Source organism: Copidosoma floridanum, unplaced genomic scaffold (genome assembly GCF_036245765.1).
Source record: "Copidosoma floridanum isolate Cflo_tuat_1 unplaced genomic scaffold, Cflo_Japanese_pri ptg000019l, whole genome shotgun sequence".
Classification (NCBI taxonomy): domain Eukaryota; kingdom Metazoa; phylum Arthropoda; class Insecta; order Hymenoptera; family Encyrtidae; genus Copidosoma; species Copidosoma floridanum.
Window position 1 is genome coordinate 6,857,831 of NW_028321896.1, and position 59,365 is coordinate 6,917,195.

General features: G+C 36.3%; 10 protein-coding genes across 14 annotated transcripts; 5 read left to right on the top strand and 5 right to left on the bottom strand.

Moving 5' to 3' along the window:
* The first annotated feature begins 11,056 nt into the window (after nt 1-11,056).
* LOC106635759 (uncharacterized) lies at nt 11,057-13,048 on the top strand. Its single transcript, XM_089592521.1, has 5 exons — nt 11,057-11,276; nt 11,387-11,586; nt 11,671-11,949; nt 12,034-12,307; nt 12,371-13,048. Exons 1-5 carry the CDS (start codon nt 11,066-11,068, stop codon nt 12,889-12,891), a joined length of 1,485 nt encoding a protein of 494 aa, XP_089448647.1. The 5' UTR covers nt 11,057-11,065; the 3' UTR covers nt 12,892-13,048.
* A 1,075-nt stretch (nt 13,049-14,123) lies between these two features.
* LOC106635758 (protein-lysine N-methyltransferase SMYD4-like) lies at nt 14,124-15,879 on the bottom strand. Its single transcript, XM_089592522.1, has 4 exons — nt 14,850-15,879; nt 14,475-14,752; nt 14,226-14,396; nt 14,124-14,153 (listed from the first exon to the last, which is right to left on the bottom strand). The coding sequence occupies exons 1-4, from the start codon at nt 15,877-15,879 to the stop codon at nt 14,124-14,126; spliced, it is 1,509 nt and encodes a 502-aa protein (XP_089448648.1).
* A 2,366-nt stretch (nt 15,880-18,245) lies between these two features.
* LOC106635801 (ATP-dependent DNA/RNA helicase DHX36) lies at nt 18,246-23,348 on the bottom strand. Its single transcript, XM_014347945.2, has 14 exons — nt 22,959-23,348; nt 22,723-22,852; nt 21,937-22,647; nt 21,680-21,869; nt 21,420-21,594; nt 21,199-21,347; nt 20,958-21,099; nt 20,688-20,883; nt 20,350-20,614; nt 19,567-20,280; nt 19,287-19,495; nt 19,130-19,212; nt 18,981-19,072; nt 18,246-18,899 (listed from the first exon to the last, which is right to left on the bottom strand). Exons 2-14 carry the CDS (start codon nt 22,796-22,798, stop codon nt 18,779-18,781), a joined length of 3,123 nt encoding a protein of 1,040 aa, XP_014203431.2. The 5' UTR covers nt 22,799-22,852; nt 22,959-23,348; the 3' UTR covers nt 18,246-18,778.
* A 4,723-nt stretch (nt 23,349-28,071) lies between these two features.
* smo (smoothened, frizzled class receptor) lies at nt 28,072-33,457 on the top strand. 2 transcript variants are annotated; one of them, XM_089592540.1, is made up of 9 exons: nt 28,072-28,119; nt 28,898-29,274; nt 29,665-29,973; nt 30,271-30,711; nt 30,794-30,966; nt 31,033-31,373; nt 31,441-31,642; nt 31,723-31,893; nt 31,974-33,457. In XM_089592540.1, the coding sequence occupies exons 3-9, from the start codon at nt 29,665-29,667 to the stop codon at nt 33,241-33,243; spliced, it is 2,907 nt and encodes a 968-aa protein (XP_089448666.1). In that variant the 5' UTR covers nt 28,072-28,119; nt 28,898-29,274; the 3' UTR covers nt 33,244-33,457. The 2 variants fall into 2 exon arrangements, with proteins under 2 accessions (XP_089448666.1, XP_089448665.1); XM_089592539.1 differs by lacking the exon at nt 28,072-28,119 and adding an exon at nt 28,352-28,526.
* A 621-nt stretch (nt 33,458-34,078) lies between these two features.
* On the bottom strand, nt 34,079-37,865 carry fand (Pre-mRNA-splicing factor SYF1 fand). The gene is made up of 13 exons (XM_014347973.3): nt 37,708-37,865; nt 37,460-37,608; nt 37,064-37,385; nt 36,683-36,982; nt 36,458-36,599; nt 36,225-36,376; nt 35,758-36,141; nt 35,563-35,676; nt 35,317-35,479; nt 35,138-35,247; nt 34,851-35,054; nt 34,392-34,776; nt 34,079-34,319 (listed from the first exon to the last, which is right to left on the bottom strand). The coding sequence occupies exons 1-13, from the start codon at nt 37,774-37,776 to the stop codon at nt 34,240-34,242; spliced, it is 2,574 nt and encodes an 857-aa protein (XP_014203459.2). The 5' UTR covers nt 37,777-37,865; the 3' UTR covers nt 34,079-34,239.
* Nucleotides 37,866-38,913: 1,048 nt separating this feature from the next.
* On the top strand, nt 38,914-40,829 carry Ccm3 (programmed cell death protein 10 Ccm3). Of its 3 annotated transcripts, none has more exons than XM_089592697.1 (6): nt 38,914-39,019; nt 39,114-39,390; nt 39,788-39,965; nt 40,075-40,207; nt 40,297-40,461; nt 40,534-40,829. In XM_089592697.1, exons 2-6 carry the CDS (start codon nt 39,319-39,321, stop codon nt 40,616-40,618), a joined length of 633 nt encoding a protein of 210 aa, XP_089448823.1. In that variant the 5' UTR covers nt 38,914-39,019; nt 39,114-39,318; the 3' UTR covers nt 40,619-40,829. The 3 variants fall into 3 exon arrangements, with proteins under 3 accessions (XP_089448823.1, XP_089448822.1, XP_014203472.1); XM_089592696.1 differs by having other exon boundaries at nt 39,158-39,390; XM_014347986.3 differs by having other exon boundaries at nt 38,915-39,019; nt 39,253-39,390.
* On the bottom strand, nt 40,701-42,406 carry Arpc5 (Actin-related protein 2/3 complex, subunit 5). The gene is made up of 3 exons (XM_023391665.2): nt 41,776-42,406; nt 41,597-41,670; nt 40,701-41,221 (listed from the first exon to the last, which is right to left on the bottom strand). Exons 1-3 carry the CDS (start codon nt 41,927-41,929, stop codon nt 40,982-40,984), a joined length of 468 nt encoding a protein of 155 aa, XP_023247433.1. The 5' UTR covers nt 41,930-42,406; the 3' UTR covers nt 40,701-40,981.
* Nucleotides 42,407-44,947: 2,541 nt separating this feature from the next.
* Nucleotides 44,948-46,673, top strand: LOC106635825 (uncharacterized). Its single transcript, XM_014347976.2, has 3 exons — nt 44,948-45,314; nt 45,427-45,594; nt 45,675-46,673. The coding sequence occupies exons 1-3, from the start codon at nt 45,289-45,291 to the stop codon at nt 46,033-46,035; spliced, it is 555 nt and encodes a 184-aa protein (XP_014203462.2). The 5' UTR covers nt 44,948-45,288; the 3' UTR covers nt 46,036-46,673.
* On the bottom strand, nt 46,378-47,508 carry LOC106635824 (neuferricin). The gene is made up of 4 exons (XM_014347975.2): nt 47,196-47,508; nt 46,987-47,127; nt 46,723-46,909; nt 46,378-46,648 (listed from the first exon to the last, which is right to left on the bottom strand). Exons 1-4 carry the CDS (start codon nt 47,506-47,508, stop codon nt 46,462-46,464), a joined length of 828 nt encoding a protein of 275 aa, XP_014203461.2. The 3' UTR covers nt 46,378-46,461.
* A 329-nt stretch (nt 47,509-47,837) lies between these two features.
* Nucleotides 47,838-56,005, top strand: Pex23 (tectonin beta-propeller repeat-containing peroxin 23). Of its 2 annotated transcripts, XM_089593059.1 has the most exons (26): nt 47,838-48,107; nt 48,466-48,701; nt 48,773-48,955; nt 49,036-49,188; nt 49,262-49,354; nt 49,492-49,672; nt 49,754-49,977; nt 50,050-50,247; nt 50,324-50,496; nt 50,576-50,705; nt 50,838-51,064; nt 51,162-51,293; nt 51,372-51,528; nt 51,612-51,774; nt 51,854-51,957; nt 52,033-52,175; nt 52,248-52,596; nt 52,679-52,829; nt 52,899-53,098; nt 53,186-53,395; nt 53,477-53,578; nt 53,650-53,785; nt 53,878-54,069; nt 54,162-54,239; nt 54,375-54,532; nt 55,620-56,005. In XM_089593059.1, the coding sequence occupies exons 2-26, from the start codon at nt 48,477-48,479 to the stop codon at nt 55,668-55,670; spliced, it is 4,113 nt and encodes a 1,370-aa protein (XP_089449185.1). In that variant the 5' UTR covers nt 47,838-48,107; nt 48,466-48,476; the 3' UTR covers nt 55,671-56,005. The 2 variants fall into 2 exon arrangements, with proteins under 2 accessions (XP_089449185.1, XP_089449186.1); XM_089593060.1 differs by lacking the exon at nt 54,162-54,239 and having other exon boundaries at nt 48,469-48,701.
* Nucleotides 56,006-59,365: the final 3,360 nt, after the last annotated feature.

The window sequence follows — 59,365 nt, forward strand, 5'->3', positions numbered from 1 at the left end:
CGCGTATATATTGCCAAAGAAAAAGGAGAGAGAGAGAGAGGGAGGGAGGAAGGTATCCTTTTGCTCTCCTTGCTCCTCTCGAGAGGTCCAGCGCGTATACCATCCTGCACGCTCGGCGAGGCCTTTAGTCTAGTCGCGAGCACCGCGCACCTGTGTGTGCCCTGACGATGCCGGGGATGCGCACACACCGGGACGCGGAAGCGCGTCTCTCCTGATGCACCCGATTTTTTTCTCCTCTTCCCTCTAGTCTTTGATTTTCTGCTCGCTCGAGTGCATATATAGTATATAATATCCTTTTTTCATCCCCTCCTCCCCCCCCCCCACACACACACATCGGTGGTTTTTCCGCGGCAGGATATCGCGTGTAATTTCCCAACTATTCTCCTTTTATCCCCCTCCCGCTCGACAAGTGCGTGCTTCGTGGTGTTTTGTTTGGTGAATCCAAAGGAAAGACCTGCCTGATGTCTGCGAGCTGATTCCCGGAGCAAAGATACAAATGAAAAAAAAAAAAGAAGGAGTATAGGCGAGGAGCGCAGCTGCTTGCATCTCGTGTCGACGTGTAGACCCGGTGAAAGGAGCCGCGTGTGAGTTCGTATATTATGAGTTGTAGCTGCATGGGCTCCTTTTTGTTTTCAAGCTCGAGTTTTGGACGGGAGGGGACAGTAAAAAAAAAAAAAAAAAAAAAACAAACAAACAAACAAAGGGCCTTTTTTTCCCTCAAAGTTTCATCAAGAAAGATCGGTACCTATATACTTACCCTGCAAATCCACTTATTGTGCTCGGCTATCATTAAATTTGTCGCTTGTTGGGTGACTTTTATGTAACATGTATATATACATAGAGCCAATGAAAGGACTGCAGCCGTTTTTAGCTCTGCAGGTTAACGGTGTACCTGTGCACACAGTTGCCGTGGGTTCGGCGATTGTTTATCAATACACCGTTTAACCAATTTTTTTTTTTTTTTTAACTTGATCCGAAGTCGATTATTGTAGTTAGCGACTAGCGTAGCTTTTATATTGCAGTTATTCGTGTATGATTTGAGACCTAAAAGTTTCTCATCGAGTCTATATATATGTTATACCTTTGCAGGACTTGAAGGTGAAAAACATTAAGGATCATCAGGTTTTTAATACTAACCATGTAGGTATACCTTGAATTAACATCAATCGCTGCAAACAGGCGTACATATAGATTTGTGGTTCACCAAACAAGCTACTTTTATGGCAATGAACGCAGACATCTCGAAAGTGATAACGATATCGTCGTCGTATAAGTGTGCAATCAATGAAACCGTGATTGTTCACCATAAAAATGATACTGTCGCGTCGTACGTAGGTATACCGTAACGTTAAAAAAAACCTGTTTTTTTTCAATCTCACCTGATTTCACGTGTATTATGTGTAACATATTGAGTACATGCACCGCACGCTCGAATTGAATTTCCACCCAAATGAAAAGTCTTACAAGTATATAACACCACCGTAGAACTTTCTCCTCGCAGCTGAACGCTTTCGAGAGTCGCAAATCGACTATCAAATGTGGGTAACACCCGCCAAGCTCTCAAGGCATTCTCACTTGAATTTATATACATGTAGCGCACAATCCTGCAGGATACAATATGTATGGGGACAACGAAGCCATTCTGTTTTTTTTTTTTTTTTTCTTCTTTATATTGCGCTATAACCTACGTATATTCATGCTATACCTACGGATAAGCGCGTGCAAAAACGTAGTAGTATAATGCCTATATGGTATATGTACCTGTACCTGACACAGGGGAGTAAGACGTCCGCGTGCACGTCAGCTCGGAAAAGACAAAAAGAAAGAGACGCGGGGACGGCGTTTACATTATATACCTACACAGTACCTATACGTGTGTACAGGGTGTACTGCAGGAACGCGTGGGACACGATGGAAACCTGATGCGCGGCGATGTGTAACTATATATATACTTATGCGTGTGCATGTACACCTTTTGTAAACTTATGAATTATTGAGGGAGTCTGCGTATATGTGCGATACGTATAGGTATATTGTGCACACACACACACAAGCGCGTGTATAAATTATGGGAAGATGCAAGAAATGGCACGGTCCGATGAATCCTTAAACTTGTACGTGATTGTGGGTACTCTAATATCATTCCTTAAATAACATTTCATGATTTCGTGTTTTTTCATGTAGATTTTCACACGAGTGCATTTATTTTAGCTGACACGAAGCGATAATCACATTAAATACTTACATGGTGTTTTTTTTTTTGAGGAAAGTGACGATATGCTTCCGTTATGACTATAATTTTCCTGTGATTATTAAACGCAGATTCAAGAAAATTCATCATTTTGTAAGTTTATCTCGACTTTTGTTGAAGTTACAGCTATTTTTGTTTTGGAATTTTGTCAAGAAATATACTTATGACACGAAAAGTCATAAAATTAATTAAGAATAACACAAAATATACTAATTATATGAACTTCGATAGTCATGGATTTGATAGTAAATACCTTGACAATGGTGTACACCACTAGAAGGTCCGACCTCGTACGGATGGATGAACTATCCGTGAGTGATGTTTAAACAATGTCTACAAAAAAAAAAAAAAAAAAAAATTTTCGTCAGATTAAAATACACATGAAAGTTTCAGTAAGTACTACCCATACGCACCCAGTAAGGGAAATTAAAGAGAAAAGTCAACTTTGTAACTCAATAGTCACGGCATTCAGCAAAAGAAGTTGGCACGGCCATCATGAGCGGCATTCCCCAACTAGAGCAAGAAATGTCAAAAAAACAGCCATTGGTACAAATACGTGTAACCCACGTTCGACGTACATGCATCAGAATAATCAACAAAACGCGCAAATAGACACGCCAATTTTACAAAAACGCGTAAGCCGCACGACAACGTGCATTATTGTGCGTATATACAATGCCGTATATATTCATGTACTTACAAGTATGTATACAAAAACGTTGTGAGCCTATTAGCGGACAGCCATGCCACCGTATAAACAGGTATACATATACGCGTGTTTCACGTAAACATCTCAATGCGTAAAACAAAAATTACGCGGACTTTTTACTTCACGTGTGCTCTCCATATAAGTACACCTGCAGATGCAGGACTCGCGAGGATTTTCCATCGGGTCGTCCCGTAAAAGCGCGTTTCAGTCTCCTCCCCCCACGCGGCCCCTTCGCGGCGACGACGACCTTCCCTCGCCGTATATATTATATAGTACTTACACATCAAGCCTATACACTCCTGCATCTACGTGTGTTTCAGACGCGAACCTGAACTTGGCATCGTTTCTCGGTGAGCTTTTTTTACACGCGTATACCGAAACGACTTGAAATAAGTTCTAATCGAGCTCCGCAGGGACCATAAGTACGGAGCGAATTGCCACTCGTAAAAGAGAACATTTAAAGATTGCGAAGTGTATATTGGATGAGAGGGATATAGAATATATATTTAATATACACAGTGCCATTAATTAATCGAACTGAAAAACGGGTACCTAGTGGTGTTTGGGAATGATGTTATTATTCGTGAAAAATTACGGTAATGCCATTAGTAAAATCAGAACATTGGATTAATTAATGAAAATCGTACAATTATTAAAAATGGCCAAGTCCGTGGAAGTAACCAAAAAAGCTCTTTTTTTTTTTTTTTTGTTCGCCAAGCGGTCATTTAAATTGCAACGCCAACATTTGGAAACATTGAATTAATTACATAAAAATTCCATTTGCTTGTTCGGTAAAATGAATTTAATTCAATTTGACGAGATTGTCGAATGAATTTAATGAAAAAAACTAAGATAAAATAAATAAAGTTGAACACGTGCGCTTTTTCATTTCAGGAGACCTCAAAAAACGGTTTTCTCTGACCAACGCCAGCAAATCCGAAAAACGAAGGACAGCAGGAGGAGGTGGAGGAGCTGAGGTCACGCCGAGCATCGAACACGGGATCACCGAGGCGAAATCGAATGACGACGGAAACGCCTCCAAGGTGCGTACAGTCCCATCCAGTCACAACACTTACTGTTTTTCCAATTAACAAAAATACTCGAAATGGCACGAATTAACGATTCCTACATCGAACAAAATGTGTTTTCGCACCGCTCAACTAAATTACATGCGCACATAAATAATAATAACACACGCTCGTACACCCAAGTGGTGTGAAAAGACCGTACACCCTACGTACCTATCTCTCTCTCTCTGAAAATTTTCAATTTCATGCGCACAGCAATTTATACCTGGCAAAATGCCCCACAAAGACCTCATGCATGGTACACAATAATCTAATTTCCCATTCACCGTGAGCCACCATCGCGCACATTAACACGCACATGAACACCCTATACGTGCCGTTTTACCTACATATATATGTGTGTGTACAAACACCTGTTTACGCGGTTGGCGCGCGCGCCATTTGGACGGGCCACGCGGGATAAAAGAAGCGCCATATATTGTGTTTTTTTTTCTTCTTTTTTTCTTCTTTTTCGTTTTTGCGAGATTCTTCGCGCGAGTCCGAGCGAAACCCTTTATCTTTGGCCTCGGGGCGAAATTGTTGCGGAAGCTCGAGGGGAGAATAAGGTGTACAACGCGCCATACTGTGTGATTTTAATGACTCAGGGTAATTTAAGTAGGTATGGGTACACACACGAGAAAATGAAAATCTTTTTACCCGAACTTGGATAGGTATATAGCTGCACGCCTGAAATTTTCGCTCCAAGTGCTTTCGCAAATATATATATATATATATATATATATATATATATATATATATATATGTATATAGCTACGGTTTATTCTCTCCGCGGTGCGGTGCTTCGTCATCATCATTAGCGCTTTGCTGTTTCTCGGGTTATTATTTTATCGTCCACGACGCCGAGTCGATTATCCGGACGGGCAAAAAGTCAATCTATACTGTTTTCTTCAGCAACATCAAGGCAGGAAAGAGTCGCGTCAGCGGATGGAGTTTTTTTTTTTTTTTTTTTTTTTTTTTTTGTAAAATGTCCCTTTTTTTCACGGAGGAAAAAAAAATTCAATTGCCGCACGGTGTGCACGGTAAAACAAAAGAAACACTTTGTCCTGAGAACTTTGCCGAAACATTTTAGAGCGCACTATTCCTATATGTGCGAACGGATGATCCATATAAGGTACACACACAACGCACTGTTTCGTGCTTTTGTTTACTTGTACATAGTACATAGTGATTGAGTAAGAATAACCAAAAACTGCCAAGCCGGCCTCCCTATATATGGATACAGCGCAAATGAAGGCAAAAAGATCAAGAGGGGGGGGGGGAGAGAAAAAACAAACGAAAAAAAAAAGCAAGACAGAAATGCAAACGAGAGTGCTCTCGGCACATCCTTTTCCTCTACCAATTAGCTCAGCTGTTCTCTCTCTCTCCTTTCATACCTGTGTACATGTATATACACACACGTATGCCTTCACCCTTTTCTCTCTTCCTCTCCGTCTTTGCTCGCGATTGTTGCTCGGAGGGTATACATCCACGCGCGGAGAGAAAACAACAACAAAAAAGAGAGAAAGAGGAAGCGAGGGCAGAGGTAATTCGAGAACTGGTCTTCTGCCGGTGCTCCTCTCGGCGCGCATGAGAAATTTGCCCGTCGCCAAGAGAACGAGCAACGCGGGCCCTCGTGCGCTATGGCCCTTGCTGACGATTATACCGTGCGCAAGTACCTACTTTTCTCGCGGATGGGCAAAAAAAAAGGGGGAGAAAAGCGTATTCCCCCCCCCCTCCCCAATCAAACGTACAGGTATCAACACAATACTCGAGAAGAGCTCATGGGAACTACCCTGAGCTGGTGCTTGTAGCTTCGAATCGGAGTTGTTGTTGTTGGGCTTATTCCGCGAAATCGACCAATGATTGATGTGGTTTGACTGGAAGGAAGGTGTGGCTGGAGCACCGACAGAGTATGCGTGGACGTAGTTTTCTACCGATCGAGGTGTACGTAATGGCTGTGGTAATAATGAAAAAAAAAAAAAAGATCAGACTTTCTCTCCTCGTTTGAATTGGCTCCCGAGTCGTTGTACTATACAGTCAAGTAGATTTCCGAATCGCATGAAACACTGCAACGACTAATAAGTCGTGTATACTTTACTCGTTACGCGTATACCTCGTCCAAAAGCTCGGGACTGGCAGAATCACGAGCGGCTCAATTATTCATATCGATCGAGGGGTGGGATATAAATAAATAGTATCAATTCATTGACACCGAGTTATCAAATCTAGTTTTTGAAGTCTCGTGACTCCATGTGATCGGTAAATTTCATTGGTACTTTTATGCGGGCGATGTACACACGCGGTATGCCAACTTTGGTTGATTACGTCGTTGTTATAATTATACAGTAGCGTTTTATGACCCAATATGGGTAGTAAACTAACCCAACTGTGAGCTACGTTGATACGATAACTGTTTCTGTGCATACGTACGTGTAGGAAGAAACTTGATGTTATACCAACAAAAGTATAAATAAAGCTTGGTCGTACAAGTATATATACATCGCGTAAATGGAGAGGAGAGTAACGGCGGGACCAGTAGAGCATGTGTAGAGCATATCTACACGGGACTCCCTGAAACTAATGCGAGACGTCAGTTTTGTAATTTATCTCGGATAGCGGGGCTAAGTCTACTCGGCATCCGTCGAGATTTATGACGTATACCTACGATGCGCCTTGATGAGCACCCGCACCGATATGAAAAGCTCGAAGGGAGGTTTTTGGCTTTTCCAATGTTGTACCAGTATGGGGCTGAAGAGTAATGATGATTATGTTGCAACATGCAAAATGATTTCAATCGACACCAACGACAATGCACCCTGATAATTTCATGAAATAACTATATGCGCTATATATCTTCATTAACTTTATCTATTGAAGAAAAAAGAGGGATGTAGCAAGTAAAAAAAAAAGCCCAGAGAGCGAACAAGGGGGGAGGAAAAACAAGCGAATCAACGATTGGCAATGGAAAAAGGATCAAGCGAGAGAGAGAGAGAGAGAGACGCAAAAATAGGAGGGAGGACAGAGAGAGAGAGATATAATTAAGTCGATAAGCGTAGGAGGAGGTATAGAAGACGGAGGAAAAACATAGAGAATGAGTCGGCCTGCCTACTTGGCGCAGCTTGCTTGCATGCGCAAGGACCGACTCTCCTGCGGTGCATGGGCAGCTACAGAAAAATATGCAACAGTATATATAGGTACCTATACAATGTCGGCAGAGGATCAACGGGGTTGAACATTCCGCGCATAAAAACGACGACGGTGTGTGTGTGTGTGTATGTTTGAAAAACAACGAGCTCGCGAGCAGTACGAGAGGGTGGGCAAAAAGTGGTCTGCAGCCGTGGATTATCGGGTGCAAAAGTCGGACTCTACTGTATACTCAGACGTGTATATATTTTTCCATAAATACACAAACTAACGATGAATCGATGATGATTTTCGTTTTGCTATGTAGATACATCTAGAACGTCGCTGATATATATACGGTTTGAAAAATTGTTTTCGCCTCAAAAACAAGAGTGTCTCGGTGTGTACTCTTTATTGACACATCAGTTTTCCGGAGTATACATTTTCTGATTTTTTTTTTTTCCCTATTAAGCATGACTATAACGTTAACAATAAAATGGTCGTGAATGAAAAGCTTTCACTGTTCAAACCCCAATACAACAGTATAGGTAAAGGTAACACGCGTCACGCTGTCATAGAAAGCTCGCATAAAGCGGGGAATCCCCCATCTATAAGCCGGCCGCATGAAGTCCCAATCCAGTCACAGTGGAAATCTCATCGGAATCATCTCGCACTCGTACAATTTATCAACTAAGCATACAATTCCACGAGAAAAAGTTGCAAGCACCCCACATCTGCAAAATGTCCAGGTTGCAGTAGTGTTGTTAGGTATAAGCTCCCAAAAAAAAAAATAAAAAAAATAATAATAATAATACTTGTCTTCCTCTTTCTCTTCAGAGCTCACGTGTAGCACTGCATGGAAATTGATACGCACCCCTATAATACACGTAACTTCCGAAGGAAGGCCCCAGCTCTCTCTCGTGGCCGCGCAAGTGCGAACGATAAGATCGTCACGCCGAGAGCGAGAAGAGCGCCCCCGCGTTTGTTGCCACTGCTACCAACCATACCCACCGCACTTACACGCTCTCTTCTCTCTCGAGATATATATCTTGAGAATTTCATTAGTATGATATGGCACAGAGATGCCTACATACGTGTATATGCGAAAAAAAGCTCTACTGGGCCTCTGTGTAGGTGTTGTTACGGGAAAAAAATCGGCTGTGACTGCCTATAGGTACTACTTGTATGGTATGGCTTTTGTATTGCCGTTTTGTTTTTTTTTTTTTTTTGTTTTTTTCCAGGCCACACTCGACGAAGCGTGTTCCTCTGAACTTCGACCGGAGCCTCGGCCGCTGCCGTTGTTTTCGGCTTATCGGGGGGGCTTCCCTCTGACTTTGCATTGCTGCTCTTGGCACCGGAGCTTATCTCCCGCGTGCTTTCCCTCTCGCGGTTGTAAACTCGACTTCGAGTGCTACTTACTCGTGTGCTCTTTGCTCGTGTATTTACAGATAAGGTGATTTGTTTATACTCAAGAGATGCTGGCGATTGACCATTTGTGCGACTCCCTGCACACGTGTACTTATACGTACGTATATGGTTTGTTATGCACGAAGCGATCTTTTTTTACCCCTTTTTTTTTTTCGAGTTTCGAGTTGTTGCCCCCAGAGACGTTGCTGCACCATGAAAGAGTCTCCATAGATTTATCTTACCGGTATGCCACAATGTTTTAATCATTTTCGATCTTTCCTTCTCATATTTTTTCATGCTCGTTTCAGCGTTTATCTTTTTGAAATGTACATTACCCCATACACGCGTTTAAATAAGACTTTTTTTTCATTCGTTTTCAACAAGCCTTAAAATATTTCATGACAATTGTAAATGGTGAACGCCACGCGGTTTTCATTTTAAAAGGGAAATCAAGTATAAATTTCAAGCCCGTCACTTTTATTGCCTCAAACTGCGGCTTTTACCTCGTTTTCTGCCAAATAAAAACATACTTACCACAACGTATCCTCAGCGCAGCCTTATTACCGATGGATAAAACGCTCGTGCGATCGCAGCCCCCCAGTTACCTCCGGTTATAGCGACCGGAGCCGTATTGCTGGCTACGTACACTGCCTTTTACAAGATTCCCAAACGCAAAAACACACACGGCGCTCTTCTCCAATACACGTTTTTCCCGAGATATTCCACATCGAGCTACATTCCGATACCTACCGAACGTATATAGGGATGGGACGAGAAGTGTGTGTGTGTGTGTGTGTGTAACACGAGCGCAAAAACGAAACGTCTTTACCGTCTTTGCAGCCTTGATCGTTTAATCGTTTTACTCGGTAGCTATACTTACTTGCTTTTGAAAACCTCGATAGTGGAACTGACTTTATTTTTTTTTCTTTTTTGTTTTTCGTTTTTTCGTTTTTACCATCGGTATTGAGTTGTACCAACATTCATTCCTTGGCTGATGTTGTACAATGATTTTTTAAGATTTTTAAACTGACCTGTGAATCATTTTCAAAGTGGAGAAAATTGACGAAAATCCATCCTCGCGTGCATCGTTACATCTTGATGATGTGTTGATAGTTCATAAGTATACACTTGTAGATTCATTTATACCAAAGAGAAGAAAAGGGTTGAATAAACCGTTTTAAATTTAATAAGATACAAATCAATTTTATCACGACAACCGATGGGTTTTTTATTTCTTGAATATGTCTATAGTATATGTCTTGCTTCGATCTTACGTTCAACAGCAACTGTTATGAAACTCATCTCATGTATTATCGATAAACAATAAACTTTGTAACTTCCAAAGGTAAGTTCGAGTGCTCATGTGCGTGTACATGAACGTGTCGTCGAAAAACACCGTTTCCAATAAACTCGACGATCCCCTCCGTCTTTTGCACATGCCTGCAGTGCATAAAAGTATCCACATACGTATACACGACACCAATGCATACAAGTTTCAAGCGTTGCAGCGACAGGTACAAACGCAACGCGAAGGCATACAACGCAGTATAATAGACGTACCCTATACGTATATAAGCGTGTACATAATATATAAAATATAAGCGCCGAGGAGCGAGACCATTAGCTAAGTAATCGGCGCGCATACCTATATACATACGCGGCCTAGCCGCATCGCCGCATGTGAGCCCGGGAAAATTGCAAGGCCATCCATCAAGCTCCTCGTGGCTCTCGTGTATTTTATAGCAACGCGATCCCCTTCCTTTTTTCCCCCCTACCTCACTATACCCATATCCCATCTGCCCCTTTTCTCGATTTTTCAACCATTTCGTGGTATATAATAACTAGGAACTAGATGGTACTTTTTTTTTTTTTTCTTTTTTTTTTTAGTTGTATACTTACTTGCCTATAGATTATGTTGGTGGTGGTGGTTTTTTTCGTCGCTGTTGTTAAAGAGAAGATGGGAAGGCTTCATAAATCAATCGGATTCTCGATTGACGTGATACAGTCGGTCGTTACGTGCCGGCCAGAGTACGGATCAGATAAATTTTTTCTCTCATATGGTAATTCATCACACGGCCGAGACATAAAATAATTGGAGCCTGAAATTGGTTGAGTTTGTAAAACGATGAGCTCGTTACCCCCTCTCTGAATCCTTTTTTTTCCTTTATACTCATATATAGTAAATAAAATCTATAATCATACGTACTCTTACGGTGCGTTAATTTAATCATAGGTACCCAAAAATCTTTTCCATTTCAGCCATATGTAAAGCTTCGCATGGCTTTTATTTCGAATGAGTATATGTTAAAAGCAGCCCCTGAAACTTATCAGTTGCAGGAGGATGAGCAGGCGGTGCAGACGGTGGACCTGGTGGCGGACTGCCCGTCGGCGGTAGTGCAGGCGTCAGTGTCACCGCCCTCGTCGTCGCGGCCCATCGCCGCGGCCTGCAATTACGACGCTATAACAGCCAGTCCGAGATCCCGGGAGCCGAGTCCCAGTGCTATCAGCATGGGCCAGCGGTCGAGCCGCATGAGTCTTCAGAGACCGAAAATATCACTCACCTGGGTACTGCGAAACCAACAGCACGAGGGCTTCATACACGATCCAGGTGCGCTTAACAATAACAACAGCATCAGCAACAACCAGCAGCAGCAGCAGCAGCAGCAGTCCACGGTCGTCGGTGTCGTCGAGATCCACAGGGAGAAGGACACCAATCCCGGTAGGTGTGAAGGTTTTCATTACGCTGTACCTGTAAAGGAAGTTTCGTTAATATTCATACAAAATCCGTCAAAGCCCAAATTAATTTTATGGTTTTTGCTTTCTCATCAGTTAAAGAACGAAAGGAGGAGGAGAGGGTCCTTCGCAGAAGTACAAAAAGTGCCAAGAGCGTTAAAATTACCGACGGCTCCAGGAGCAAGGAGGAAGACAAGGAGAACGCGATAGAGAGCATCGAGAGCTTTAACGACAAGCAGGTGTCTTTGCCCTTACGGAGGATAGATAAAAACGATAATTACGACAATTACGACGAGGTAAGCCGCGCGATTCAGCCAACAAACAAAAAATTACTTTTTCCTTCTTTTGAAAAACAGATCATAGTGGAAAATGACATCCAGGAGACTAGCTTCACCATAATCACGATAGAGAACGAACAAGGGCAGCAGGTAAACAAAGAGCGCCAGACGACGCAGTCAGCAAAAGAGGTCAAGGACAGCGACAAGGTGAAAAGGACAAGTTCCGAGTCGAATTCGATAGACCGTGAGGTGAACAGTAGCGCCCAAAGTGGCCGTGAGAACAAGCAGCACAAGCATCGGAAAAACAAGCGCGGCCACAGATCCAAGACGTCCAGCAAGATCATCTTCGACATTGCCGATCTCGACTCTCTTCTCGTCAAAGTAAGCAAAAATTCGTCATTTCGATACTCCCTTCGGAACATCTATACACTTCCACTTGTAACACGATATCAATTTACATTACAGGCGTCTATCGATAAGCCGGCCAACATCCCGGTGGTACTGACATTGCCCTCGGTACTCTACCAAACGCAGAGCGGCACCCAAGCTGAGCATGGACTGCCACTAGGCACGGTTGTCAACGCCATATTCAAAAAGCAGGCCTGGCTGTATGTACAAACGCCACACGGTGAGGAGGGTTACGTCGACTCCTCGGCCTGCATGCCTCTTGGGATACTTCCCCAGAGCAAACCCGGGCGCTGCTGGGAGGACCCGACCGACGTCTTCCCCCGACCACTTGGTAATTTTTAACTGATTTTTTTTACCCTTATTCACACTTCTTATGACTCATTTGTCGCATCAGGAAACTTGACAGACGTGGAAAAGCTGCGGGGCTCGCGCTCAGAGTGCGGGAGCGACCTCATCGTAGGCAACGCAGGCACCGTTCGAGAGTATCAGCGTCGCTCGACCCCCACGTCATCGGCGAGAACTGGCTCCCGGTGTAGCAGCAGCGCAGCCTGTGCCAGCAGCAACAGCAGCAACTGCAACAGTAATAACAATGTGAACAACAACAACAACAGCAGCAGCAACAAGGAGCGCAGCATTGATCGGTTGTATGACTTGCGTGCTAGTAGCAGCGCGAGTGCCAGAAGTCCTACTTACAGCGGTGATCGTCACGATGGAATTAGGCGACACACGCTGTTGGTTGTGAGCGAGAATTACGAGGGACCGGAGCAAGAGGGACGACTGAAGGTAACCAAGGACGAGGTCGTGGTGCTGCTCGGGGCTGAGATCGAAGCCGGGCTAGAGTGGTTTTGGGTGAAGAACGAGAAAGGCCGCAAAGGACTCATACCTGCCACGGTGGCTGAACACGGTTTTCTATGAATTTGGGCGGCAAACGAGTTTTCTTTCCTCCCCTCGGGATGTCGAGTGCGTTTTGCTTTAGGCTCTTCTCGGTACGATTAATTTAACGCTTTTAACGCTTCCTTGACGACGACAACGCGATTAGTGCGAGACACATGTGTTTGTAGCGTAAAAACAAGTGCACAGCGATGAATTATCAGTAAAACGTAGTAACAATAACTTAAACGAAGTATTTTCACGCGCAACTTGAATACTTGTATCTAGTATACGATTTTTTTGTAACATAGAGAGTGTACAATTAGTGCGGTTCAATTATTAATTAATTTTACACAGGTATATGATCGAAATTATATATTATAAGCTTGTGATATAGTTTTGTATACACAATTTGTACATTTGTAAAATAAACATATTTAATAATTCAACATCAAAGTTTTCCATGATGTGATCTTGTTTTAACTAATTTTACTTCTACTTTCAAGAATTTTGGGTGATACATATTTTGTCATTATGGCTCGAACTTCACGTAGAGTACAAATGTTTAAGATAATTACACTTTAAAATAATTAAAATAAAAAATATAAATTTAAAAAAAATGAAAATTTCAATGAATTCTTGATATTGGCAAAAGTGTATCATCAGGAACGAAAGGTTTTCGTGTCCTAAAGGTTGAATATGATTATCAAAGAAAATTAAAAAAGTCAGTCATCTTGTACCAATATCCAAGAATGAAAGTAATGACGTTCATATGTTGAAATAATAAGAAAACTGTATTAAATACATGTAGGTATGATTACAATTCAAACTTGCGTCCATAGTACTTATTTAAAGCATATCTGAATAATTCAAGTGTACTATAGTACTGATGACTAGGTTCAACTTTGATTTCATACATTTTAGTAATACTGTTGATTAGATCTTTGAAAATATCTGCTGGGTCTACTTCAGACATTTCAAAATTTTTTTCATAGACAGGTTTTTTCCACTTTTCACAGTGAATCAGTGCTCTTGCAATTTCAAGCTTTTCCTCCGAATCGGTGATAAAAGACTATAATTTACGTACTATTATTTACGTACGAACTCATATTTTTAGTTGAAAATATTAAATTTTATCGTTACTTACAAATATGGATGGTAAACTTTCTTGCAAAGACCACCCATGTTCACAGGCTTCGCAATTGCAGGTGAAATAATACAAACTCAAGATTTCATCTCTTTCTGCTTTAGGAGTACGAGCAAAATGACAACCATAATCATCTACCACCTAGCAAATCAAAGTACCCCTTTCATAATAGTATACAACGTTTGATACAGGTTGAAAGTTAAAAGTTGTATGGTAATTTTTTCATACAAACCTGTGCTCCTTTTGGAATTGGTTGTAATGCAAATAATACTTGATGTGCAGCATTATCTATAAAAACTGGGCATCTAGTTGCATTTGGATTACAACTATGACTTATAAAGCTAGATACAGGGCCAACAACAGCACCAAGCTTAAAAAAATCATGTGAATAAATTTCAGCTACCTGTAAATTGAAAAGTAAGTTATCTCAAAATAAGTGATTCGTAAAAAATGAGGGCTTCATGAAAACTATCATGAATACCTCGTGATTGTTTAGCTGGATTTTCATACGATTAAGAGCATACTGTTGAGCAAAGAATAAGGCATCTTTATTTTCACACAAAGCAGTTACCCCTTTGTTTGAATTGCCAAATAAATTTGTAAATTTATCGATATAAAACAAAAGAATAGCCGAATACAACGTTATCATTATGATTTCCTTTTTTTTTCGATAACATTCATGTGTCACAAGAGTATACAATGGCCTGTATTTGTCACTATATAAAATTCCATCATCGGAATAACTTTTCTTAAGGTAATCTAAAATTTTAGAATATGCACATTATAACAGCTGAAATTATGAATTAACAAATTATAGGAAGAAAACTATTTTCATTTAATAATGTACTCCAGTTACCTTGACAATCATCTATTCTACCCAATTCCCTTCTCAGGTTTTCAATACTCCCATACTCTCTAACAGCGAGGAGGGTCAATTTTAAGGAAAACATTTCTAAATTAGGTGCTTTCAGGGCCATAAAGTATCCTTTCACAAAGCACTCAATATCATGGTACTGCTCCCACGCATCATTCTTGCATTCCTCGGAACAGTACATAGCATAAATGCAGTTTTCACAAGGTATGCTATCCCACATTCTTTTAAGACAATGCGAACAGTGGGTGTAAATGTTGGATGGATCCAAGTACATGACGTACGGTTTTTCAACAACGAGACACTCCCCAGGTTTAATGTCACGAGCAGCAACGTAGTGCCTGCCCACGTTCTCATCAAAAGTCAGATCAATAGCTTCTGAGGCAGATGGAATGTATGGATGAGGCACAAAGCCAGGCAATTCTCTAGAAGTCTCCTTGAGCTTGGGTATCTCGGTGATCTGGCTGACATTGTCGATCCTCGTCTCGAGCTTCTCTTTCACCTCGTCGCTCATGTCCAAGCTTTCCAGCAGAATTCTGGCTTCTTCGCATACATCGTCGACGTCTTCTTGACCCAACCTTTTGAGACACTTGGCCTTCCTGGCGAGCAGGTTCGGCCTCAAGTGCTCGGGATAGCAGCCTTCCAGAGCTTTTTCCACGTCTCGGATGCACTCCTCATATTTGTACAGGTGAAACAGAGCAGATGACCTGTTGGCATGAGCCCGCGCCAAGGCGATGGAGTACTGTTCTGCCACGGCGATGCTCTTGGAGTACACCTCTCTGGCTTCGAGCATGGCCGACACTCTACCTTTCTGTTTGAACATTATAGCATCGGCTTCCTTTCTCAGCATGACCGATTCATTGTTATTTTTTCCCTTGCTAGAACACGGTAGGGGCAGTACTTTTTCAAGTGCCTTCAACGTTGAGCTTACGCGGGACGCAAAGTCTGTTTTTTTCTCCAAAGGCTCGTACACCTCGTCAATGTTCAAGGATGATATCAAGGCGTCCAGAGACATAACTGCTGCAGCAATTAATCGACAAAACTGTCTCGAATGCTTGCTTACAATATAACACAAGTTTTTTTCTCGGATTCTCTTTTTTTCACTGTTATCCACACGTAAATGTACAGTCAGGACTAGGTATTGCAAAGTGCAAGGCAGGATTTTAACGTGATTCAACAATTCAATGATCTCGTCGATCACACAATTTTCTGTGGGTGTATTCCACGAACGTTACATCGGAATCCACTTTGATAAATTTCGAACGTCAACTACTTTTGAATTTACAATCTCAAAGTCATATTAGCGTTTATGAAAAGCAGAGGACTGTTTTGAGACTGTCGAGACTCTCAAGAGTCACCAAAATATTTATTGGCAATTGTTAAATACCTACATATGTTTACCACAAAACACAGCTCAGTTTTAAGACTTTTAAAAATTTAAAAGTGCATTTATTTTTATTTTTCAACTTGAAAATTAGCGCCACCTAGCGAGTCTGATTCTAAACTTAAACTAAGTTTTCTTTCAAAAGAAATAAATATAGTACTTTTTCAAGTTTACTTAAAAAAGTATATTTCTTTTTTAAGAAAGTCACTGTAGTCCGCAGCGGAGGGTCTATTGGAGCCGATCTACTAAACCCTCCGCTCACTTTATAAAAATTCATTAAGAAAACTTGCGAGGCTATGGTGTCCGCAGCGGAGGGTCTATTGGAGCTGATCTATTAGACCCTACAGTCACTTTATAAAAATTCACAAAGAAAACTTACTGGAGCCGTACCATATAACTTTTTTTAGCTTCGCGGGCCTATGTTATAACATGGGCCTGCAAAGCAAAAAAAAGTTATATGGTACGGACCCTGGGCTAGTGTTCATAGCGGAGGGTCTATTGGAGCCGATCTACTAGACCCTCCGCTCACTTTATAGAAATTCATTAGGAATACTTGCGAGGCTATGGTGTCCGCAGCGGAGGGTCTATTGGAGCCGATTTATTAGACCCTCCAATCACTTTATAAAAATTGAATTAGTAAACTTGCGAGGCTATGGTGTCCGCAGCGGAGGGTCTATTCGAGCCGATCTACTAGACCCTCCGCTCACTTTATAGAAATTCAATAGGAATACTTGCGAGGCTATGGTGTCCGCAGCGGAGGGTCTATTGGAGCCGATTTATTAGACCCTCCGATTACTTTATAAATTATAAAAATTCACTAAGTGTCCGCAGCGGAGGGTCTACTCGAGCCGATTTATTAGACCCTATACGATCACTTTGTAGAAATTCACTATAAGTTCGTTCAAGCCCTTTTTGGTTCGGCTCGGTTCTCTTAATAAAATAAACCTATATATACAGAACCAGTTCGCGATCGCTGTTTGGTTCCCTAAATATATATATATATATAGGTATATTTTGTTAAGAGAACCGAACTGAACCAAAAGTAGCTCGAACAAATCTATTGTAGACCAAGCACTGAGGCCCGAGGGTGGTCGGAAATTTAAACCAGCCGCAAAGCTCAGTGTAGGACTTAAAAACTTGATAAATCGTAGAGGTGCAAGACATTTTTGTCATATTTCATTTTGGTGAGAGGTTATGTAGTAATTGAAGTAGTACCATGTAGTAAATTTTGTGAACCAGCCGCAACATAAACCAAAAATTTTAAAATTAAGAGTTCATTATTTGATGTTATTTGCGGCAAGATTAAAATTTGTTTTTTTACTAAAAATTCAACCTTTAAACAAATGAATCCATGGCCAATCAAAGGTAACTTTTAATTTTGCCGCAAATGATATTCCACTGTACAACTTATTGTTTTCTATCCTTCGGTTATAGAATTGCGGCTGGTTTAGATTTTTGATCACCCTCGGACCTTAGCTCTTGAACTGTAAGATTTTATAAACCAGCGGCAAGGGGGGGGTGTTCTAAAAGTCAAGCTTCTTCCTTATTGGGAAGTTAATTATGACATAAGTTATTTTCAGACTCATTTAAGCTACCAATAAGTGATGAGCTATACTTTCGGAATCGGAAGTAATCTGTAAAGATCTGCTTGAGTCGATAATCGAGATGAATTCGCAGAAAAAAAATTGATTCTTTTAAGCAATGTATGATAGACTTACAATAAAATTATTGCCGCTAAACTCTCCTCTTGACTGTTCTTACGTATATGCACTGTGCTTACATACATATGCATGTACATTACCTCCTCATGTACCCTTGTAAGCCTTTCCCCTCTTTCACTCTATGATAACGCTGATTTCTAATTCTTCTTTTTTCTCTTCCCTCAAGACAGCTTGGACAATTGTTTGTATATTTACATGTTTGATAATAAATAAAGGAACATTACAATTAATTGTACAAACGTACGATAACGCATTTCAATTAACTGAATTTTATTATACTGGGCTTTAATACATTGCGCGTTTAATTCACACTTGCGATATTAAACATGTTGAACGTTAGCCACTTGTTGAATTTCAATGATTCATTACAAACGGAGAGTAACTTGATTTTTCAATAAAACGAAAAATTCGATTGAATGACAAGTTATGAGTAACTGGGAGATTGTCTAAAAGCCGTACATTGCAACTAGATAACAATTATTTTACTTTTAATTCGTTTCTTTTTTTGTTACAAACACGTTTCTCGAAATGTTCAACTTTTTGACAATCACTCACGTACAGACAAACGATACCCTCAATTGTTTTCTAAAGAAGAAATAAATTAGTTTCTAAAATCAACTAAATTAAAAATTTAAAGGTAACAAAAAAAAATTCGCTAATGTACAAATGTACACATTACATTAGGACTTTTTATCGTTTTTTCACCAAATTATGTTATTGTTCACCTTAATCATAACACTCGGGAAACTTTAGCAGTTTTCGAATCGAAGCACTTGTAAAGTAGCATTGTGGTAACTTTTAACAATATATTAATCATCGTACTCATCGTTATACTCGTAACAATTTTCGTCAAAGTTCTGCCAGTCATGGTAATGTCCCGAGTCCATTCCTAGGAGTTCATCGCCTTCGGAGAGCAATTCAATGATAGCTCTAGGAATAAAAATGTATAAATAATCACAAGGTAAATTTAAACAATCGCAAAATTTTCATGAAACAGCGTGAAAATTTTACCTTAAAATATTTCCTTCATAGGTATTCCAATCAATTGTTCCGGGATTGGATATCTTATACTCTAGTAGATAATCCATTTTTTCGTGAAGTTTCTGAAAGGCAAGGTAAATTCAAACGAATGTAAAATATTTTTTAATTGAAAAATTTACCTGTATTATTGCTGCCGTCGACAGATCACACATAAAAGATAAGTCGTTTGCAATTGTAATCTTGCAGTTATTGTGTTCCTGCACTGAAATATACAGTTACTATTAAAATGAATCATTCAACATAACTTCTTCTTTGGTAATGTTATTGTTTATATACTCATAGAACTATTTGGAGAAGCAAACAGTAGTGCCAAAAGACTGACAGCTGTGGTATCAAATAGATAAATCGCCGTGGATTTTCTCTTCAAGAAGTACGTCAAGTATGGACTAGGAAACTCGGCTTTTCTATCATTCACACTAGCTGGGTGCAAGTTCACGAGTTCTTTTTCGATTGTTATTGCCTTTACTGTTTTCTTTGTTGCTCTTCTGGAATAATGATTCACTTATTACTGTCGTTTGAATAACTCGAGCACATATAAATTGAAAAAGAAGCTTACTTAATAATCGCGATATTTGGATACAACCCAGCGCAGACGATAGCTTTGATGAGCGACTTGTTGTGTGAATTTCGATTTGCATAGTCGTCATTTGGATTCCTGCTGTTCAAAAACTTCATATCGTACAGATAATTTGAAAACTGATGTTTCATGTCAGATAGTAGTTTCAGCGTGTTCCAGGAGAGAAAGTATTCTCTACAAAAACCCCACGCGTTTCCCCGCATGCTTTCGAAACGCCTTAGAGCTTCAGCTAGAGCTATGTGATCGCTAAACTGGTTCATTCCCAGCTCCAATTTCTTTTGTCGAGCCTCTTCCTCCATACCTATTGGACAGTAGAAAGCATCTTTGAACGAAAGACTGGCAGCTATCGAAAATATCGGATCGATACAAGAGAACATCGCGGCCCAAAGTATCATTTTCCCCGTTCGAGGATCTAAAGGTAGCTGAGCCAAGTGATAGCCAAGTGGAGTCAAGTTCTCTCTTTCGTCAAGAGCGTTCAATTGTCTCAGCAAATTTATAGAAAGCTCGATCGCCTCGGGATTAGGTGGATCCATAACGCTGGACAAGAATTTATGGGCTTTGCCAATTTGCAAGATTTTTACTTGAAGGATCACTTCCTCTAAACGAGTTCTGAGCATCTCTGGTTGAGGGTATTCGTCAAATGTTTGAGCGCGAGCTTTTGTGTACAGATGGTAGCATACTCCCGGTTTTACTCTGAAAAAATTGAAAAACCAATGTTTACGTCTTCCGTTTGAAAATACTGTGGGTGTCAAGAAAAAGTACCTTCCAGCTCGACCTCTGCGCTGCTTTGCATTGGCACAGCTCACCCATTCCGCTTCCAGTGTTTGTAAATTATTCATGACATCAAAATTAGACATTTTAGTTTTTCCACTGTCAATAACGTATACGACGTCCTCTATCGTTATAGATGTTTCAGCAATATTGGTTGCAATTATTATTTTACGGATATCTTCCTCTGGCACTTCAAAAATGAGTTTCTGATCGACGGTTGGCATTCTCGAGTGCAACGGATAAATTGTGTACCTATCTGTTACAATAGTGTTTATTTTAAGAAACCAATACCCAATTAAATATGTTTTCAGTCCAAATTTAGGTATCACCTTTTGGAAAATGACCGCTCTCAAACATCATTTTGTTCAATTTTGAAATGTCCATTATACCAGGCAAAAAAATTAATATTGCACCAGGACCTTTTGTCATACAAATGTATTTTGTTAATTCCATAATGAGATTTAGTGAAAGCTCCTCACACTTAGGATTTGCCAATTCTTTAAACACGAAAGAGGGATAAGTTTGCTGTAAACAAATTAATAGCAATCAAAGCTCTTTTTTTATTTTGTGTAATAAATTATATTTAAATTTCTGCTTACCAATCTTTCCAAGTGCTTGATGTATGGTTTTATGAGATTATTGTACTCTTCGAGCTTTTGCAATGCTTCTCTTCTTTTCATAGCTTTTTTTCCATGGCCTTTGGCCTTACCAGGGACATTGGGATCCACCGGAAATTGAAATCTAATAAAAAAAGAAAAATAAATTTAATGTAAAATATGTAACTTTGACACATTTAATGTTTGCGAATTCATGGAATGGAATTGATTTGTATTGCTCTACCTTGTTGCTGCTATTGCATCTTCTAAGTAAAATTCTTCTACAGGATAAGTAAGCCCGGGAATGTGAATCATTGGACAATTTCCATAATACGCGGAAAATTGTTCAGAATTTAATGTCGCACTCATTAAAATAACTTTCAAATCAGGCCTCTGCAGGAAAAATATAAAAGTACAATATGATCAAATTTAAACGTATTTGACTATGACATGTAACTAATTTACCTTGGGAATGACTGATTTAAGTAAGGTAATAATAAAGTCACTTTGTGTACTTCGTTCGTGAATTTCATCTAAAATAATGTGAGAGTAATCTCTCAAAGCCGGATCGGACTGCATAAATTGCAATAACATACCAGTGGTGCAAAAGGATATGCTTCCGTAAGATCTAGCCAGTTTCCTTAAGTAATCGAGAGAATTTGGCTTAAGACTCAAAAATACACAAACGTAACATTGAATATCAAACTTAAAAACGCTGATTATACCTTTCCAAACGTATGTGAAATCCTACAGATTTTCCTACAGTTTCTGCTCTTTCACTAGCAACTCTTTCAGCCACCGATATCGCTGATATTCTTCTGGGCTGAGTGCAAGCAATACTTGTGACACTACCTCTACCACATTCAATTTCGTAATCTAATATAAACTGAGCAACTTGAGTAGTCTTACCACAACCTTTAAAACATTGCGAGTTGAATAATTTTTTTTCAAAGTTTTAATTAATATACATTGTAATATTTACCTGTTTCACCGCTTATAACTATAACTTGGTTTCTATTAATAAGATCAACAATTTCGTGTCTCATTTGATATGCTGGTAATCGAGCACGAAATTTTAACATATTTTTGTACTGAGTACTTTCCATAGTTCTATTCAACTCGTGTAACAACTGTTTGTCTATACTTTCATTTCTACGCAACTTTGGTTCAGAATACAAAGATTTTGCCAAATTATCTTGCAAATTACCACTAATAATATTGAGGAATTTTCTCTTGAACTGAGAGTCGTTGATGTGATCATATCTAGATTCAAAATCACTCCTGGAGAAATTCTGATCCCTTGCATAAAGCTGTCTGTCGTACGAGCTCCTTGGTTCTTCCATCAGAGATCGGATTCTTTGCTCAATGGCAGGCCTTAATTTAAATACCTTAGTTTCATGCTGTTTTTTTTCCTTTTTTTCTTTCTTCATGCTTCGTTCTTTATAAAACATCCCAATTTCTCTTCCTTTCAAATGAGGAGGATGTCGTTCTCTACCCCTAGAATGGCCTGCATCATCGCTTTGTTGCTTGGTATAACTGGCAGAACTTCCACCACCTGTATCATTTCTTCTGTTTTTGTAAAACATCCCGATATCCCTCCCTCTTCGGTTCGATGGAAAGTCTCTACCTCTGTCCCTTGAATTACTTGTTCCATCACTTTGCTGTTCATTAAAATTGGCATAATTCCCAGGAACTGAATCATACATATAAATAATCATGTTAATAAAATGTGAGAAGCAAAAAAACTTTACTTTCACGATTTGTTTACCTGGTTCATCATCCTGACTTCTCCAGTTAGTCCTACAATCGTTTCTCCAATTATTCGATTGCTTATGACGTGACATGCTTGTAAAACGATTCACAACTTGATTCACTATTAAAGTTACATATGATGTGTTCTGTAAAAAGAAAATACAAGAAACGCTTCCAATTTTATACTTGTCTAAAGAAAAAAAATATGAATAAACATCAATTGTCATGTAGAACATAACCTATGAAACTTACCTTTTGTGATAACTTATATATTTTTACGTTATGAGCTTTAGAAAGAATCCATAGGTAGCTTGTACTTATATTAACATTCCCTTATTTTCGTTAAATTAGAAGAATAGGAGCATTTAATTATTTGTACACCCGAAGTTGCGACTGCGATCCTTCATATTGTAATCGACGACGGTGTAAATAAACAATGTCTTTCTATTGTTTGTGAGTTGTAAATATGAACAAAATCAGCGATACACAATAAAATAAAGTTACAAGTTACAAAATTTATGTGACATTTTAATCCTTTGTTAAGTAGTGCAGGACAAACACAACCAACATCTTATCCGTTGAACTCGTTCCCGTTGAAACTTGTACTATAAACTTGTAAAGTTAAAAGTCGTAGAGACATATGATTATGGGTGTATTCCGCAACTGCTGGCAGCATTTGCGGAATACACCCATAGTCCGCAGGCTAAGTATACGTCCTTAACCGCTTTTTTCACTAACGTTTAGAATAATGATTGAGACAATCAATAATTGTATCATGAGTTTTTGTATAAAGTTCAATTTATACAAATAAGTTGGTAAATATAGGCACACATGATTAATATTTAAACATTTTAAGCTGTATAAATATATAACATAGATTCCAAATATGCATTATTACCGCTGAAATATGCTAACAAAACCAAATATCCGTCTTTCTCACCCAGATTTTCAGATTTCTAAACTAAAAAGTGGCCCTAAAATTCTGAAGGAAAGCTTTAGATATTTTAGGCCCTAGAGCCATGTTGTCAATTATAAACCAGCCGCAACTTATTTGACAGATACAAAATAAAAATTCAACATTTTCTGTGCTGTTTGCGGCAAGTTTACAATTTATCTATTACTCGAAAGTATAAATATATAGGAGGTCAATATTCGTATAAAACATACACTGCAGACTTGCCGCAAGTAGCACAAACATCGTTAATTATTTATTTTGTATCTATTTCAAGAGTTGCGGCTGGTTTATAGTTGACTAAATGGCTCTAGGGCTAAGCTGCCTAAAGCTCTCCTTCAGAATTTCAGAAGCAATTTTTGGCCAAAAAAATCACGACCGCTAGATGGCGCTGATCCTAATAATTATATAACTACTTATAGTAGAGCCATTTAATCAATTATAAACCAGCCGCAACTAATTTCGTAGATACAAAATAAATAGTTAAAGATAATTGTGCTACTTGCGGCAAGTTTGCAGTGTATGTTTTATACGAATATCAACCTCATATATATTTATACTTTTGGGTAATAGATGAATTGTAATCTTGACGCAAACAGTGCAAACAACGTTAACTTTTTATTTTATATTTATGAAATTAGTTGCGGCTGGTTTATAAGTAATTAAATGGCTCTAGGGCTAAGCTGCCTAAAGCTCTCTTTCAGAATTTCAGAAGCAATTTTTGGCCAAAAAAATCACTGCCGCTAGATGGCGCTGATCCAAATGATTATTACTACTTGTAGTAGAGCCATTTGATCAATTATAAACCAGCCGCAACTGATTTTGTAAATACAAAATAAAAAGTTAACATTGTTTGTGCTGTTTGCGGCAAGTTTACAATTCATTTTTTACACGAATATCGACTTCCTATATATTTATACTTTCGGGTGAAAGATAAATTGTAAACTTGCCGCCAATAATGCGAACAATGTTCACTTTTTATTTTGTATTTATCAAATTAGTTGCGGCTGGTTTATAAATAATTAAATGGCTCTAGTATAAGTATAGTTACTATACTATAGTAATAATCATTTGGATCAGCGCCATCTAGCGGTAGTGATTTTTTTGGCCAAAAATTGCTTCTAAAATTCTGATGGAGAGCTTTAGGCAGCTTAGCCCTAGAGCCGTTTAATCACTTATAAACCAGCCGCAACTATTAAAATAGATACAAAATAAATAATTAACGATGTTTGTGCTGTTTGCGGCAAGTTTACAATTCATCTATTACCCGAAAGTGTAAATATAAGGGAGGTCGATATTGGTGTGAAACATACACTGCAAACTTGCCGCAAGTAGCTCAAACATCGTTAATTATTTATTTTGTATCTATTTCAATAGTTGCGGCTGGTTTATAGTTGACTAAATGGCTCTAGGGCTAAGCTGCCTAAAGCTCTCCATCAGAATTTCAGAAGCAATTTTTGGCCAAAAAAATCACTACCGCTAGATGGCGCTGATCCAAATGATTATTACTATACTTATACTAGAGCCATTTAATTATTTATAAACCAGCCGCAACTAATTTGATAAATACAAAATAAAAAGTGAACATTGTTCGCATTATTGGCGGCAAGTTTACAATTTATCTTTCACCCGAAAGTATAAATATATAGGAAGTCAATATTCGTGTAAAAAATGAATTGTAAACTTGCCGCAAACAGCACAAACAATGTTAACTTTTTATTTTGTATTTACAAAATCAGTTGCGGCTGGTTTATAATTGATCAAATGGCTCTACTACAAGTAGTAATAATCATTTGGATCAGCGCCATCTAGCGGCAGTGATTTTTTTGGCCAAAAATTGCTTCTGAAATTCTGAAAGAGAGCTTTAGGCAGCTTAGCCCTAGAGCCATTTAATTACTTATAAACCAGCCGCAACTAATTTCATAAATATAAAATAAAAAGTTAACGTTGTTTGCACTGTTTGCGTCAAGATTACAATTCATTTATTACCCAAAAGTATAAATATATATGAGGTTGATATTCGTATAAAACATACACTGCAAACTTGCCGCAAGTAGCACAATTATCTTTAACTATTTATTTTGTATCTACGAAATTAGTTGCGGCTGGTTTATAATTGATTAAATGGCTCTACTATAAGTAGTTATATAATCATTAGGATCAGCGCCATCTAGCGGTCGTGATTTTTTTGGCCAAAAATTGCTTCTGAAATTCTGAAGGAGAGCTTTAGGCAGCTTAGCCCTAGAGCCATTTAGTCAACTATAAACCAGCCGCAACTCATGACGAAAGTAAAAAATGAAAAAATAATGGTACATGTGTTTTTGGCGGCAAGTTAACAATCTATTTCTTACCAAAAAATCGACCCTCTGTGTGTTTATACTTTTGTAGATTAATTTTCGAGTAAAAAATAGATTGTTAACTTGCCGCCAAAAACACATGTATCATTATTTTTTTATTTTATACCTTTATCATGAGTTGCGGCTGGTTTATAATTGACTAAATGGCTCTAATCCGAATTGCTCTGATTGAGAATTTTAGGAGCCACTTATAGCCAAAAAATAAAGACCGCTAGATGGCGCTGATCTAAAAACTACTGCTACTACTTACAGTGGAGCCACTTTGTTAACTATAAACTAGCCGCAACTAATTTTATAGATAGACAATAAATAGTTGACTTATTCTGTGCTATTTGCGGCAAATTTACATATTGTTTTCAATCCAAAAACCGACCTGTGAAAGTATAAATAGTCTACTTATTTTATTTGACTTATAAAATCAACCATATTAACTAACTCACAATACTTTAGACCTTTTACCATTGACTCATGAAAGCACAGGCAGTGCAGCCCTTTGACTTTACAGTTTAAATCAACAGTTAACTTAAGTATGTGATATGTATTGTGTCACTGAAATCTTGAATAACGATCAAGCACATACGTCAACTTATCAGTCTAAGAGACAACCGAAGAAAAAAGGCTTAATAAAGAGTGTCAGTCACACGAAGAGTCTCCTAAGAATGGAGCATTGAATCTTAATAAATAAAAAATACAATTATTACAGATAAGTAAATTTTATGTCTTATAAATAAACAAAGAACCCAACATTCTCTGATTATGTGAGATCCAATGCTCCATTCTTAGGAGACCATGTGACTGACACTCTTTATTAAGCCTTTTTTCTTCGGTTGTCTCTTAGACTGATAAGTTGACGTATGTGCTTGATCGTTATTCAAGATTTCAGTGACACAATACATATCACATACTTAAGTTAACTGTTGATTTAAACTGTAAAGTCAAAGGGCTGCACTGCCTGTGCTTTCATGAGTCAATGGTAAAAGGTTTAAAGTATTGTGAGTTAGTGAATATGGTTGATTTTATAAGTCAAATAAAATAAGTAGACTATTTATACTTTCACAGGTCGGTTTTTGGATTGAAAATAATATGTAAATTTGCCGCAAATAGCACAGAATAAGTCAACTATTTATTGTCTATCTATAAAATTAGTTGCGGCTAGTTTATAGTTAACAAAGTGGCTCCACTGTAAGTAGTAGCAGTAGTTTTTTAGATCAGCGCTATCTAGCGGTCTTTATTTTTTGGCTATAAGTGGCTCCTAAAATTCTCAATCAGAGCAATTCGGATTAGAGCCATTTAGTCAATCATAAACCAGCCGCAACTCATGATAAAGGTATAAAATAAAAAAATAATGATACATGTGTTTTTGGCGGCAAGTTAACAATCTATTTTTTACTCGAAAATTAATCTACAAAAGTATAAACACACAGAAGGTCGATTTTTTGGTAAGAAATAGATTGTTAACTTGCCGCCAAAAACACATGTACCATTATTTTTTCATTTTTTACTTTCGTCGTGAGTTGCGGCTGGTTTATAGTTGATTAAATGGCTCTAATCCAAATTGCTCTGATTGAGAATTTTAGGAGCCACTTATAGCCAAAAAATAAAGACCGCTAGATGGCGCTGATCCAAATAACTATTGCTACTTACGGTAGAGCCCTTTTGTCAACTATAAACCAGCCGCAACTGATCTCATAGATAAACAATAAAAAGTTGACGTATTCTGTGCTATCTGCGGCAAGTTTACAATTTATCTTTAATTCAAAAATCGACTTGTGAAAGTATAAATATTCTACTCATCTTAAGTGGCTTACAAAATAAACCATATTTACAAAATTACAATACTTGGGACCTTTTACCATTATCTCATGGAAGCACAGCCCTTAAATTTTATAGTTTTAATAAACAGTTAATTTATATACTTATACGTACATAGTATACTATTATTTTATAAAATTTGGAGCATTGGATCTCACTTTATCAGAGAAGGTTGGGTTCTTTTTTTATTTATAGTGCTTAAAATTTATTTCTCGGTAATAAATGTATTTTTTATTTAGTGAGATCCAATGTTCCATTCTTAGGACACACATAGATGCACACACATGCATAGGTAATTTTGAAAATTTCGTCGATTTTATAAGCCATATAAGATAAGTAGAAAAAAATTTACGTATTCTTTTCTATATCCATAAGATTAGTTGCGGCTGGTTTAGGCTGCGTAATTGCGTATACATGTCTTGAACTTCCAGGACCAGCCATGAGCCAGTGTGAGTGCGAGTGAAAAGCAAGAACATATTACTCTCTTTCTCGCAGCCTTATAATCGACAGATAATCGATTAAAAAGCTCTGATTCAGAATTTTATACTCATATACTCATATTTTATATTAACATGAGGTGTAATATATAATAATATAACATGGAGGGTGTGATATCGGAATAATCATGTATATAGATAGAGAAAGAGATACGTAATGTATTTGCGAAGCTAGTTGGATAAAAAACACGATAATAAAAAGGTAAAGTGAAAAAAAACAAACTGAAGGTGTGTAGAAAAAGCTCGAAGCTCGAGAAAAAGACGTCCTGTATTTATACGTTTAAATCTGCAGAAAAAAAAAAAATCGTGAGTTAGAGTTATACAGTTTCCAGCTACATAACAATTAAGTAAGCCATGAAAATGAAAACATATTGTTTTTTACCACTGTGATGAAGTTATAGAAGACACATTTCACAAATCCTTTTGACCTTTGTTGTCATCAATGAAGCGAACGTGGCGTGAAAGATTTTTTTTTTTTTTTTTCAATTATCTATAAATTAGGGGGTGTCATTTTCCCTACGGCGGCAACTTATTAATTTAATTTACGCCTCTTCTGGCGTGTTTTTTTCACAGAGATTACAGTTTCTTTCGGAGATTTTGATGTATACTTGCAGCCCTATTGCATCGTGCCTGCGTCCGGATGGACTCCGGAGAACAAGAATTTAAGAAGAAGAAGAAGAAGAAAAGGAGGAAGGCGCCGTGGGTGGCCGGCACCAGTCGCTCTCTCCCTCTTCTTGGAGCGCGTGTGGTCCTTCCTTCATTCTCCTTCATGCAAGCAGAAGGGGATGTCTCTCTCGAAGCAGTGGCACGTCGTCGTCGCCGTCGTCGACGTTAGCGTCGTGCAGGATGTGCCGGTACTAAGGACCGCTAACCGCTGAGGAGGTGCAGCGTATAGTATTTCCTAGCTGTGGAGGAGAGAGATCTGGAGCTCCCCCAGGAAGACGACAAAGGTGAGGAAAGAAGAAATTTTTTTTTTTTTTTAGGAAGAACGGACTAAACAGCATATATGTCTAATGATTGACCAGAGATATTTTTTTTTTTTTTTTTTTTGGCGCGGAAACATCACAGAAAAGAATAATATAATTTTTTGATGTTTTTGTATTTGTCATTTTTCGTTTGAGGAATGCACAAGGGATTCTTTTTTTACGTCGAAATGCATTTTCGGCCTTTAGGAGAGTTTTTTCCCCTTCGTCTCATCTCTCTCCCTCTCCCTCTCCCTCTGCTCCCCCGATATACTTATTACTTTCTTACGTCTCATTATGTTTTATAGCATTTATTTTATATTTATACATTTCTAGAACATTATTGAATGTACACAAATGACAATTTTTCACTTTCAGATGATTCTGTTACTGTATTTTGCTACCCTCGTGCCTTTTGCGAGACCAGAGTTGGATCACGGTTTTGGAGCAAATAACAATCGCGACGATGAATCCTGGACCGAAACTAGTGTCCAGCATAGAATTATGGAACCTGCTTACCTTCTACCAAGGCTTCCGCTCAGCGAGTTTCCAGGGGACTACTTCCATTGCAGGAGACCCGCGAAATGCGTACACATGAGCAATTCCACCTGCATGGGCACTAGGTTGCCCTACGACACGACGAGTATGGATCTCATTCCATACTATACAACACAGGAGGCGATAAGAGTAAGATTACATCATTTTTTTAATATAGGGTAAAGTTTCCATCCGAAATAATACTCTTTTGAAGTCATTTATTTAAACTTGGTATTCAACGCCTTTATTTATTTGCTCATTTTTTTTTGAGCTGACTTATTCAGACTTCGTTAGGTGTTGCAACATGTACATTTGGAAATAGCAAATCAGCAATTTGTATACAAAGCAGATAAGCTTTGAAGAAAACATTAAATAAATTTTTCATTCAGATGTTGAGCTCTAAAATTAAAAAAAAAAAAGTTTTCAATTTTAATTTTTTTTTTGCAGGAAAAATTATATTTATTACAAAGTCTGAAACATATTCCTAAATGTTGGGCTGTAGTTCAACCATTTTTGTGTTCAGTATTCATGCCAAAGTGCATTAATGATACAGTGGATCTACCATCCCAAGAAATGTGTAGAATCGTTTCTGGCCCTTGTAGGATCATATTCAATCATACGATATGGCCAAGTTTCATCAGGTGTGAGGATACTAAGTTATTCCCAAAATTATGCAAAAACGATATTAGAGAAGTAAAATTCAATACAAGTGGAAAGTGCCTTGATCCATTAATACACACTGACAATCAATTAGCTATTTTTGAAGGAGTGGAAGGTTGTGGAATGCCTTGCAATGATCCGCTTTATACTCAGGATGAAAAAATTCAAATTCATTCGTTTATTTCTTGGGCTGCTGGGCTTTGTTGCTTCTTTAATTTTTTTACTGTTGTAAGTTTATTGGAAATCTGTCATTAATCGATGTTTCATATAAAATTTGATGAATTCAACATTCAATTAAATGCAATTTTAGGTAACATTTTTGATTGATTGGAGAAGTGCCAATAAATACCCTGCACTGGTTATATTTTATATAAACTGTTGTTTCATGGTATCATGTATCGGCTGGCTTTTGCAATTCACGCGCGGAAGTAGAGAAGTCATTGTTTGCAGAAAAGATAACACACTAAGAATGAGTGAACCAAGGTACTCTTGTTATTTTACATTTATTACCAGCAGAATATGTTAACAATACTCTTTCAATTGTTTTAGTGGTGAAAACCTCTCTTGTGTGGTGGTATTTGTACTGGTGTACTATTCGATAATGGCTGCCATGGTCTGGTTTGTTGTATTGACCTATACTTGGCATATGACTTTTCAAGCACTTGGAAAAATTCAAGACAGGATCGACAAAAAAGGAGCGTACTTTCACCTGCTGGCGTGGTGTTTGCCTCTTATGTTAACTGTAACTGTTATGGCGTTGGGTGAAATTGATGGGAATTATGTGACAGGAATATGCTTTGTCGGTTACAACAATCATGTTGTGAGAGCTTGGTTTGTACTTGGCCCTGTCTCAGTTGTTGTTCTCATTGGAGGATATTTTTTGTCAAGAAGTAAGATTTTGCACTTTTTCTGCCGAAAAAATATTTTGTCCGATGCGTAACAACTATATTATTCCAGGTTTAATAACACTAATTCGTCTTAAAATAAGCAGTCAAGAGGTTATATCAGAAAGAGTAAGTTCCAAAATTCGGGAAACGATAGTACGAATGGGTTTATTTTCAGTGTTTATATTTGTCACTGTCATCATAACATTTTACTGTCATATATACGAATTCAAACACACTTGGGAATGGAAACAAAGTTTCAGAGATTACATGATGTAAGTCAATTTTTCTACATTGAAAAACTTTTACTAGTTTCAGGTTTCAACAAATGAATCCGCAATTTGAATTTTTATAGGTGCTCCATAACATCAAAGTATGCAGACACATCAGAATGTAAGATAACATATAGACCAAGTGCTGGGAAATTGCAGTTACATCTATTGGCTCCTTTCTTTGCCGGTATTCTAATGTCTTCTTGGGTGTGGACCAGCTCTACAATCGACACCTGGATAAGGTTTTTTAAAAGGTAATTATTTTTTAACGTAATGCAACTCTCATTATTTTTCGATTTCTTTTGGATCTCACTTGTTTTCTCCTACTTTGTAGGATTTTTAATAGTGAGCCAGAGGAACCCGTAAAACTAAAAAAGCACAAAGTCATAGCGCAAGCTTTCGCTAAAAGAAAAATGTTCAACAGCGCCGGTCGTTTGTCGATAACTTTTCACAACACCCACGAGGATCCGGTAGGTCTGAATTTTGATCTCAACTCTGTAGCATCTCAAGACTTTAGCTCTACCTGGGCAGCTGCTTTGCCCAAATTGGTCACCAGAAGAGGAGCACTGGTTGGCGGATCGATGTCAAGTAATCGCCGAAACTCGACCGATTCTCAATACAGTTTTAGCTTGCGTCGCGTCTCGGTGGAGTCCAGAAGAAATTCCTGTGATTCTCAATTCGCCTTATCCTTTAGCGAAATGAAGGCAGATTTCAAAACTAGCAGAGTAAAAAATAGTAATAAGAGAAGGAAAAAACCGCCCGAGCGCTCGAGAAAGAGATCAGAGTCTTACAAGAGGGGCACCAGGCGGGATTATGAAAAGTGTAGGTCCAGGCCCAACAAAATGATTTCGCCTCATCGTAGGGGTAGCACGACCTCTCAGGAGAGCCAACTAGGAGTGCAGATTTTATCAGCTCTGTCGATTGGAGCTGCTTCAAATACGGCGCCAGTGCAAGGGCCTAACATGAAAAGACGACCTGGTCTGGATGAGGGTACACTGGCGTTGAAGGACGCAGAGAGACTGTTGCCATTTTTATTCACACAGCAAACTGATAGTGATGAGGATTTGAGCAGCGAAGAAAAACCTAATGGTATTATAGACAAAGACATAGACTTGGAAGTCGGCAACGAGAAGAATAATCAAGAAAGCGATAACGAGGACAGTCAGGCAGAAGAAGAGACAAAGATGCTGGAATCAAAGGATATTTGCGAAGGAAGCAAAAGTAAGATAAGCAATAAGAGCTTTAATCGAAATGACAGACGAATATCCACAGATTGTCAAGCTAAATATCTGCTGGAAGATGAAAAGTCTCTGAAACATTTGCTGAAAGACTCAAATGATTGTAAAATAAAGAATGAGAACAACGAAAGAGATAAAAAATTTAAAGAATCCGCCTTGTCTTATAGTCCTGATTTGACGCGATTGATACAACACGATGTACAATCGAATGCCAGAGAAATGGCAACTCAAACTTTGCCTTTAAAAATGTTAGAGATGGAAGCTTTGAATCAAAGTATCGATGAAATTATAAATAGCCGGAGTTGTAACTCGAGAGGGACGCAAATTCCGCCACTGATGAAAAAGAGTAAGAAACAACCAAAGTAAAACGAAAAGTTTTTTTAAAAAATGCTCTCTAATAACTTTCGAATAGACAATGGGTTACACATGATTCGTATACCACGCAACTTGCAAAATTTATACATATTTTTAAGGTCTTAGGAAGATTAAAAATTAATGCCATTGCGAGTGTAAAAAAAAACGTACTAATGACTGTTTTATACGTGTTTTTGTACACTTTATGAAAGTGCCTTATACATAACTGTCTTGATAACTTTAAGAAATTTTATTTATAGATACCATTGTATCTAAGAAATACTTGAAATTTTATACAAAAATAATAATATTAAAGTGCAGCTTTTCATGTTCAAATACCAAGACTGTGATAAAAAGACTCAATACTTCGAGTTTTCTCATAGAATACAACTTGTATTATTATTGAATTCTTTTGAAAAACAATGAAAATTTTTTTAAACCATATTAATCAACTGTTCAAACAAAGGATAAATTTTTAATTAAATACGCTATCTTTTGCATGGATGAATCATCATATAATTTAATTTTATTACATAACAAATAAAATGTTGAATTTAAAATGAAACGTTTGGTATTTCTAAATACAACTTTATTATGTAGATTTGTGTGTGGATCATTTAATAAATCAGTGATCCAAATCATTCATTATTTTTAAAGAGAAACTTGTGTATAAGTACATAATAATTTATATTTGAATTTTTTATTCGTCTTTTACTCTTTTGTACTTACTTTTACAAATAATTGTAAGAATATTTTGTAAATTATGTGAAATAAAATTTGAAATAGCAGCACATTGTGGCGATATAAATCATTCTGCGTTTTTATAATTTTTCTATTTATATTTTTTTTTTTGAGTAAACATGTTTACGAAACCAAATTTAATCAATAGGTAAAAACACTCAAATTTTTAGGTTTTAATTTTATTTCAAATAATACAAAAAACTAACGTCATCTTTTATTAATATTTACAGTTAATTTCATTCAATTTATTTACAAAAATAACGAGAATTATTCGTCGTCATCGTCATCTTTACTCTTTAAGCTTCCAAAAACTTGTGCTGGAACATGCTGCTTCTCAATCGGAAGCTCTGTAATACAAAGATAAAAAGTGTTTATATCTAGATTTGAAAAAATACACAACCCAAAGTAAGGAAACTTACCTTCTGCGTCTCCGTTCTCACTTCCATTCTCCTCGTCATCGTCATCTGCATCCATATCAATATCGATCTCATCGGGATTCATGACACGTTTGTCATCCTTACCACCTTCAGTGGCTCCACGTACGAAATTAATCGTGTGAGCAGAACGCTGGATCTCGGGTTGTGCAGCGGTCTCTGCAGCCTTATTGTCTAGAATTTTCATGGCGTCCAAAGTATCATTTACCTGGCTGGTAGCGCTACTCAGCATCTGGGCTGACATCATGTTAACTTGTGTGTTGTACAATGCCTGAACACTGCGCTTTATCCTCAGCATTTCACGCATCGTATCTTCGTTACCATGGCTGACTTCGAACTCTTTCCAAATTTGCCAGAAGTTGGCAGTTACCTAAAACATAATTAAATCAGTATGAATAATATAAAAGATTTTCCCTTTGGTCGTGAATTTTTTTTTCTACCCACCCTGGGATCGCAAATTTGACTGCAATGTGCGTAAATAGCTCTGGCTCTGTCCACTTCACCGAGTTTTGTTTCCATTTCTGCAAAGCGCAAGCACATCTCGCGAGTGCTCTCTTCATTAAGAACTTCAATAGCCTTCTCGTAAATTTCTCTCGTTTTTGGAACGCCGTAGATATCGGCCGCTTTCTTGATATAAATATTGAACATCTAAAAATATTAATATCAATCATTAAAATAGTTCCGTATAAATAGTAAGATACATTGAATGAATAAAAATTTATATTCAGTACCTCGAATTTTTCTTCTGGCAAAACAGCACTAGTTGCCCTTTCATAAACAGCCATAGCGTGTCTAGATAAACCATGTTCCTCTTCCAATTTAGCGTAAAGAAGGTACAAAGCTACATCACAAAAATAATTAACTTGAGGATATTAATTCCAGTTCTTTAGTAATAAAATAGTTGCATTACCTTTTGCATACTTTGCTGGACAGTGTTCCAAACACTGCTCAAATAAGTCACGTGTTCTCTCCAATTTTGATCCACCATACCGTTTTAGGAATTTAGTTAAATAAGTATTCCAAATATCAAACACATTTGGCCACTTGAACAACGCAATACCTTTTTCGTAAGCCTAAAAAAATCAAAATTTCAAAAAAGTGAATCATTATGAATGCAAAGTGTACGCAAAAATATTCACATAATTTTAATACTCACTCTAAACGCTTCTTCAAAGTAATTGTTTTCCTCCAGGAATAAACCATAATTTATAATGATTTGTGGTGTAGCGATTTTCAAATCTATTATTTTATCATACACAGCTTTGCAGGTCTACAAAAATTGTTATAAAACTATGTATTGGTGTACTAAAAAGTAATAATAATAATAATAATATTTACAGTAAAATGTTACCTTGAACGTTCCAAAACTCTCTTCAAGGTCGGCATACATGGACCAAACCTTCAGAGACTTGTACAACCGCATCTGTACAGTTTCGGTTTCATCATGATAAGCAACTTTTCTTGATGGCATAACCGTGGCACGATGCATGAGCTTCAGAGCATCTTTGTAATTTCCATGCCTTATTTCCATTTCAGCCCACTCACACCAAACCGAAGCTAAATCATCGACTTTCATGTATGGAACGAGCACTGCTTTCTCAAATACGGTTCTGGCATCGGATATTTGTTCATTTTTTTCATAAAACTTTGCAAAGGCCACCCATAAACTGTGCAATTTACCAACCGCTATCTGTGGTTTGACTATTTGCACGGCTTCTGTGTATGTATGTATGATCTGAAAAATATTACAAATTTTGTTAAATGTCGTGGATATTGGAAATTCTTGTGATATCATAAAAAGCTTTTTTTTAATGTTACATCACGAGGTCGGCCTTCATATAATTCTACTCTCTTATGCCAGTCTAGTACGTTGTGAGGGTTTTGCCTTAATGACACGGAGTTCAATAATAATAATCTCCTTTCCATTAGATTTTCAAACCTTGCTAATCTCAAGTCCAAATCAATATCATCTGAAATGAGCAAAAAAATGTAGACAGTTTATAAATACTATGAGATCATAAAATTTCCAGATTATTTGATCATATTTTCACCATCTTCTGTAGGGTTGTCAGCAGCCTCTTCCATCCTTTTTTTAAGACTGAGTTCTTCAAACTGTGCATAAGCATCGAAAACTTGAGAAAAATCCCTTACAGTAGCCACAGTTTGAACAGCTTCTTCATAAATATCTCGGGCCTAAAATTTAAATGACAAAGATGGTCAAATGGTTCCGGTAAAAAGTTGAATAAAATTAATTAAAGAGTGAGGTTTTTTCATACCCGTTCGAAAAGACCACTTCTAACATAATAATCTGCCAAGGCATTCCACAGTGGACCAGCTTGATCCGTGTAACGTCTCAAACCTCCTCTGATAATAGCATCGACATTAAGAGATTTAATTTTTGTAGGATTCTTTGATATCAAATCGCAAAGTTCGTTCCACAACTGGTGCTTGGATTTTCCATGTTTTGATACAAAATCATTCTGATTAACTATGTAAGTTAATTTCATGGCTGCTTCGTCCAATCTTTCGATTGATATCAAATAATCAATGTACTCTTCAGTTTCTTCTGGTGCAAGCTACACAGGCAAAGAAATTATGAAATTCGAAGAAAATTCAAACAAATAAAAAAAAGGCTTTTGACAGAAAAAATTGCACACCTTTAGATATCTTCTAAACACTCTAACCGCAGTCTCATGGACTTCGTGCTGCTTAACAAACTCGATGTACAGTGGCCATACTCTGTGATGCTGAGTGATGGGAAGAGCTCTGAGAGCGCGGTCAAAGACATGCCGCGTACGCGTGACGTAGCCTTGATCTGTCATCAGTGCACAATAATCCATCCAAATACGCGGCATTTTGTGCATAAACACCAGAGCTCTTTCAAATGTGTTATTTACGACTTCGAAAAGAGAATCCGTGATGCATCGACCCTTCAGCTGCTTAACTCTATTTTTCAGATAGTTGTACCATAATTTATAACTGAAAAAATTGTCACACTATTAGTATTGCCGTTGAAGAAAAAAACTGAATAAAAATCATCTAATTATGATCACCTTCCAGGCAGCTCTTTCAGCGCTCGCTCGTAAACAATATTCAAGTTTGGGCTCTTTGTAGTTCTCAAGTGGTCAATGTATCGCTGCCAGTGTTTGACAGAGTATGGATTCCTCAAGATCTCTTCCTCGTAAGGTAGATCCTCTTCATTCTGCGTGGTGGAAAAAAAAAATTAAATATCGTATTAACATTGTACTTGGTTGTATTGGGTAAACATTTGGCATGAAAATTTCATGTATTTTGTACTTACAAATATGTAGTGCTGCTCTGGCCGCTCCATTTTTGAATGGTCAGGCTTTGCGTTGTCGACAACACCCATTGAAACTGCGAAATTATCGCATTATTTACAACTGACAGATTAATCAAGGAAATTATTATTGATATGTTCTACGTATGCTTATGCGCTGGTTAATGTTTAATTCGAAGGAGGTTATGTTTTTTACTAGAGGGGGAATGGAGGGGAGCAGACTCCCCCCCCCAACACAACACTTTCCCCACGTCGGAGAAATTGGCGCGTTTTTTTAATAAATAAGGGTTATTGGGTTATTGTGTCGGCGACACTGTGCCCAAAAGTAAAAAGTGGTTGACGTACTTATTATAAGAAATGTAGTGTAGTATAAATAATATAACTTTTTGCACCAAATTGCACTATAAAAAGATAATTAACTATTTTTGCTTCAAAGTTAATTATAATTTAATGTAAGCAGAAGGCAGCAACAAAATTCACAGTTTAAATGTTTACCACAAACCTATGATCTGTATTGTATGTTAAATTGTACTTTGTGGTTCTACTTTTTGTTTTTTTTTTTCAATAAGTTTTTCAATACAGTTGTTTATAAAATTTATCTATCCAAAACAAACTTTTTTCCTCTAAATACAATGACTTATTTTTCATAATCAATAAATATTTCCACAATTTTTCTGTAAATTATAACGTTGACGTATACAGCGGATACACTAGAGTTGCGTTGAGAATTGTTCACAAAAAAAGCAACTTACTAGCTTTAAATAAGGTCCCTTATTGGACGGTTTGATGCGTCTCTTGCATTCATTGGAAGATTAGCATGAGTAAAAACATCTTCTGTGACCACGATACCGAACCGTAACTGTTATACCTTACTTACAGAGAAAAATTAAGACTAAAAGTAGGTAAAAAAATATACGTACGCGTAGGTGTCAGTGGGTGCATGTACGGAAGATTAAAAAAGCAAGTGTAAGAGGCAGCGATCTTAAAAGTGGCCACCGATCAAGCGCGCGAAATTTAAATATGGTACTTGCAAAAAAAATACTAGTAAAAATTAAATTATTGATCAAATGATAAAAGAAATACAATTGATAACGCAATAATTATCCAAGACGCATTCGAATCAACATTTCTCTTCTAAAATCTCAAATGCAAACATATATGAGTATACGCTGAGGTACTTTATTTAATAGGTACCTACTACCTAGTCTGTTCTTATTCAGTCTCTTGTAATAAACGAGTTAATGCATTGCGCTTGTCTCTGTCTGTCTCTGTGGTTGAGAGAACATCAGCAAAGCACCTAGTGCTAGTAAGAATAGTAAGTAACCTCTTTTTATCGTGTATAAGTACTTATATACATAAAATTTGCTTGCTTGCATTGACGCTTGACAGCAGCTGTCGTTTGTAAACAGAGTTGCTCCGAAAATGTTTAAAAACTAGGGATTACGTATTCCAGAAGATACACATATGACGATTTGCCCTTTCGCTCGCTTGTCACTCTGATTTCTCTATTGTCTTGATTGAGAGTGTGTATATCGAACGTACATACAGGGAACCGACGACATCAGTGTTTTTTAGTGATACAAAAAACATATTATATCAAGAAATCTGTGAAGGATGACAATGGGCGATGATAGTCCAGTAACATCACTTGTTCTTCCAGTTATTTTGCGCCCTATTTTGGCAAAGGTATTTATTACTGTTGTTTCATGTAATTATTTTCCTAAACAAAACGCAAGTGCAAACTATCCTTAATTCTGTTAAGGATTTGTTAAATTTTTCTTTATTTCTTTAATTAAATTTTGTACAGATTTTCAACTATTGATTTTAAAAATTTGATCCTTTAGATTAGTTGAAAATTTCAGTAGTTAATAACCAAAAGTAATGGTAGAAAGGTTGTTTATACTGTAAAAAACTTAATAATAAATCATGTTTTGACTAACATAAAAAAAAATACAAACTTTAGCTCTTTTATCTCAGAGTATTTCTTAAGAATTGAAAAGCAGAGAAAGTCCCAACAGAGAAAGTAGGCAATAATACATTGCTCAAGATGCAGTGTCACTTATAAGTGAATTTTCTCTTGTAGTTAGAGAGACAAAACGTCGCTGCAGCTCAAACACTGCGAAAGGCATTGTCAAATGCCGAGCATAATCATCCAGGAATTGCCTATGACCTAGTCATGGGTCTTGTGCGTAGAGCAGACCTTAACCTGGACATGAACGAAAGTGTTTTGCGTCTACAAGGACTTGCTTCCGATTGTGATGGTAATTTCTACGCTTTTTTTATTTTTTCTCTTTTCTAATTACTGTTCTTCATGTTTTAAAACGTAAATGAGCTTATATCGGTTAAATTATACATTTAATTTGATTCTAGTTGTGGAGTACCGGACTGGGCGCTCAGAAAATGCATTTCTAGAACTTAACAGAAAATCTACTTCCCTGAAGAGGATATTGAGCAGGATTCCTGACGAAATTACCGATCGTAAAACATTCCTTGAAACAATCAAGTAAGTTGAACCAAAACATGTTGAAAGTTCAAATTATTTTATTACAATGCTTTCTTCAGTTTAATTTGTCTTTTAATTATTTTTTTTAGAGAAATTGCTAGCGCAATTAAAAAGTTGCTCGATGCCGTCAATGAAGTTACAGGATACATACCGGGATCTACTGGAAAGCAGGCCCTAGATCAACGTAAAAGAGAATTCGTTAAATATAGCAAGAGATTCAGCAACACATTGAAGGAATACTTTAAAGAAGGACAGTAAGTATACGTTTTCAGTTAATTACAAAATAAAGTTTAAAAAATATAAAAGTACTTGATTTTTTTTTCCAGAGCTAATTCAGTATTTGTAAGCGCCCTGTATCTGATTCTTCAAACAAATATGATTATGTTGACCGTAGAGGATAAGTGTGAATAAATTATTATAATATAGTTATAGCAATGTTTCATTATAGATGTGCGATTTTATTAACAAATGACGTTTTCACGCATATATATATATGTTTAATTAATTTACTAAAAAATGAACGTTGTTTCTTTGATTGTTATTTATATAAAGGGTATAGCATTCCAAAATGAGTTGAGAAGAAAGTGATAAATGTACAGTCTCCGTTTAATAAGAAGAAATAAAAATTATTTTATTGATAACAACTTTATATAAATGCACTGCAGTTTTCATATTGAAAAAATGTTAATGACTTAGCTATCTACATCCCTTGCATTACTAAGTAACACACTCAATGGGAAGGTCAATCGGACAATTTGCAAACACTTTTGCAGTTCAAGCTCTTTTACTATCAGCAAACACTCGGACGATACTGCCAACTCCACTGATATTATACAGTTTTTCGTGCCACACCAGTAAATGTCCACTACTACCTTCACTTGGCAATTCAAAACCTCGATATATGTACTTCATCAGAGTATCCATAAGGTTCTGGTCTAGCTGTGCTATACAGTCTTCCATTTGGTTCGTTTTTATACTTAGTAATACTTTTTGTGTCAAATTCCTTGCATTATCCTGAAACGATAACATTGCTCATGTAAGTATTCAAAAACTTGGATGACACACAAAGTCCAAATACTACTACAGAGGTACTGATAACAAATGACAAAATAAACATTATGACTCATGCAGATAAAACATTTTGATGGAGTATTTTCTGCTGGCTATATACAACAACTACAAAGCACAAAATTACTCCTCTGTTTTTGATCTGAAGTTAAAACAAATCTAGTAAAAAAATGAAATAGTCATGAAATCGAAATCTTGACCATACAGTGCTCATAAGTAGGTATGGGAGCACAAGGAGATTAAAAATATAAAGTCTGACTCATGATACAAGTAAAGCTTCCTTTTTAGGCTTAACTGGGTTGGACATTGAGGTTATTATACCTTCACTTGCTGGTTTTTGCTGCCAAGCGGTGCCGACTTGAGAACCGAGATAAGTGCCTCGGCATGTTTGCCCTTAAGAAAAGCGTTAAAGAAAACAATTTTTGAGAGAAATAATAAAATAAATGTCACATGTACACACATTATACACTGTGATCATGTAGTACGTAAAAAAGGATATTGGCTAAGGAAGGCGAGAATTTCGTTCTCGTCGGGTCCGGTGAGCGTGCCGTCCGGGTCCTCCTCCTTAAAATGATTCTCAAACTGGTCGACGTCGATCTTCCGGAAGCCCGTGCCCGACGTGTCCTTGATCTTCCTACCATCAGATTTTGACATTTTTTTCACAACCTCTGTTTTATCACTTCTTGAGTTGTTTTTGTGCCTAACGTGAGTCAAATACAAAACAAAACGGAGTCGTCGTCGCTGTTGCTCACACCCGACTACCTGAGGCTTTGGCTTTAAATACACACTCTGCACTATTTTAATTGGACGATGCGATGAAAAAAATAATATACCTAAGTATAGGCACCTATTACTTGAAAGGGGAGCTGCCTTTGATATGACAGCTTTTAATATAAGTAGATATGACGCAGAAGAGAACTGTTGCAATTCTTCCTGCAGTTGATCCGCTGCAGACGCTGCACTGTACTGTTGATTTTTTAACAATGGGCTATACTACCTACTGCACGAATAGAATTAGGGATCAAAGCTGATAAATATAAAAAGTGATAAAAATCTTGGGCAGCCCATCTGCTTCGGCACCACCCTCAATCGCGCTGCAGTCACTTCAGAGTCACTTCACAAATTCACATTTCACAAAAACTTATTCACAACTCACAAGATCAGTGCGTAACTGCGTGGTCGGCCGTTGGTACGGCATGTTCCTACCCTATAGTGTTAATGGTAAAAAGTCTAAAGTACTGAAATTTTAAAAATTATGGTCGATTTTATATAGCCATATAACAAAAGTGGAATATTTATACTTTTGGAGGTCGATTTTTGAATAAAAGATATGTTGTAAACTTGCCGCAAATAGCACAGTACGCGTTAACTTTTTATTTCATATAAATAAAATTAGTTGCGGCTAGTTTATATGTGATAACATAGCTCTACTGTAAATAGTATTAATTATTTGGATCAGCGCCATCTAGCGGTCGTTGTTTTTTGGCCAAAAGTGGCTCCTAAAATTCTCAATCAGAGCAATCAGGATTAGAGCCATTTAGTCAATTATAAACCAGCCGCAACTCATGATGAAAGTATAAAGTAAAAAAATAACAATATATCTGTTTTTGGCGGCAAGTTAACAATCTATTTTTTACCAAAAAATTGACCTTCTATGCATTTATACTTTTAAAGATAAATTTTCGAGTAAAAAATAGATTGTTAACTTGCCGCCAAAAACACATGTATTGTTATTTTTTTATTTTATAGCTACACAATGAGTTGCGGCTGGTTTATAATTGATTAAATGGCTCCACGCGCTAAAGCTCGGTTTCAGAAGTTTAGAGGCCACTTTTCGCGCAAAAATGAATACCGCTAGATGGCGCTAATCCGAATAATTATTACAACTTACAACTTACAGTAGAGCCATTTAATCACATATAAACCAGCCGCAACTAATCTCATAAATAGAAAATTGAAAGTTAACACCATATCTGCTATTTGCGGCAAGTAATATACTTATCTTTTATTAAAAAATCAACATCCAAAAGTGTAAATATTCTACTTATGTTAAATGGCTTACAAAATCAGCGTTGGGTTAGGCGGATTCAATATCGGAACTTTTTCCCTAGATCGTATAAATAGCTATACGATCTAGGGAGAATGTTCCGTCGAGCAGACAGCACAGCAGTGAAGGGGCATTGCCAAAGACGCGTGAAAATTAAAAATTGTAATATTATAACACAAGTGCCTATCACCCAATGACCCGGGGCGCTAACTGGCCACTCTGTTAAATAAATAATTTTTAATAACACAAGCGCCTATCACTCAATGACCCGGGGCGCTAACTGGCCACTCTTTTAAATAAATAATTGTTAAAATAACACAAGCGCCTATCACCTCATGACACGGGGCGCTTACTGGCAACTCTGTTAAATAAATAATTATTAATAACACAAGCGCCTATCACCCAATGACCCAGGGCGCTAACTGGCCACTCTTTTAAATAAATAATTATTAAAATAACACAAGCGCCTATCACCCAATAACCTGGGGCGCTTACTGACAACTCTGTTAAATAAATAATTATTAATAAATAACACAAGCGCCTATCACCGTATAACCTGGGGCGCTAATTGCAAATCTAATAAATAAATAATTATTAATAAATATGTCAAGCACCTTTTTCCTGATGATCCAGGACACTTATTTGCAACACTATTAAATAATAAAAAGTTGATCGATAACATATGTAAACATATCACAATTTTGATTGCCTATCTAGTACGACAAAGATCTTTTTAAATGGCGCTCTTATAATTTCTTGATAATTTATTATTCAATAGTAGCCAGTAAGCGCCCCGGGTCATTGGGTGATAGGCGCTTGTGTTATTAAAAATTATTTATTTAACAGAGTTGCCAGTAAGCGCTCGAAGTCACTGAGTGATAAGCGCTTGTGTTATTTTAATAATTATTTATTTAAAAGAGTGGCCAGTAAGTGCCCCGGGTCATTAGGTGATAGGCGCTTGTGTTATTAATAATTATTTATTTAAAAGAGTGGCCAGTAAGGGCCCCAAGTCATTAGGTGATAGGCGCTTGTGTTATTTTAATAATTAATTATTTAAAAGAGTGGCCAGTAAGTGCCCCGTGTCATGAGGTGATAGGCGCTTGTGTTATTTTAATAATTAATTATTTAAAAGAGTGGCCAGTAAGTGCCCCGTGTCATGAGGTGATAGGCGCTTGTGTTATTTATTAATAATTATTTATTTAACAGAGTTGTCAGTAAGCGCACCGGGTCATGAGGTAATAAGCGCTTGTGTTATTTTAATAATTATTTATTTAAAAGAGTGGCCAGTAAGCGCTCCAAGTCACTAAGTGATAGGCGCTTGTGTTATTAATAATTATTTATTTAACAGAGTTGCCAGTAAGCGCCCCGGGTCATGAGGTGATAGGCGCTTGTGTTATTTTAATTATTATTTATTTAACAGAGTGGCCAGTTAGCGCCCCGGGTCATTGGGTGATAGGCACTTGTGTTATAATATTACAATTTTTAATTTTCACGCGTCTTTGGCAATGCCCCTTCACTGCTGTGCTGTCTGCTCGACGGAACATTCTCCCTAGATCGTATAGCTATATATACGATCTAGGGAAAAAGTTCCGATATTGAATCCGCCTAACCCAACGCTGTACAAAATCGACCATATTTACAAAACTACAATATTTAGACCTTTTACCATTAACTCATAATTCATGATTCATGATTCCTTCCGAAGTTCCGAATCCCGCAAACTTAATAAGATATATAGCTGGTTAGATCAGTTAGATGTGTAGTGTTAGTAAAGGAATATTAAATATTTTGTACAGCAATTGTAAAACGCAGCAATTGTTTACAAAAACAGATCTTTTAAGTACAACTCACGTTTCGTTACAAGTAAATGATTCGATCGATAATGAGAAGGTATCCTTGAGAATTTTTCTTCTCTCGTCGAGGAACTTTTTTTTTACAATTCTTTCTCAAAAATTGAATCTGCATAATGGACGGAAGTTCTACAATAAGAATGTAAGCTTTTGTTTTTATAGTTTGCGGTGTGGTGATTACTTAAAGCACTAAAATACACCTTGCCTTGTTTCTTGCGAAAACATCTAAGTGATGCCTTGTTTTTGTTTTCCAGTAATGTAAACAATACTGCCCAAGAGGTTAATTTGCCCGATGTGGTTGACAGTTTGCAAAAATTAGCTGTGGACATGCCTGAGCAAGATGTTATTCCGACTCTTGGACAAAGGCGGTCTTTGAGAAAGCGAAAACCTAGAGATCTTGACGATATTAATCTCAACAGAAGGTAGATCTTGTTCATAAAAAGTGCATGATTTTCTTCCTCATAATTATCTTATGGCATTATACGTTAAAATTATTTTGTAGGTGCAGTTTGCGACCGAGAAAAAGGAGTTATGAAGAAATGGAGACAGAAGACCAGATCAAGGGTTATTATCTTGATAAGACTATTAAAAAGCACACCAATTCGTTAGAAACTATTTTCGAAGAGCAAGAAGACTTGACTCCACCTCCTAATCATATGAGTTCCAAGAGGTTCAAAAGAATGATCCAGTTCACAACAGAACCAACGAGATCAAAGATAAAAAAGCGGAAAGAAAAGGTTAAAAAAATCTTTGGTTCCAAACTAAATTTTAAAAAAAGAAAATACGTTTCTATGAACACTTTGCTGAATAAGCTTAATGGACTGCAAAAAGATGTGTCTGTTCAAAACCCACAAGAAGTCTGATAGTCTTAGTTATGCACTATAAATAAGTAGAAGTCTATCTGGATAAGTAAGTCTATCAGTAAAAATAAGGATTTGTAGGGTTTTTATGAATCAATTTTTACATTGTTATTTATCCTTCGTTTATTTGTCATGCTATTACTCTTTGTCCACTTTCATTGATTAAGTAAGAATCATCACGTTACAAGAAAAAAATAACTTGAAAGTGGTTTTTATAAAAACCTTTTTACTAAACATATATATACATATGAATTTTTTATTAGTTCTTAAGTACGAAACTTGATATAAACACATGTTCTATAAAAAAGTGAGTTGTATTTGTTTATTAAAAGAAAAATATGCCTAAAAAATTTTTTTATTAAGTACACTTGTGAGAAACATATAAAAATTTTAGTGCAAACATGAACAATTATAAACTTTTAATGAAAATCACGTAGTTACTTTAAAAATACAAGACGTTTCGTTATCGGCACAGCCACTGTAAGTCTTAAACATATTTTTATTTTCTTGAAAGTCTTTGCTATTTGTATTGACGCAGGCACACCTGTGTTTTTTTGATCCCGGCTCTGTGTAGAATAACCGTGGTACACCTATCCAGTTTCTCGCGATACCACCACTAATAAAAAAAAAGGGAAAATAACTTTTCCTGGCTCATTGTGGTGAATCGTAAATGAAAATAATTTCCATTACCTGTTTTTTGTGCACCACACTCTAGTTCCACTATCTGGATTCCATTCAACGTTGCAGGGTGGAAATTTTGATTTTTCTTGGTCTTCATTCAAATCATTCTTTTTAGCGATTTGTATTCTTTCTTCTAAAATGCTTCTTTCGTTAGTTGGTTTTCCATTTTTATCGTAATACCTACCAACTAATTTTCCTGCAGAGAACACCGTGTATTTCGTCAAAAGGAAAAGATAAAATATACTTCAAATTAAGAGATGGTTGAACCTTTACCTTTGTAAACATATGTCTTCCTATAAAACTCCAGCCAAGTCATTAAAGATTGAATTTGCTTATTTGTAAGACTCGAAACATCATCCGTTAGGCCACTTTCGGTAAAATCTCCCGTGATAAATGCCGCAGAACCATCACGTCCTACGTTGATAAAATGTCATTACAATTACTTTCAATACTTTCTAAACATTAATGTTTTCCTTACAAACCTGTAAACGCATGGTAAGATTGACCAGGACCATAATGTTTTTCTCCCTTTGTTACATCAAAAACTTGGCCCAAGATCGATAAGTACAAGCCACCACTATCTAAATCGGTATACTTTTTAAGTGCACTTGAGGTAAATAAAATCTCTCCGTTTTCTAGAACAATTTCATTGGAACTGTTGGCATCGTATAAAAGCCGTAGAGCCTCGGCATAGTAATGTTTCACATAACTTTTGACGTAAAAGTAATAATTACTCGAATACAGCATGTACACTGCCGATCCGAGAAATAACAGCCAAATAGATTTTGGTGACATTTTTATTTATTTATTTTTTTTTTTGTAAAATTAATACATTCGAAAACTCGAAGAAGAGAACATCAAGAAGATAATATTACTGATCGAGAGAGATCAAGGAATAAAAATCAAGGATCAAGTCGGAGTTAAACGTACATACATACGTAAGCAAAACAAAATCATGCGCCATCTGTGCAGGATAACATTATACTTCTCTGATGTTGATATCAGGTATCAGATCAGCTGATTTTATTTACCATTTGAGTTAAAAGACAAGTCCTCCCCGTCCCCCGCCCCCTTGTCTTCCCCTTAATCACCAAAACATCAAAATACATCAGGGCTAAGGTGCACGCAGGTAGTCTCTCGAGATATCACTAATTATGGATCATTTAAATGCAATAAAAGTTATTGATAAATATCAAGGGGGAACAATACGATTTGTAACGCATTTTATTGGTGAATGATTAGTGTGCTGTACATTACAGCGAGCGTGTGTGTAGTTTCTTTCTCACATTTTAATACTTCTGTAACCTTGGAGCAGAAAAAAAATCAACTATTTAAACTAATTTTTTTTCCGAGAGAAAAAATTTGGACACCATAAAGTGACAGCAGTCAACAAGGTATTTTTTTTTTTTTTTTTTAATCATTCACCAATTTTTTCTCCTCTGGTTAACGATTATTATATTTGTCTTATTTAATCAATAATTGAAGCTTGTTTAAACAACTGTAGACTTTTCATTAAAAATACGTACTGCACTATTGTAAAATCATTTCTTAATCTTGTACATTTCTAAGATGGACAACAATAATGTATGACTTGTTTGTTTTTAATAAAAAATATTAAAAGTGATTGTTCTCCAATTCTCTTTTATGCATGAATCATTGTATTGTTAAGTCTCACTTGTGGATTACATTGTTAATTTTGTAATGAAAGTTCATTTTACACGACCAATTTTATCAATACTTCATCAATCAAATTAGTGATCAAGATGCCAAGCTCAAACCTGTACGCCATCAACCATGAAGGCAGAATTTTTTATCTCTCCACTACTGGAACAATGTGGAGAGAGTTTATGTACGTGGGCCTTGAGTTCAAACAAATGTCTGCTGCACCTCATTTTATGTGGGCCATTGGGAGCGATCGACAAGTTTATGTACACGTGCATGGCCTGGATATTCCAATAAGGATCAAAGAAGAAGCTTATGAAAATGAGGTAAACAAGTTACGATGTAGTAAAGTCAGTTAATTATGCTCTGTACTATAATATTTTGATAATTGTTTTAGCGTTGGTTACCTATTGAAGGCTTTGGTGGAAAGTTACTGCCAACAGACAGATATCACTTTTCCAATCAAGATGGTACTGTCGATCGTAGCCGTGACAAAGTTAAATTACCATCCATGGCATGGCAGTGGGAAGGTGACTGGTGTATCGAAACAACCTTAGATGGACAACCATTAGATCATGATGTAAGGAAAAAAAAAACCACGAATCTTTTTGAAATTACCATTAGTTCAATTAATAATAATCTGTTGCATGTTTTAAACAGGGCTGGACTTATGCTGTGGACTTTCCTGCTACGTACACTCCAAAAAAACAATGGAAATCGTGTGTTAGAAGAAGGAAATGGGTACGTTACCGGCGCTACAGCGCTATGAATTCTTGGTGCGCCATTGCACCTCTCCACAAGGATGCAACAAAAGTATGAATACTGTTTTAATTGACACTTTTTTAAAAACTTATTTATGGAAACTGTATTAACGAATCACTTTCAGGAACCTTTTATAGACGTTTCGATTGGAGGTCATCAAACACCAGGAGGCAATCCAGGAGGACTTATAGTTTGGGCAGTAACTGCTCATGGGAGGGTAAGATTTTTGTTTCAATGCATAAATTGATGTTCATTGATAAGTTCTACTAGTAGAAAATGTCTAACTAAATACAATTAAATTAAATTATGATTAGCATTAAATGAAAGGCTTATTTAACAAAACATTGTATGCAGGTAATGTTTAGAGTTGGTGTTAGTACAACATCTCCTGAAGGATTACGATGGAGTGCGATCAAAATGAACTCAGGAGACGAAGCGGCTCAAGTCAGTGTTGGAGCGACAGGATTAGTTTGGCTGACGTTATTGAATGGAAAAGCTGTTGTACGTACTGGAGTCACTAGGGAAAATCCAATGGGTATTTGTAATATTTTTCGTATTTGAAAAAAAAAAATAATAATAAAGCCTCCAATTGAATTCACGGATTTTTGAATTAAAGGAGACGAATGGATTGAAGTGGAGCCACCACAACCCGAATTGCGTCTTACTCAAATTAGTGTTGGCTGTGATGCTGTGTGGGCCGTAACACACGAGGGTAGTGTTTGGTTTAGAAAAGGAATAAAAGGTGAAATGGGAGGTGTGTGCGAACAGCTAGCTGTTGGAACTGGTTGGGTTGAAATGTCCACTAAAATGATACTAGTTTCTGTAGCTCTAAACGACCAGGTAAGTGGAGCGGCTGTAGTTTGACTTTTTGGAGCTCTTAAGTTGTATTAATGTAAAACTTGAATCCCACAGGTTTGGGCTATTGGACATGAAGACAGGTGTTTGTATTATCGTACTGGTATTACGCGATCGGAATTGACTGGTAAAAAATGGAAAGCGATTAACGCGCCTTTTCAGTTGAGTAGAGCGAGTAGCAATGCCAGCCTATCTAGCAACAGACATAGTATTTGTGGTACTCCTCGCCAACAGCGTCATGCTTACGGTTCTCTGGTGAGTCGAAATAAAATTACGTGTTATAAATGTTGATTTTGGAAGTAGTAATTTGATTTTACGATGTTATGGGTAGCAAAATCAAAGGCCTTTGAGCACTAGTGAAGCTTTAATCAGGGAATGGGAAGATCAATCGAGATCAGCCCCTGCACCCACTTCCTTGAAACTTTTTCAAAAACATCACGAGCTACCTGAAAATAGTATTCAAAAGTCAAATAAATCAATAACTAATCAAAGCCAAAGTACAAGGTGAGTTTTCAGAGTAATGAAGAATTTAACTTTTTATTTACTCCATGTGTGTAATATTTTTTTTCTTCTGTAAACACAGTTCTGCAGGATCTTCCGAGCTCAATGATGTAAACGATAGTGTAGCTAATATAACGATATCCAATGAAACTTTAAATAAGAGTGGAGAGTCCATAATTGTATCTGGAAAGGGAATGGGCAGCACAGTTAAGGTAAATAAGTAAATAATCAAATGCCACAAGAGCAAGTAGGGAAATTTCGGTTTGGGTCGTAATGTAAATGCGATCTCAAGCTTCCTTTACAAAGAAATTTTTTTTGAAAAAGGTTGTAAACATAATTTTCAGGTCAATCCTGGGTCATGGAGTCCAGTACACTCAGTCGGGTCGATGGTTGGTGCCGAGGCCAATCCAGAAACTGATGGCAGTATATTTGACCCTGACTTGACTGGAGACACGGGTGTGTTTGGGGAAGACGAAAGTAATTCTGCTGTTTATTGGGCTGAATGTGATATGCTTTGGTGCAGAGTTGACGCTGGTGCGTGTTTACTGGACCCAAATAATCCGCCAAAATGGTAACTATACCTTGAGCTTTAGGATGTGTAAAATGTATTTTTATTTTTTCAATGCAAGCATAAAGGTGTGCTAACTATGCAATGTTAATTTTTACAGGATATTAGAAACAAATGGTTCGTCGCAAGGTGAAACAGCCGAACCATGGAGAGTGCATATTTTGAGTGAATTAAAAAGTAGAATGAAAAATGTTGATTTTGATTTCTCGCTGTGTGAAAAAGCCATTGAAAAGTTAGTAAGTTTTTACTACCAAATAATAAAAACAACAAAAAAATGGTTTAAAAAACAACAGTTTTTATCCTTTTTTAGATCCTCGTGGGTAAAAAATGGCGAAGCCAAATGTAAATTAAAAGGTTCAGCTACTTTTGAAGAATGTATTGTAGAACTAGAATGGATAAGTAGTGATACTGGTTCATTGGACTCTGGCACTGTGACAATATTAAATCCTGATGGGGCAACTGCTCTTGTAATTTTATTCAATACTGATTATTTTCATTTTATTCGACACAATTTATTTCCTACTGAAACTCGTAAAATTATGATTATCAGGTTCAATTTCCCATATCAGAGATAGTTTGTGTGGTTTGCTGTAGCGAACCGGGCAGTCCTCGTCTAGCCATTCATACTCCTAGATTAAATAAGTCGAAAATTCTGAGATTACAATTTGGCAGTGATGCAGAACTTGAAGATTGGATAGCACATCTCACTTCTGGTAACTATGCATATTCTTTTCTCAGATCAACAAGATCTTTTATTTCTCAAATCACTACAAAATTTAAAATTGATTCTAGTATCTTGCCAAATGAATAATGCATTTGGGCCACCGAGTTCGAATGCTATTTGGGTTACAACTGCTTTGGGTGATGTTTTCGTGTACGACCCAGTTCTTGCAGAGGTACAACTTTAACATGTCCTTTATGGAACTGAATCTTTTAATAAAACCAAAAACGTATAATATATTTATCAATAGGAAAATCAGTATTTAGAAGGCTTGTACAGTCAAGAACTCGACGTGGCAGGAAAAAGTTTGCCCTTTGAAAGTATTTTACACAATGGTTTTGGACCTGGAAGCTCTTTACACGCGTCAGTGTGCATTCATAATGATGCAGACAGGTAAAATGAATATAAATTAAACTTGAAAAGATTTTCTTGAATATCTTTTTGAAGCATGTATGTTTTTTCCAGAATATCGTTTAATTTTGTTTGCTTCTCGTCGACCACCAACAAATACAACAAGAGCATAGAGAGTAACGACGTTGCTTTTCACTTTAATCCGCGTCTGAGTGAAAATGTGATCGTCAGAAACACGTATCAGAACAATCAGTGGGGTGACGAGGAGAGAGGTGGTGAAAGTCCGCTCAGAGCTGGCTCGGATTTTTCTCTGATAATCAATTGCGAAGAGCGGGGATATCGGATTTTCATTAATAATACCGAGTTCACGTTTTTCTGTCACAGAATACCACCACACAATGTAACTCATTTGCGAATCAAAGGAAAAATGACGTTGTGCAGCGTAATTTATAAGTCAAAATCTGTGAGTTGACTCATTGCGCTCACTTTTTTTTTTTTTTTTTATTCTCTCCGCACAATAGCTGTTTCAAAATGTTTTTACTTAGGTGATTATCGAGCCAATATCAATGTTCTGGAGACAAATGGGAGGACACTTGAAGAAAGTTGAAACTTGCAATTCGGGAGTGACTTGGGGTATCGCTTACGACAGCACACCTTGGGTTTATACAGGCGGTTGGGGTGGCACTTTTTTAAAAGGTAAAAACAGGCGATTAATTTTTTTCTCTCCTGTTGTTATCCTTTGTTATTTTATGTTTTTGTCTTTAGGCTTAGATTTTAGTAATACTGACGTCAATCCGATGATAGATACGCATAATTATTACATTTACGAAAATCAGCGCTGGAATCCAGTGACTGGCTACACATCTCACGGCCTGCCAACGGACAGGTACATGTGGAGCGATGCTTCCGGACGGCAGAAGCGTACACGAGAAAATACAAAATTACTGTCTTGCCATTGGCAATGGGTAACGATTATTTTTTACCGAACTTTTTTTGTTCAAGCAAGTATTAAGTGATGTATTCTTAAAATATAGTGTGTGCACGTATTTTAGGTGTCCGAGTGGATACTGGACTTTCATACTCCAGGAGGAGTCGATCGCGATGGTTGGCAATACGCGACGGATTTTCCATCCCAATATCACGGAAAGAAACATTTCACGGATTACGTAAGGCGAAGAAGATGGTTTAGAAAATGCCAATTAACCACTTACGGGCCTTGGAAAGAACTAGGAAATACTAAATTAGTCGACGTGTCCTTATTTGTACGTAATGCGCGTTGTTTTAGCAAAAAATATTCTTAAGTGTTTTTAGTTAGCAAAATAAAATTTCAAATGCGTGTTTAGACCTCTGATGATCCAGATTCAGATTCACCTATTCACGTATGGGCAGTTGCTACAAATGGAGAGGCATTATTTCGACGTGGTGTTTCCAAATTTTGCTTAACGGTACATTTAATGCAAAAAGATGTCGGAATCGTCATCTTATTCAAGACAACTTACATGATAATTTATTTCAGGGTGTTTCGTGGGAACATATTCCCAGCGATCAACCATTGATCAATATTTCAATTGGTCCTAATGGACAAGTTTGGGCTGTTGGCAAAAATGGATCGACTTACTGGAGGTTTGGGGTTACTCGTAGCAAACCAACAGGTAAAAAATATCACATTAATTGTAAAACTCGAATAACAAACGTTATCTTGCAATTATTATTATTTATTTATTTATTTTTTTTTTTTTCAAAGGGGAATCTTGGCAAAATGTAGAGCCACCACAAGGAATGCACATAAAACAAATTGCAGTTGGTTCAAACGCAGTGTGGGCCCTGGACAGTTTGGGAAAGTTATCGGTTCGCCGCGAAATTCAGCCAAACGTATTTCCCGAAGGCACACATTGGCAAACAATAACTTCAATGATAAACGATCCCATTCATATCGGTGAATATCATTCATGAATGCTTCAAAATCTACATACATGCGACATTCCTTGTTTCGATACAAATTCTATTTTGATTCTTTATTTAACACAGGTGTTAACACTGAAACCGTAAACACTGAACTTTCGATACCTTCGCCTATACGTAATTTTTCTGCAGAACTGCTAAGCTGTTCGTAGTCTATTTTATTTTTCTTTTAACACTTTTATTCTTCTTTTATGTACTGATTCACTTAATTTTTACAATAGAAATGGATTTGAAATGTGAATATGTTTTTTTTTCTTTTTTTTTTTTTTTCCTTCACAGACGTCTCTGTAGCAAATGCCAAACAAGGATTTAGGCATGTTGCAGTTGGCCACATTCCCGGACAAGTTTGGGCGGTGGCGGGAGCTGGACTGGTGTGTCGAAGGATCGGTATTACAGATGACAATCCAGCTGGTTCTGGCTGGGTCACAGGCGTAGGGGTAAGTTTGAAATAATACATGTTTCTCCATGCGGCAATTTTGTAATGTGATAAAGTGTGGAACCACGTATTATTTTCAATTATTTTCTTGCACAAAGCCGAGTCGTGAACATTTACGTCTACCATCACCCACGAACGGGAAACATTTGCCATGTAAATAAATATGTGATCTGGAATATTCTTTACTTTTCGGTCCTAGATACGTACTGCACCATATTAAATATTATTAAAAGATACATTTTAAACCAAAAATCTCATTTTGGAATACTATTACTGAAAGTGGTTTATTTTTTTCTCTTCAAGATACGAATTTCCGTATGTTTTTAAGAAATTAAAAATATTATAAGGTGAGAAAGTCGCATTTTATGATAACGTTTAGTATCAAATTTTTATTTTTACTATATATTTGATTTAATACGAATCTCCAAACTTTGATGTATTAGTTTATTACAATTAAAAAACAGTGAAATGAATAGCCTCTTTAGAATAGATTATCTTACCACTTGATCGGCTGCAAGCTCCAATCAATCAGATCACGAATAGGCTAGGTTCTCGTGACAATATTTTATAGTTAATTAGGAAATCCGAAAAACTGAGGTTTAAGAAATTTATTTCATATATACTAACTTTCAAATAACAAAGCAGCAGTTTTCGATACTAGTGCAACGACTTCATACACTATATAGAACGTCCAACATGGGAAAATTATTTTTTTGAAAAATTGTTTAAAAAAATACACGTTTTAAAAATAAAAATTAATCCTACAATACAATTTTTTTTTGTATTAGACAAACGTTAGTAATTGGCGTTAATCAAAAATAAAATTCGATTTTATTAGTAAAGAAACGAAAGAATGTAAACAATCAACATATTATTAGTCAGTTTTAAAGTACAAAAGTTTACTGAACAATGAAAAAAGGATTAAAAATATAAAAACGTATACGATTTTAGTAGTAATAGCAATGATGAGAATATTTTCCATTATTAGTTTAAAGTAACAAGATAAATATAATAAATATTTAGTATTAAAATTCGACAATATTTATTTATAGAGATATTTACACAAGCATATTTCGATGGTATTTTAGGCCAATTGGCAGTACATATCTGTTGGAGGACTCGTGAACAAAACAAGTTAAGTATCTTGTATGACTTCAATGTAAGAAGTATAGTTTATCTCGATACCAAAGTCAGCTCATGCAGTAAAGTTGCTGCGCACAAGGTTGAGAGTATGAATTAACAATAATTTAGAATTTTAGAATTTGTAAATAATATTCTTACAAATTTTCAAAGAAATATTTAATCTTTTCCTACGATCTTATGTAACTGTGAATTTCATTTAATAAGTAAGTAAAGAAGAGTAATCTATACCAATGAATTATATTTTTAATAAATTGATATTAAATTTTTTTTATTATTTATTAAATTAATTTTTTAAATTTTATAATGCATATGACTGCTTTTTAATATATATATACATTTTTTTTCTGTATACTTTTACATTTGCTCTGACTGTAGTAAACATTGTGATTCCAGTAGTTTTAACACAACGATTTTATTTCTAAAAACTCGAATTTATTCAAAGTAATTATATATTACTTGGTTAATGTAGTTTATCGAATTAATTGTTTTTTGAAAAAGTAAACCATTTTTTGTGTTTTATTTACTTGAAGAAGACTTGTTAACAGTGAAACATTCCAGTATAATTTTTTTATATTTTTTTGATATTTTTATTCTATTTATTTTGTTTTATTTTTTACATTTTCCATTACAAGTGATATTCAATAAAATTTAAAAATGTTATTGTTACTTTATATTTAAGGCACTCTTATTTAGTTTGAACGTCTGACAAGATGAAATTATGAAAATTTAGATCTAAATACTCAGAAGTCTGTTTTTCTCAATCATGTACGAGCGAAAATTATTAACTTGTTTTTTTTTTTTTTTTTTATTGATGTGCGTAATATAATATTTTATGTAAATTTTAAAATAATTATAATTAATTGAAATAAATGTTAAAATTATATATAAACTTGTAGTTTATTCATTAAGTACACTCATACCAATTTTAACCATTCCCTTTTAAAATAAAAAATATAGTATAATACATCACATTTATCACAAGTTTTTTGCTGGAAAAAAGTTATCTGATCCTAAGTGTATTACTTTCACTTTAAAAAATAAAATATTTTTAAAGGAGTTTTCAATGTATTAAATTAAATTACTTCAGATTTAACATACAAATTAAAAATTTTTTTAACTATCAAAATCATATATACTTTGGTTCTGGAAAAAGATTTATGCTCAGAGCATAAGAAATAAAAATAATATCGTATAATACAAATTTAACCCTTATTTTATTTATTAATTTTTCTGATATAACACAAAATAATTTACAATTAATATATAAAAACGTGGTAATTGTAAGTACATTTTTACAAAGACGATTTATTTCGTCTAAAACATAATAAAAATCTGTGGTTGCGTGCATGTTTTTATACTGCCATAACTAGTTACATCAACGACGACAACAATGACGACGACGTTAAAATGAAAAAATTTATGTACATTTAAAAAAAAACATGGCACGCTTTTAATTGGTCGGTTCTTTAAATATGCGCATTAAAGTATGAAAGAATGAAAGACACAGCCCTCAATCGAAAGTCTTATTTTACCCTACGTCGATTATTCATTGCTACTGTTTTATTAAGTATACACTACACACACATTTTTCGTTGTTATTTTAAATAATTTTTTCCCAAGGGCGAAACTGCCTAAAAATTACAATCGATCACTTGATGGAATATTATAAAAAATTAAAGATACCTAAGTAGTAGTAGTAGTAATAATAATAATAATAACAACAACACGCATGTTAAAAATCTCTAGCTGTACAATTACATAGAAAAATTCATCTGCTGTATAAAGATTTTCAAATTGTTTTTATACTCAAATTTATGTTCACTCGAGTATCAAAGCGTTTCTAATGAAGAGGTCTCTAGTCTCGTACAAAAAAAATTTAACTTGTCTTTATTTATTAAAAAGACAAGTTAAACTTTTTTTTGTACGAGATTTTCCATATACTTCTAGCGATGTTTCTATATTTTTTTAACAAAAATATGTTATAAGATTGGAAAAACTTTAGACCAGAATAACTATAAGAACTCTAGTATTGATTATAAACTCGGGTCTTAATCAGTAGTCGTATTTTACTAAAAGTGACTATAATGTTTCGTCTTTTCGTGAATAAATAAAGAACTATAATAATTCTATTAAAATCTCACAACGAAATGTAAGTTGATTTTTGACGTGTTTAAAAAAATGATCCCTACGTTTTTTCCGCGTTCTTACAATGTAACCATCGCCTAACTAACTTCTTAATTTGACCCATCGATTTTAGCGAGTACACATTTTATCTTACATTTAAAAAGAAAAGTGAACTTTGTAATTTTTGTACATGTCGATCGACGACCACCTTTCACAAACTACCCGTCTCTGTAACGACACCAACTAGAAATGTAAAAACATTATTTAATATTTATTATCGTGATAATAATAACAATAATAATAATAATAATAATAATAATAATAATAATAATAATAATAATAATAATACTGCTTCTCGGTGAATTATTACATTCTATACGATCTGCGCATGGATGGAAAGTATATAGATATGGGTGATTCTGCCGTAAGTGGCTCAAAATGCATCAAAGAATCGTTAAAAAAAAGTTGGTTGAACAAATTATTTTTATAGTAGTTCTAACTCAAGTACCAGCCACAAAAAATATCTGAACCGATTCTACTACAAAGTTTTTGGTTCAAAAGATATACGGTATTTTGTATAGGTCAATTGTAGTCAATTTTCGAAAAAAATATCTCTGCTTCCGATGCATGTAGTTAAGCTGCTTGTATAGTTGAAGCATTCTAATCCAAATGAAACAAAAGTTAGGATTAAACCCTATCGATTGAAAAAGTATTTTGTTCCATCTAGTGTCTCTCCGTTCAAAAGTTATAGCTGTTTAAAGAGGAGTGACAAAAATCGCTAAAAATGAGATTTCGTAGATTTTTCCCGCAAATTTATAATTGAAAAAAAATCCCTATAACTTTTGATCGGTGGCACCAAATGTAACAAATTTTTTTTCAATCCATAAAACTTCGTTTAAACAGTTGTTTGAGCCTATTTTGAACCACTTAAAAAAGTGTACTCCTTCGCCAATACTAGTGTTGAAAGTGGAATCGATATTCATCGATGCATCTCGCGAAAAAAGGCCAATTAGACGAAATGCCGAGACACGTATATCATGTTTTAGCCCAACAATACTGGAAAAAAAGTTTTGTAAAGTTACGATGCACGAAAGCTAAAAAAAGAGACACATTTTTACCATTGAGGGGTACGGAAGTGACATTCGGAGCTTTGAAGTACTATTGCTGCTCTTGTATTTAATATAAACCATATTTTCCGCTTACAAAACGTCCGTCGTCAATAAACAGTATCAAGAAAATAGCTTTAGTCGGATAAGTGCCATCCCTTACAGGGCCATTTTGCGACGTAAGATAGCCGTGGAGCGATGGTACCTATGTGGCAAATCCTATTTTTCCTACCGAGGGAAAAGAATTTTTAATTATATGTGTGAGTAACAGAGTGCTGGGGGTCGACGGAAGCGATCAAAATTATTGTACACTCGAAAATTGAAAATTAAAATATGTATCAATTAAAGAAATTGAAATTTTTGACAGCTTTGGCCTGTGCGTTTGTCTTCTTACGATGTGAGATTAAACAATTGACTATGAAAAGGTGTTACGAAATGCAACAGTGTGGTTCTCAAAGCGG

Coding starts and splice junctions, on each gene's coding strand:
- LOC106635759 (XM_089592521.1), top strand. CDS start 11,066: ATGGGCCAGCGGTCGAGCCGCATGAGTCTTCAGAGACCGAAAATATCA. Junction 11,950..12,033: donor TCGACTCTCTTCTCGTCAAA/GTAAGCAAAAAT, acceptor TTTACATTACAG/GCGTCTATCGATAAGCCGGC. Junction 12,308..12,370: donor CGTCTTCCCCCGACCACTTG/GTAATTTTTAAC, acceptor TTGTCGCATCAG/GAAACTTGACAGACGTGGAA.
- LOC106635758 (XM_089592522.1), bottom strand. CDS start 15,879: ATGTCTCTGGACGCCTTGATATCATCCTTGAACATTGACGAGGTGTAC. Junction 14,397..14,474: donor TCCAGCTAAACAATCACGAG/GTATTCATGATA, acceptor TTCAATTTACAG/GTAGCTGAAATTTATTCACA. Junction 14,154..14,225: donor CAATTCCAAAAGGAGCACAG/GTTTGTATGAAA, acceptor CTATTATGAAAG/GGGTACTTTGATTTGCTAGG.
- LOC106635801 (XM_014347945.2), bottom strand. CDS start 22,798: ATGTCACGTCATAAGCAATCGAATAATTGGAGAAACGATTGTAGGACT. Junction 22,648..22,722: donor AAGTCAGGATGATGAACCAG/GTAAACAAATCG, acceptor TGTATGATTCAG/TTCCTGGGAATTATGCCAAT. Junction 21,348..21,419: donor TTAAATCAGTCATTCCCAAG/GTAAATTAGTTA, acceptor TTTTTCCTGCAG/AGGCCTGATTTGAAAGTTAT.
- smo (XM_089592540.1), top strand. CDS start 29,665: ATGATTCTGTTACTGTATTTTGCTACCCTCGTGCCTTTTGCGAGACCA. Junction 30,967..31,032: donor CTAAGAATGAGTGAACCAAG/GTACTCTTGTTA, acceptor CAATTGTTTTAG/TGGTGAAAACCTCTCTTGTG. Junction 31,374..31,440: donor AGGATATTTTTTGTCAAGAA/GTAAGATTTTGC, acceptor ATATTATTCCAG/GTTTAATAACACTAATTCGT.
- fand (XM_014347973.3), bottom strand. CDS start 37,776: ATGGGTGTTGTCGACAACGCAAAGCCTGACCATTCAAAAATGGAGCGG. Junction 36,600..36,682: donor GAAGTGGTCTTTTCGAACGG/GTATGAAAAAAC, acceptor TTTAAATTTTAG/GCCCGAGATATTTATGAAGA. Junction 36,142..36,224: donor ATGAAGGCCGACCTCGTGAT/GTAACATTAAAA, acceptor AATATTTTTCAG/ATCATACATACATACACAGA.
- Ccm3 (XM_089592697.1), top strand. CDS start 39,319: ATGACAATGGGCGATGATAGTCCAGTAACATCACTTGTTCTTCCAGTT. Junction 39,391..39,787: donor TGCGCCCTATTTTGGCAAAG/GTATTTATTACT, acceptor TTTCTCTTGTAG/TTAGAGAGACAAAACGTCGC. Junction 40,462..40,533: donor GAATACTTTAAAGAAGGACA/GTAAGTATACGT, acceptor TTTTTTTTCCAG/AGCTAATTCAGTATTTGTAA.
- Arpc5 (XM_023391665.2), bottom strand. CDS start 41,929: ATGTCAAAATCTGATGGTAGGAAGATCAAGGACACGTCGGGCACGGGC. Junction 41,671..41,775: donor AATTCTCGCCTTCCTTAGCC/AATATCCTTTTT, acceptor ACGCTTTTCTTA/AGGGCAAACATGCCGAGGCA. Junction 41,222..41,596: donor GCAAAAACCAGCAAGTGAAG/GTATAATAACCT, acceptor TTATCGTTTCAG/GATAATGCAAGGAATTTGAC.
- LOC106635825 (XM_014347976.2), top strand. CDS start 45,289: ATGGACGGAAGTTCTACAATAAGAAT. Junction 45,315..45,426: donor GGAAGTTCTACAATAAGAAT/GTAAGCTTTTGT, acceptor TTTGTTTTCCAG/TAATGTAAACAATACTGCCC. Junction 45,595..45,674: donor GATATTAATCTCAACAGAAG/GTAGATCTTGTT, acceptor ATTATTTTGTAG/GTGCAGTTTGCGACCGAGAA.
- LOC106635824 (XM_014347975.2), bottom strand. CDS start 47,508: ATGTCACCAAAATCTATTTGGCTGTTATTTCTCGGATCGGCAGTGTAC. Junction 46,910..46,986: donor GAAGACATATGTTTACAAAG/GTAAAGGTTCAA, acceptor TGTTCTCTGCAG/GAAAATTAGTTGGTAGGTAT. Junction 46,649..46,722: donor GTGTGGTGCACAAAAAACAG/GTAATGGAAATT, acceptor TTTTTTTATTAG/TGGTGGTATCGCGAGAAACT.
- Pex23 (XM_089593059.1), top strand. CDS start 48,477: ATGCCAAGCTCAAACCTGTACGCCATCAACCATGAAGGCAGAATTTTT. Junction 49,355..49,491: donor CAGTAACTGCTCATGGGAGG/GTAAGATTTTTG, acceptor CATTGTATGCAG/GTAATGTTTAGAGTTGGTGT. Junction 49,673..49,753: donor CACTAGGGAAAATCCAATGG/GTATTTGTAATA, acceptor TTTGAATTAAAG/GAGACGAATGGATTGAAGTG.